This window comes from Trichosurus vulpecula, chromosome 9, assembly GCF_011100635.1.
Source record: "Trichosurus vulpecula isolate mTriVul1 chromosome 9, mTriVul1.pri, whole genome shotgun sequence".
NCBI lineage: Eukaryota > Metazoa > Chordata > Mammalia > Diprotodontia > Phalangeridae > Trichosurus > Trichosurus vulpecula.
The window spans coordinates 116,667,991-116,740,079 of NC_050581.1; the positions used below are offsets into that span (position 1 = coordinate 116,667,991).

The 72,089-nt window shown below is 40.9% G+C and overlaps 1 protein-coding gene across 1 annotated transcript; it reads left to right on the forward strand.

The window, feature by feature from the left end:
• Window positions 1-224: 224 nt before the first annotated feature.
• SEC22C (SEC22 homolog C, vesicle trafficking protein) lies at window positions 225-35,768 on the forward strand. Its single transcript, XM_036737511.1, has 7 exons — window positions 225-277; window positions 6,398-6,607; window positions 10,796-10,959; window positions 12,761-12,940; window positions 15,014-15,132; window positions 29,721-29,786; window positions 34,081-35,768. The coding sequence occupies exons 2-7, from the start codon at window positions 6,426-6,428 to the stop codon at window positions 34,279-34,281; spliced, it is 912 nt and encodes a 303-aa protein (XP_036593406.1). The 5' UTR covers window positions 225-277; window positions 6,398-6,425; the 3' UTR covers window positions 34,282-35,768.
• The last annotated feature ends 36,321 nt before the right edge of the window (window positions 35,769-72,089 follow it).

Below are 72,089 nucleotides of genomic sequence, written 5' to 3' on the forward strand. Positions count from 1 at the left end.
GCGAGGTCTCCGCGTGCGGGCGTGTGTTGATGAGGCGGGGCTTAGGAGGAGAGGCCCCACCTAGGCCGGCCCTGGGAGGCCGGGGCGCGGGGTGCGTCTGCGCATGGGTGGCGGGGCCTGGGCAGGTGTTGGGGGTGCCTGGCTCCGTAGTAAGAAGCACCTCTGTGCGTAGTGCGGTTGAGGGTGGGGCAAGAAGAGGCTCGATTTAATCCTCTCCAGGCGTTCCTCCGTCTTTTCTCCTAAAGCCCGCGAGGAGGGAGGAATGCCGTGTCCCCAGGTAGTGTGTTACGGGGTGGGGAGTGGCAGGACCACCGGAGCGAGAGGATAAAGTGAAGGAGGGAAAGAGCATCAGCCACAGGGGGAGGCGGGCCGGGATTGCGAGAGGTGCGGGAGTGCGTTCCGGGCTCGAGCCGTGCATCTGGAGCAGGGCTGTTAATTCTGTTCGACCGACAGTAAGCGCTTACAAGCTTGTTCAGTCCGCCCGGCCCTCCCCGGCCCCATGTGGGGTTTTCTTGGCAAAGGTATTGGTGTGGTTTGCCATGTCCTTCTCCAGCTCATTTCACCGATGGGAAAATTGAGGCAAACAGGGATAAGTGACTTGCCCAGGGTCACACAGCTCGTGTAAGTGTCTGAGGCTGGATTCGAACTCAGGAAGATAGTCTTCCTGCCTCCAGGCCCGGCGCTCTGTGCACTGACACCTGCCTGCAAGCTTACCTGGAGGGCAAGAGCAGGTGTACCTAGGGAAGGGATTTTCCTGGCTAGAGATTCCCGCTTGGACCAGCCCTCAGTATGCCAACCCCTCTACTCCCCTAGAGACTTGGTGCTTCCCTGCCATGTTGCCCTATCCTGACCTGCTGGGGGAGATTGAAGATAAACAATAGGAGCAACTGTGTTCGACTGGAGGAGCCACCACTCCGCCCTTCTCTTGGACCAGTCTTGGCTGTCTACCATTTTTTTCTACCACTTCTGAGCCTCTTTGAGGGCCCTAACCTAGCGCTGCCAAGATCCATTGATCTAAGGACCCATCTCTGTAGATTAAGATATCTGCATATAATCAATCTCTCTCTCTCTCTCTCTCTCTCTCTCTCTCTCTCTCTCTCGTTGTCTTTCTCGTTAGATTGTAAGCTCTGAGTTCAGGAACTGTCTCTTTTACTTATTCCTATCCTTAGCGCTTAGTATAGTGCCTGGCACATAGTAAGTGCTTAACATATGTTTATTGAATTAAAAATACTATGTATAATGTATTTCCATCAATAGCGTTCATACAAAGTGCCCCTCCCTGTTTTGAGCAAATCCAGTATGTGAAAATTTAAACTTACAAATAGATATATTTAGAATGTCAGGGCTAAGGAGGACCTTAGATTTCCAGTCAACATAATTTTAAGTTATGGAGTTGATTATTTACTTTACAAAAGGATTTGCTACATTATCAAATGATCTATAATAGGATTCTTAAATAGTAAGCTCCTCTTGTATATTTAATAGAGGATTTGATTTGTAAAAAATTGACATGCTCCCAGATTTTTTTTTAAGGAATGTAGATGTTACATTTATTATCAAAGTGAGTGGGGTTATGTCTGAGAATTTTTGATTTTGTCAGAATGGTCTTTTATAAGTTGTTGTCACCCCTAAAATTCACCAGTCTGCAAATGAGCTGCTCTGAACTTAGTGAAGTTTTGAAGACATATGGTCAAGGACTTTTGTGGAGTATTGGGGTTAATACGGATAAATAGAATGTACAGCAGTAATCACATATCTCAGTTCTTGGTTCATTTGCCTTAAATTAACTCTTAGTGCCTAAAACATCGCAAAAGTGACTGCTTTTTCCTTCTTACCCCCTATGGAAGTACTAAAAATCAGCAGTGAAGGGAGTAGGATTAAGGGGAGAGAACAAAATGGCTAGCTAACAGCTGAGTAGAATCAGAAAACCACAGAATGTTAGAGTTGAGAGGGACTTTAGATAGAAATTACAGGAAACTAGACTTCAGGTTGATAGGACAAACTTCCTGACAATTAGAGCTGTGCAGAAATGGAAGGGACTAACTCTAAAGGTAATGAGTTCCCTAACATTAGAAGTCTTTAAGTTGGCTGACTACTTGGTGGGGAGGTTGTGTGGGGAATTCCTGTTTGAGGATAGGCTTGAAAATCATTCCTGAAGTCTCTTGCTATTCCAAGATGCTGATTCTATGACCTGTGTTGGTATTATGAAAACTTCTTTTGACCTAAGCCAAACTATGTGTAAATAAAGTCTTTTTTTTCTTTCCTGTAATGGAATGAGGTTTGCTTATACATCTGGTAACATTTTAATTTTTAAAATTTTTTCTTATTTCTATTTCTTATTTTCTTATTTCTTTGGTAACATTTTTATTAAATAAGTATCTATAGATATTTTTGAAATCCATATGAAATTATATTTTAAGGGGAGTAATCCAAGTGTTTTTAGACCTCTTCACTAAATTTAGTGCTCATCAATTGGTTATATCAGCTAAGCTGTTGTAAGAGGGGTGTCTTGCTGCTTCAGTCCCGATGAATGTAAAGAGATTTATGCCCTGACCCCTTATCGGGTGTAAATGCCTCTCTGACCTATGATATTAATAAAAAATGGCAATTAGTTTTAAACAGTTCCTAGAGACTCTATTGGATCAAAGGTATAAACAAGGTACATATTGAAAGTAGCAAGGTACATATTGAAAGTAGATGATGCTGCACAGGAAATGTCTTGTAGGTGTTTGAAGAGAATAAGCCATATATCCTTGGGGCTTGGGTGCTTGAAGAGAATAAGTCATATACCCTATGGAGCTTGGATAAAATAGCAAGCCATTTCAGAATCCAGCTTAATGGTGGAGTAGCTCCTAACAAGCCCCAAAGAGGGAGTCTGCCTCCTCTCTCTTCACCGTCCCCCCCCCCACCACCACCTCCCTCCACTAGAGGATGACCTCTTGAACTTAGGTCGGATGATTTGGATTTCCCATCAGTCTGTAGCAGCATTGGGAGCTAAGAACAAATTAGAAACATGAAGGAAAGGCAGCCTAAAGGCTCTTTCTTCAAGGTAATCCCCACCCAGATACCCCCACCTCTTGACCAGTTGGAGTCCAGCGGAGAGTACACACACCAAAGGAGAACTTCATGAGAGCTTCATAAAGGGAGAGGAGAATCTCTAAGGAGCTATGAGTTTACCTTGATTCATATGAGCTCTCTTAAGTTTGAGACCACTATCCCCAGAGACTCTGTGTATAGACACAAAGGGGATAAAGTATCCCAGACTGTTGGAGTGACATTTTGTTCCGCCTGTTCTTGCTACCTTAGTAAATACCTGTTGCTAGAAGCTAATTGACACTGGCTGATGATCAGTGGAGAGCACATAGGTGGGGGCTCATGAGCCAGTGTGTTAGAAATCAGCGCCAGCCCCTAAGAATTCTAGATCCCTGAAGAGGCAAGTAGTTAACCTTCTTCTGAGGAACCAGCTTTCCTGTGGAAGTTGGGAAAATGAGTCCAGAGGGGATGTTACACCACAATTAATCCTCAAATTTTATTTCACTTTTAATAACTGAAAAGATTAATCTGTATTTAAAGTTTACACATCATATACAAGTTTCATGAGTTGCCAAACACAAAATTACAAGCAACTTGAAGGGCAGCAGAAGATTCATAGCATCTCTAAAGTTTTTATTGCTATCTTTTGTTTTTCTGTCGTCATTCCTGAATTTATTCCTTACCTAGACAATCACTTTCTCCTATAACAATTTTTAAAGAGACGAAGGTATCTCGTACTAATAACAATTTGAATGAAAGAAACAGAGTGAAAGATATCATTCATGTTATGTCTAAATGGAAAAAAGGTAGACTAGTCAGTCATTTGGGGCAGCTTCTCCCCATAATTCCTGGTTCTGCCTCTGGGATGAAGGAGAATAAATCTAATCACTATTTTCTGGTGTATTCAAAAGACAGAAATTTTTTTCCTTTAGCCTTTTCTTCTTCAGGTTTTTACATAGAGTTTCTTATACTGATCTTTGCATGATTCAGTCCCTAGGCCCTTCCCCATCCTTCCCATACTCCCCTGGATGCTCTTGGGCTTTTTAGTGTCCTTCCTAAAATGCATCACTCAGAAGTGAACATAGTACTCCAGAACAGAGCAGAGGTGTCAGGCATGTTGCCTAGGGCCTCCCAAGTGTGGTCCAAACCAGATTAAAATGAAATAGAGAAATAGTTAACAAAATAAAACTGGCAAAAAAAGTAGATATTAAAATGTAAAACTAATTCAACGTGCAATCTTCAGGGATTTTTATGTATACAGTTTAGTGCCCCCCATTTCTATTTGAGTTTGACACTGCTGGAATAGAACACAGTGAGATTATTCTCTCCCTTCTTTTGGATATTTTGCCTCTTAATACAGCCAGAATCAAATTGTCAGTCTTCACCGTGTTGCATTGTTGACTTACAATGATTTTGGAGTCCACTGAAATCCCCACATCTTTTTCACATGAACTGATGTCTAGCCATACCTTACTCCTTTGTGGGAAAGCAAGGGGGTCTTTGGTGGCAGAAAGAGAAGGGAGTGAAATCCCAAGCAAGGGTAGTCTTTCATACTTAGGTGGTACTCCTGAGTTAAGGGTTGTCTCTTCTATGTTCAGATTGATGCTTACTTGGAAATGATTTCCCTAATCTATTAGATTACCTTTTTTTGCATCATAAAATTTCTGTTTTTCCCACACACAAATATCAGTGTCTCCTGAAAGAAAAAAATTAGGAGAGTACAAGTATCAACCTACTCAAATTGGTTTCCCACTCACCACTAAAGATACAGAATTTCTAGAAATTTTGTAGCCACGGGGAGAAAAAGAGGTTAAGAAGAGAGCGAGAGGGGAGAAAGTAAAGGTATTATTGTAGATGGCCTTTTTGAAGAGTTAAGCTACAAAAAGTAGAAGAGATATAGCACAACAATTATCAGGGATGAGTGAGGATTTTTTCAGAATAAGGGACACATGGGTATGTTTGTAGGCAGTAGGAAATGAGCCAGTAGAAAGGGAGAGATTGAAGATAAATGAAAGATGGGGGATAATGGAGGGGGCAATATGTTGGAGGACATGGGATGGTAAAGGGGTTAGCCTAGGTAAGTAGGAGTAAGGCCACTTCATCATTTTCATGACAAGGGTAAAGGAGGAGATAGTGGTAGAGGGCACCAGAGTGATAGGAGATAAGGAAGAGCGAAGAAGAGGGAATTCATAGTGAATGGCCTCAATTTTTTTTTCTGCAAAAGATGAGGTGAGATTCTCAGCTGAGAGGGTGGGGGAGGGGAGCCATGGGAGGTTTGAGAAGGGATGAAAAGGTTTGAAAGAGCTGCTGTGGGGAGTGGGCTAGTGAGTTGATAAAGGAGATATGTAGTAGGATTGCCTAGCAGCAGTGAGAGCCCAGTTGAGGCTGTGTAACATAAATTTCTAGCAGAACAGTTTATTGAATAGAGTGGTGACATGGTCAGACTTGTGCTTTGGGAAGGTAATTTTGACAGTGAAGTGGAGAATGGACCAAAATGAGGACAGACTGGTGGTAGGGAGAACGAACCTGAACACTTTTGTATGTATTGACTCCCCGAATCAAGATGTGAACTCCTTGAGAGAGCTGAGACTGTCTTTTTTTTTCCTTAAATTTGTTTTTTATTTTTAGTTTACAACACTCAGTTCCACAAGTTTTTGGGTTCTAAATTTTCTCTCCCTCCCTCTCCTCCCCCTCCCCCCCCAAGATAGCATATAATCCAATGTAGGTTCTACGTATACCTTTACATTGAACTTATTTACATAACAGTCCAGTTGTAAAGAAGAATTATAACCAATGGAATGAATCATAAGAAAGAAGAAACGAAATCAAAAAGGAAGGGAAAAAAAGAGAGCAAATAGTTTGCCTCCATCTGCATTCAGACTCCATAATTCTTTCTCCGGATGTGCATAGCTTTTTCCATCGTGCGTCTTTCGGACCTGTTTTTGAACCTTGTATTGATGAGAGGAGCCAATTCTATCACAGTTAGTCCTTACAGATACTATACTTCTGTAATTGTGTATAATGATCTCCTGGTTCTGCTCCTGTCGCTCAGCATCAATTTATATAAGTCTTTCCAGGTTGTAATGAAGTCTGTTGAGCAGAGACTGTCTTGTGTTTTCTGTTAGTATCCCTGTGACTTGGCACAGAGGGACATGAAGGGAAGAGAACTGAGGGGCATATGAGAGTAGAGACATTGGGGATAAGAAGAAAGATTCCTCTGTGGTCATGGTTGAAGCCAGGAATGTCAGAGAGCCAGGAATCGAAAGAGAAGGAGAGATACCCCAAAGGGCCAAACACGCATCTGGGAGCTTCTCCTAGAACGTAGATCATATGCCTTAACAAATGTCATTTCTTTTTTTTTCAGGGAGTCCTCATGAATTCCTTTTTGGACCATGTCCATGATCCTTTTTGCCTGTGTGGTACGGGTGAGAGATGGATTGCCCCTCTCTGCCTCCACAGATTTTCACCATAACCAGGACTTTTTGGAATGCAGAAAGCGGCTAAAAACGTTGTCCTTAATTTTGACACAGTTTCCAGGTAGAGGTACCGCAGAAGGACATGACCTCAGTATACAGTAAGTTAGTACTTGGCCTGACAGTGACATATTAAAACTTGACTTTCCTTTAACCATATTCTGTGTTAATGAAACGTTTTAAGTTACCACATCTTGATCAAGTCTTGTTCCAAAAGTGTTGACCTGGTATTTTAACACTGATTTGAGAATAACGATGGCTAGCATTTACACGGCCTTTAAGGTTTGCAAAGTATTCTACATGTGTAGATGTGGTGATGTAGGTGGTATTATCCTTATTTTAGAAACTGAGGCCTAGAAAGTTTAAGTGACTTGCCCAGGGTCACATGGCTGGTAAGTGTCTGAGGCAAGACTTAGTTTTTCTGACCCCAGACCCTGAACCCAGACCACTGTCCTACTTAGAATGATAATAATAAGAGGCCATTTTTTTTCTATAGCATTTTGAGTTTTATAAATACCTCTCCCCAGCAGTTCTGTGAAGCTGGAATTACCATATTATTAACTTTACTCTCTGGGGCCCAGAAAGGGGAAATGATTTGCCGATGGCCACACAGTTAGTAAGGAGCAGACCTAGGATTCAAAGCCAGATCTTCTGACTCCAAATCCATTGTTCTTGTCATAGTAGGAAAGTAACTAGCAGCCTTGTAGCCCACCCCTGATGTAGTCTATGTCCTTAACCTTCCTGAAAAGGTAAAACCAACTTGGTGCTTTAACCAAACAAAACCCATTGACGTAGAGTATCTTGTGTGAAACTCAGGTTACTGATTTAACAAACTTGCCTATTGGTGTTTCCCTCTTTAACCCTAAACTCTCACTTCTACCCTAGCTTAAGACAGGTAATATATCAGACAAAAGAGGTTATTTCTTGGAGCAGACCCCAATTACAGCTTAAAGAATGTAAAGAGAGAAAGCACAGCAGTTTGGTGCCATTTGGTAGAACCCAACAACCTCCATTAACCCATGATACAATCAAGGATGTTCAGAATGTTGACCCATCATCAGGAAAATTTTAAAGCGCACTCAACATCCTTTGTTTACAAAGACAAGATAACTATAATCTGTGTTAGAGTTCCATTACAAGATGGCTTAAAGATAAGTTTTAGCCCCTAAGCTGTGTCTAAAAGTCTCTCATTGGCAATGCCTCATTCCTCGCGGATGCTATGTAAATCATGTGTTATTGTAATATGTTTCATTTTCACATTTCTTTTAGGTTTTTTCTCTCATATCATCTAGTCATGACAATCAATTGCTCACCAGTCAGCATTTCCATAGTATTTCCATGCCACCAAGGTTCCTCCAGCTATTATTCCTAAGCTCTGGCACTGAAGCTTTGAGCTCCCCAGAGCTCAAAGGCAAGGCTGTAGTTAAAGAGGACAGTTGTTCAGTGGATACTTAATTTGCTAATAGAAGGGTCCGTAGACATGGCATTTTGTTTGGGGCATCTTCACTGGCAGATCCTTCTGATTTGCTTCTGCTTGGTGGTGATTCTAGCTCCAGCACCTTTCCGTACCTGGATGGCGATCAGGCATTTATTAGTCAGTCATTTCTGAAGTGCCTGCTGAGCAGGGGAGGATAGAGGAACAAGATCCTGCTGCTGCTGCTCTTCAGGCCATATTTAAATAATCTTTTGTTTTCATTTTCACAATTGTAGGAATTCTGTGCTTCAGCATTTCAGACTCTGAAGTTGTCAACCTAGTTTAGCCTGCTCTAGTCAGTTTGGTATGCTCTGGTTATGTGACACTTCCTCCTTGGGGAACCGAGTCTCAGAATACCTGTTAAAACACAGATTGGTGAATCTGTGTCTGGCACCATATTATGAAATGTTGTTTTTTAAACCAACTAAATGCCGAGCCGGAGAAACTTGGGCTAGGGGCTAGGAATTTGGCCTGTGATTTCACTGATAGGAGGAAACTGTCTCAGCAAGGCAGGTTAGCATAGATTCTACATCTTAACATCTTGCCTAGTGCACCAAGAAGTGAGGTGACTTTCAGCTGGCCAGGGTGGACTGGGGCAGGACTTCAACCCAAGTCTTCCTGACTGCAGTTATTACTGTCTTCCAAAAAGTTTTGTGCTTATAAAATGAACTTCTTAGTCTCAGGAAAGAAGGGCTTAGTTTTTCTTCTCCAGATTTGTAATGAGCCTATATTGTATAAGTGTTTTGGGTGGTGGAGTATACTGGAAGTTGCTATGTTTCAGTTGAGGACTATATAAGTTAAAAAAACACAAACTATTTTAGTTAAAAATATACACACATATATAAAATCTATCTGCTTTTAAAATTAAATCCATTTCCTCATTTTTACTAGATAATTATCTTAACTTTCTGCTCTGTAAGGTCAGAAGTACTATATCTCATTTTGTAGACCACAGAATTCTTTCTCATGCAGTAACACTCCCATCTTGTGGAAGTTGAGTGCATTTCTTTGAAAGATTTTTAAAGCCATGTTGTAATCTCACAAATATGGCAAAAAAGTCACACCACTTTGCTAAGCGTGCCATAAGAGTCAGAACTTCTCTATCACAGAAGCTTTGGCTTCAGTCAAAATTGTGCCAACATATCTGTGATTCTTCTCCTCTTCTGAAAGAAGTAGGAATCCCATGATCCAGTGTGGAGAGTAATAGGTCCTTTGGTTTCTTAATTGCTGAATTTTAAAATATTTGTTTTAGGAGATACTCTCGTTCTAGTATATAACATTGTTATACCAGAAGCAAGTGAGACACTCCAGAGAGTATAAGTTTTAAATGGACAATTTATTAGCCAGCGGCCATTGGGGAATCATCCCAAATCAATGGCCCCGTTTTGAAGTGAAAGGGTAGTTTATATAGGAAATTTACATGCCAGGTCACAGGGTGGTCTGGGGGTACAGGAACAAAGGTTCTGACAGATCACAGATTCTGACTGGTTATCGTTAAGTGGGATAACCTTATCTATTGACGTTCCCTGGAGGAGTCACGGAGCCCAGGGACGTTTGCTAGACTCCTAAAGGTCTGAGTCCACTCTTTAGTGTGCAAAACTGGGGTTTGTAGTTAGGGGCTGGGGGCAGGGTTTTTCTAGCAATAGCTGGCTACTCAGGTATCACAACATCATTTGTGTTTTTATCTTAAGAACATTTGAACTTTTTTTTTTAACTTGTAAAAAAACTAATTAAGTAAGTTGTACCTTGGGTATTATGTTAATTTTAGTGCAAACAAAATAAGAACAATGCAAAAACATTTAAATCCAAAAGTCAAGTGATTGAGCAGCTGTTTACTAGCCAAGAGAAAGAGGTTGACTCCAGTTTTCTCCATGTGCTAAACAGCATGGAATACCCCCTTTCTCATGGCCTAAGAGGACGAGAATGGTTGGTTGCTCTGAAGTGGAAAGGGAGGGAGCATTAATTTTCTTTTCTAGTGGAAAAACTTGGGCAACAATAGATCCAGATAAATTTTTTAGTTATGGTTAATAGTCATTAAAACTGGTTAATATTAAAAATTTTTAAATGTGGCAGTTGTAATTAAAAACTTATTCTAAGAAATAAGCCTGAAATAGCAAACTAGCTAAGTCCATGTTTTAGTAATAAGACCTGTTTGGGTTTAGGTCTTTCGTCCAAACAACATTTATTAATTGTCTGCTATTTGTATTATATTGTATATGTATTATATTGTAATTATTTGCTATGTACACTGTGCATTGTTGGGGAGGTAAAAGCCCTGGCCTTTGCCCATAGGGAACTTATAGCCTTGGTGCCAGCTTTTCCATGACCTGGAGGCACTGACTTTCTGTCTCTTCAAGGCTCTGCACAAGTGCTGCCTTTTTGTTTGTCAATAAATCTTTCCCTGAATTCTCCAGCTCTCCCTCTTCCAGTTTTCCTAGAATATTTTGGATCTTTCTTTTGCCTCAGCCATATTCTAATTCGTATCTTACTTAACTGTGACTATGCCATTCTTCCTTGTTAGATTGAAGGCAAGGACTATATAATTTTTCTTTTTATCTCCACTGCTGCTCACAGGACCTTGCACATAGTAGGTACGTAACATATCTTTGAACTGGGCAGACATGTGTAGACACACCAAATCACTAGAGAATGATTCAAGGCAAAAGAAATGCATCCATTGTATGAGAGATGCTATATGCACATGTTGTAGGATTCAGAGTCAAGTCCCTATTGTTGTATGCTATCAGACAGTAGGATAAGGAGGAACTTCTCTCTACCTTTCTCATGTAATTCACCTTTGGTGCTCTTGTTTCAGCTTTGACTCTTCTGGAGCCATAGCCTGCATGGGGATCTGCTCCCGCAGTTATCCTGTGGCCATGGCCTTCTGCTTTCTAGAGGCTCTTCGGTGGGAGTTCACAACTTCCTATGACAACACCAGCATAGGCTTGGCTTCCAGACCATATGCCTTTCTCAAATTTGGTTTGTAACTTCCTTATTTATTTATTATGAGTACTACCTTACGTTTGTTTTTGCACAAGCTGCATCTTTTGTTAAACCCATTCTACATTTATTAAATACAAAGATAGATATGAAATAGAACCTTACCTCAAAGTGATTCTAATCCAGGGTCCTTGGGTGCGTCTTCTTGACTGAGTCCAAACTGTACACAACAAATCCTTCTATTAAGGGAATTTGTTCTGTGAAGTTTGGTTTCAGTCAAAGGGCCACATGTGGCCTCAAGGCCAAAGGTTCCCCACTCCTGTTCTGATGTAATAGAGGGATAGACATACAGACAGTGAGCTGGAGTAGTATCCTTATGAATGGTGAAAAGGGGATGGGTTTGAGAAATACTGTGGAGGTGCAGCTGAGAGGATAAGTTGTTGAGGAGGGCAGAGAGGGTGGTGAGGCCATGTGAGGCTCGCTGAAGGAGCCGGGCACGTTTAGCCTGGAGAAGAGAAGGTTTAGGGGGAGTTAAGGCTGTCTTCAAGTATTTGAAGAGCTCCCAAGAGGAGAGCAATTAGACACGTTCTGCTTAGCCACAGAGGGCAGAACTTGGAGATTCGGGCAGAAGTTTAGAGAGGCAGATCTGGGATTGAGGTCAGAAATCTTTGGAACAAGTCTAGCTATCCCAAAGTGGAATGGGTTCCTCCAAACTGGAAGTTTTCAAGCAGAGGCTTGAACACCACTTGTTATGGAGGGCTGTCCAGGGGTGGACTGAGCTAGATGGCCTTGGGAGTCCTAAGAACTCTGAAATTCTGTGGTTCTATAATTCTGAATCATCCGCAAAGCAATGATAACTGAATCAATGGGACTGGAGAAGGGGGCCCAGGACAAAATTTGGGGAGCACCCAAGCTTAGGAGGCAAAAGATGGAGAATTATCTTCAGGCTAAACACCTACAGTTCCTTCATCTGTTACCCAAATCACATGATTTTGTCCCCCCATCCCCACCCTTGGCTATATTGAGTACCCTACTCTTGATGCACTATAACTTGTCAATGTCCTTTCCAAGGTGTGGGGTACAGAACTGAACACAACGCTAAAAATCCAGATGTTGTCTGAAGAGTTCAGTAGGGATACCACATCCCTCGCTGTGGGTCTGTGTGTGGAATTGTTAGAGGCTCTATCTGAAGTCATTTTTTATGTAGTAAGAAAGTCAGAGGCCACTCCCTTGTGTAGGGTTTGGGATATTCTGCTGCTATTAAGTAGTTCTGTATTTCTCTTGTATAGTCTTCCTGTGAGACCTTAACCAAGTTACTGTTCTTTACTCCCTCCTTAAAATGAGGTGATGTGCCTTAATATCATTGCCTTGGTTGATGTGGCCAGGTGGTCCCCTTCCTCCCTTGACATTGCATATCCCTCAGTTTTACACTGAACTGAAGTCGACAGTTGTCTTTCACGTTATGTTTTTGCTAGTTCTTGAGAGTAAGCAGTACTACTTCTGAAAAAAAGAATGAATGCTAATAAGACTGCTTTACCAGTGATAGATATGTTGTTCAGTATAGCTCACGTACTTGGTAAGATCATATGAAGGACTAATATGCTGTGGCACTTTGCCAACGAGGACCGGCATTCAAACATCAATAAAGTAGGTTACTGGTGATGAATGTAAATTCTTGAAGGTAGTATAGTCGTTTCAGTTTAGCTGTATATTCAGAATATGGGTTGTTGGCTTCCTTGGAAATGTGAACCGCATTTTGTAAATTCTAATACAAAGTTCTAAATCCATATCAAATTCTATTCTGCGCTCTGCTGAAGTTGGCTGATTGTTTTTTTTACAGACAGTGTCATTCAGAAAGTGAAGTGGCATTTTAACTATGCAAGCTCTTCTCAGCTGAAGAACCACTTGGAAAAGATTCAGGAAGAGCTCGTGCTCCAGCCTCCATTGGTCCTGAGACTAGAGGACACAGAAGTGATGAATGGGCTGACAAATAGTCACTCTCCGGTGCAGGTTGAATATGGTGAGTGAACCGAATGTGTACTCTGTGATGGTGCTTGGTGATGATAGAGGAATAACACTTGTGTGCATCACTTTTTCCCAAATGGTTTTATTTATGTGTAAAATGAATACAGACTGGCCTTGTCCCTAGAATGTAATTGAAAAAGAATTCTATTGCCATTTGGATTTTCATGTGAATACATTGTGTGAGTAAAGATCACACTGATACCTGGGAAACTGTGAACAGTTAATGTACCTAGAATGGATTTTAGGAATGAAATTAAAGAGAGGCAGCATCCTGTACTGTAGAGAACATGGGATTTGAAATCAGGAGACCGGGATTCAAGTCCTGCAGATGACACTAATGAGCTAATTATGCCTTAAGTCACTTCCCCTCTCTGAGCCTCAGTGTCTTCATCTCCAAAATGGAAGGCTTAGGCTAGATCCAAGCTCCCTTCCACCTCTTTACCATGAGGGTTCTGCTTCATTGGGGCAGGGCCTCCTTGTACAGTACAGGTGAAGCTCTGGCAGATTGTCTCGAGCTGGAAAGCTTACAGTACTTTGTGGTGCCAGATTGTCTGTTGTCCAATGACCAGCCTAGTTTAGGATGGTGGAAGCCCTTACCAGTTGGTTGGCCTCTGGGCAAAGAATTATTTGTCCGTTCTCATGCAACATTTCCTTATTATTTGCCCAGCACATAATTATTTGTAATTTCGTATTTTCCTGCTTATATAAGAAAATTGATGGTCTGCTTGAGAATTTTGGTTTCTCCATCTTGATAAAATGCATGACCGTTACCTGTGTTTCTTTTATTTTCATTTTCTTACCCTAAATTTATGGCTCAGGTTTTTTCATGTGACGTTTAAAAATCTTAGGTTATCTTAGGTTTAACCGAAAGTACAAGTAAAATCTATTTTTCTTCTAAACTCTTGGGTGAATCACCATGCCTAGTCCCTTTATTGTCAAAACTGGGTTGCTGCTTGAGGTCACAAATGCAGCAACTTGAGTGTATAGAGCAACACAAAAATCTGGGGTCCTCAAGCTATGTCCTCACACTATGAAAAATATGTGTTTAGGAAAGGGATGCTCTAGTAGTTATGACTTTGCTTGAAACACAAATACATCCAAATTCTGGAAAGCTTAAACTTAGCCCTTCTTTCTAGGACATTTTACTGTGCTTTGGCTCAGCCTCTTGTGTCTCAAGGCTAGAATCCTAAAAAGGTAGCATGTTCAGTTCTAATGGGGGAAACCTTGAATTGCTCAGTGGGGACTCTAACACACTAATAATAGCTATGGGTTTGATTGTTATTTTGTGGTAAATGTGGGGACAGGAAAGGATGATAAGAAAGGGAAAAGACGGTGATGGCATACTGTATCTATGGACATGGTGGGGAAAATCAATTCATAGGGTTTCTAAAAGAGCAAAATAAAATGGCCATTTGTTCTAATCATTCTAAGAAAGGCTTATACATTGAATGTTTCCTTTTTTGCCAAAAAATCCCTAAGCATTTTGAAAATAAAAAGATACTTGATGGGGGTGGGGGTGGGGAGAGAGAATTGGAAGAGAAAGGCCAAGAATATTTTTACATCCATAGGAAAAAAACTAGAATGTTTTATGTGATGAATGTTAAATTATGTAACTAAATTGCTTGTATGACTCTACAACAATGACTTGTACAACTCTTACAACAACTCTACAATAAAAATAAAGCTATAGCACTCTTTGTTATCACAAGAGGTTGCTTTCAGCTGAAACCTGGAAAAATAGCTCCAAGACCCCTGTTTGGGTGAGGTGGGGATGTCCAGGGTTGCAGTAAAGGCTAGAAGAAATGCCTCTGTGAGGCCTAGATCCTTTCTGTCCCTCATTTTCCACTTTTGGTTTTTGATTCCTAACCATTGCTTCATTTGTATTAATACACCTATAATTATGTCTGCAGCATAATTTAAATTGTGTCCGCAATGTAATTTAAATTATATCTGCAACATAATTATAATTAGGGAAATGTGGTTTATTTAGCTTCTCCTTTATGTAGACACTATGTAACCAGAAATGCTTTTCATTAGGAACTTAATATTGTTATTTTAAATTATGAAGCTCCAAATTACCGGATGAAGCCAGTGACAGCTCTGGGGATTTTGTCTCTTATTCTGAACATCATGTGTGCTGCTTTGAACCTTATTCGAGGAATTCATCTAGCAGAGCATTCCTTTCAGGTAACTTTTTCCTTCGTATTTAGGATTGTAGGGTAGTCAGCAGGAGAAATTGATCAGGAGGTGGTCTATTTATTAGGCTATATGGCTGTGGCTCATAGCATTTATGAAGGTCTTAAAATGAAAATGCTCGAAGAAAGTAGTGTTTATTTTAATAACTTGGTGTGCTTAGGAAAATGAAAGTGATTTTGGACAACCCGTTTAGATTGTAAGGAGACTTTTTTGGTTGACTGCGGAAGGCAGAACTAGGAATGATGGACAGAAGTTGCAAAAAGTCATGCCTAAATTTGATTATGGAAGAATTTCCTAAAGCTTAGCATGGAACAGCTGCCTCCAGAATTAGTGGGTTCCCCCTCACTGCAACTCTTCATGCTAAAGCTGGATGATCAATTATCAGGTATGTTGTAGAATGGATACTTGTTTAAATAAGGATTGTCTCCAAGGTCCCTTCCAAGTCTTAGATTCTGTGCTTTTTAATGGGATTCTTTGCTTTTTATGGGTTTCTTTGCTGCCTGGAGCAAATTTGGCAATCCTTGCTGTGGCTTTTGGGCCCCAGGTGAACATGTCAAAGTTTGGAGTGCCAAATAGAACTTATTCTTTTACTGTTCCACCCCCTGCTCCCCACCCCACTTCCCTACTTCTGTTGAGGGACCACAATCCTTCCAGTCACCTGGGTTCTCAACCACAGAGTCATTCGCAACTTTTGATCCTCTTCTTCCCCTGTGTTCACACAGCTCCTAAGTCTTGTCACTTCTAACACCTCTTGCATCTGTCCCTTTTTTACTTAGTGTAGCTACCAACCTGTTTCAGGCATTTGGTTGGAGGTATGATTGACAATATGTTGATAAGCTAGAGTATCCAGGAGAGCACAGTCAGAATGTGAAAAGTTTCAGAAAAGCAGATTTCAGCTAGAAACAAGGGAAACTTTCCTAAAAACTAAAACCATTCAGAGGTAGAATGGACTGCCTTGGGAGGTAGTAGGTTTTCCTTCATTGAAGGTCTTCCAGCACAGGCAGGTCACTTCTTAGGGATATTGTGGGAAGGGATTCTGGGACAGGTAGGGGTTGGACTGGATGACCTCTGGAGTCCCTTTTAACTCTGAAATTCTATGGCTTAAATGTTGTAATAATGTTTAGAGAGACATCTGTAAATGCACTGTGGCTAAAAAGGGTGAACAATGGCTAATTTTAAAAATAGGCTATATAAATAGGCTACATACATATATACACACATACATATATACAGCTGTGTTTACATACATGTATATAGATAGGTAGGTAGATATGCCTTCTGTATCTACATATATTTTGTTTGGACAGTGTCTAACATGTATTTAGGGGAAGTCAGCAATGGTTTTGTGTTACTATAACTAATATCATAGCTAGGGCTTGACTGTTGTCTGGAGTTGTCTTTTCCCAGTGTTGTTTAGAGCCTTCAATTGTTTTCAGCTAATAATAATTTTAGTGATAGTCTTGATATGAGCTAGTTCTGATATGTACTCATATAAAAATAAAGCTTGTCCTTTAAATATAAATGTGAAGATGACTTTTTGGTAGGTCCTTAACACCTCAGACTGCTGGTTGATCTATCTGCCAAAAGTTTCTCACTACTCCAGTCCATCTTCCACTTGGCATTAATCTTCCTAAAGTGCAAGTGTGATCATGTTACTCATCTGTTCATCTCCAGGATCAAATGTTTGTTTGCCCCTTCCCCCACATTTCCAGTCTTCTTTCACTTTACTCCTCCCAGTATGCTCTGCAATCCAGTGACATTGGATTCCTTTCTATTCCTCACACAAGACACTCCCTTTCCCAGCGCTAAGCATTTTCATTAGCTCTCTGCCATGCCTGGAATTCTTTCCCTCCTCACCTCCACTTTCTGACTTCTCTGGATTTCTCTATACAATTATATATTTCTATGTAGTCCCAGGTAAAATCTCACCTTATGTTGGAATCCTTTCTCAATCCCCCTTAATTTGAGTGCTTTCCCTCTCTTAATTACTTCCTATTTATCATGTAAATAGTTTGTACTTTCTATATACTTGTTTACATGTTTGTCTCCCCAGTAAATTGTGAGTTCCTTGAGGGCAGGGACTATCTTTTACCTTTTTTGGTTTCCCTGCTTAGCACAATGAGTACTTAACAAGTGCTTGTCAGCAGACTGACATTTAATGAGCACATGAAAAAAGACAAATAATGTACACAGTACTGCCGGTTTGTGCATTCAGTCACCTTACCAAGTATTGATTTGATTTTGTCACTGTTATCTTTGTGTCTCAGTGCCAGCCTATGACTCATTCTCCATACTCTTTTATCTGTCAGGTTTTGATCTTACCAATTCTTTCTTTTGGATCTAGCATTCTAGTTAGCTTTGGTGAAGAAAGAAATTGTTCATTGTAAGAATAGATCTTAGTGATTGTGAAATTTTAAAAACCATTTTTAAAAGTATGTAACTCTAAGTCCTCTGCTCAGACCCTATTATGATTGCTCTTGGTGGTGTAGAGGTGACCTTGAATGCTTGAAGGCTATACTAGTGGTGCTAAAGCTCTGGTAGTTCCTGATATACTGGAAATATGGTCCCTGCAGTGAGCTGTGTCAGTCATTTAAGAACCAGTCTAGCTAAGTATAGAGGATCTCGTTACCAAAAAGTTGGCCACCAGATGATGAATACTTACTGCTCCCAGTAGTTCATGTAGCTAGCCTACCCATTAGTGGAGGTGCTGCATTCTTTATTGGTAGAGGGAAGCACTTATTTCACTGACATTATGGATCTTGGTGTAGGATCTGATGAAGTATTTCATCATATAAATGGATAATATTTTTCCAATGAAGTATTTTTCTCTAACTTTGCCTCATTGGAAAGAAAAAAGTACTTTGGTTGTTTGTCGAAAGGGGAAGGAATGTTCCAGGCTACTGGGTGGCTAGGTTGGTCCTTGGACCATTAAGCCCAGTTTGCTGCTGGGTCCATGTTCTCAGCATGCTAGGACCTGCTGGAGCTTTTACCTGTAAGCATGGCCTTGAGAACCCAGGGTCACCTTCAAATTCGTGACAAGACCGTGGACAAAGACATTAACGGAGGATATATTTATAAATATACTTATAAAATTTTGTTTATAGTTAAATCTTTTTTTCACAGTCAACTGGCATTTATTAAGTGCTTACATAGTTGTATCTTGCCACCTCAAAGGTCCTATTCCTATGCTTCGCTATAGCACAGTGGTGGCCTTAGGTTCTCAAAGGGAGTGCCAATATAGTATAAGCTTTGACATGTTATACCATCCTAGGAGGTCTTGGAATATAGCCTAAGTGACAGAATTGTGTCTGTCTAGTGACCAGCCTGGGTAAGTACATAGAGGCTGCTTACCAGTAGATTGGTGCCTAGGAGATGAATTCTTTGGCTGTGGAAACCCATGAAACAAAATCACAAAATAGTCTTCAACCCTGGGTAACCCTCTTTCTGTTCTGGCAATGTCTGGGGCAGAGGGTACTAACAGTTACATGGTCCCATAAACATTAATTTAATTGTTGGCACTCTAAATGTAAGATTCTTGTGCAATAACCAATAAGTCAGTATAGTTCTAGAGGAACTGAATCTTGCCAGTGTTGACATTCTTACTCTAAGTGTAACTGGAAGGTATAAGGAAGTTACAGCTAGATGAAAGGACTATTAGGTTTAATTCAGAAAGTGTTCATCAAGGGCCTATTGTGTAGGGGAAATTGGGATGCAAAGACCAAAAGGAAACAGAATATACAAAGCACTTTGGAAAGTGGGGTGAGGAGAGCACCAACTACCAGGAGCATCTAGAAAGGCCTTGTATGGGGGTGGGACTGCAGCTGAATCTTTAGCAGAATTAGGGATGCCAAGAGTTGGAGCTTGAAAAAAGAATATTCCGTGCCTAAGGGGTAGTTAGTGAAAGTCATAGAGATGGGAGAGGGAATTTTGTGTGCAGAGCACAGTGGACCAGTTTTGACAATGTAGAAGGAAATAATTTGAAATAAGTTTGGAAATACAGATTGGAGCCAGTTTGTGAGACTGAAATTCTAAACAGAGTGGTGTTTATATTTTATCCTAGAGGCAGTAGGGAGCCACTGAAGCTCTTGATTCTACTGTGATTATTGGTTGTTGACTATAAAGCTGTATTTCACTTTACAGAACAAAATGCAACCCAAAGGCTCTTCTCCAGCAAATCTTATGTATGTTTAAGTTTGTACAAGATCCCTTGATAGATGCAGCAGTCGAGATAATTTTGTTTTATCCAGCAAGGCATTAAATAGAGAAATGTACAGTCACCATGGGTGTTTGCCATTGTCATGGAGGATGTCCTGTGTAGCGCTCAAATATAAATGATAAAGTACTCCATATACAGTCAACACAATGTTATCTGCACACAGGAGTATCAAGAGCTGAAACATTGCAGAACTCCTTAAATGAGATTCACAACCATTTAGAAGTTTGGCCTAACTGCCCACACAGGGAAAGACAAGAGGGCCTGTTGTCTAGGCATGCTCTACATCCCACTAAACTGTTTTTTCAGTACATATATCTGAAAGCAGTACATCTCCATTTCCAAGGACCCCCGGGCTGCTTCACTACTAGGGCTGGCTGGGAGGAACTGCCCACTGGGATACCTTACCCCCTATCTTTTCTTTACCTCACCCATGATAGTTTCAGGATCTTCCAGACCCAATCCAGGGGAAGACCAACATGACTGTTCATACTATTTGGGTGAGCTGAAAGTTACCAACTACAAGGCTTTCAGTAAGAAGGAGGACCAGTAGATCTTGATATTTGTCCTGTTTCTCTCCTCTCCATATAACTGGCACTGCCTGCATGTCTTACTTGTTGGTTTATTAAAGATTCCTGAGCCTTGCTATTTGCTCTGCTGTAGCATCCTTAGGACTCTTGGGCCTTTCTGTCTCCCTGCAACTGAGTGTGAGTTCCTTGAAGGCAGGAGCTGTCTTCAATTTTTTCTCTTTTTATCCTTAATACTTGACCCATAGTAAATGCTTAATAAATACCTTCTTTTCCTTGTTACTCATTTAAGTGGATTATGAGCTGGGCCCCGATTTGAACAGCAGGAAGAGAGTGAGCTATATTTTATCTGATAAATTATGTAGTGTTTTCAACCACTCCAGGGCTTTTCTTTAAACAAAAAAGGCCTATTTTTTATTTTTTATTTTATTTTTTTAAATAGTATTTTATTTTTTCCAATTACATGTAAAGATAATTTTTAACATTCGTTATTTGAAAGATTTTGAGTTTCAATTTTTTCTCCCTCTCCTCCCCCCCCATCTCCAAGACAGTGAGCAATCTGATATAGGTTATACATGTGCAGTAATGTAAAACATATTTCCACATTAGTCATGTTGTGAAAGAAGAAACACAACAAAAGGGAAAAAACCACAAAAAAAAACCACAGTGAAAATAGTGTTCTTTGCTCTGCATTCAGACTCTTATAAATTCTTTCTCTGGATGTAGATAGCATTTTCCATCATGAGTCTTTTGGAATTTTCTTGGATCATTGAATTTTTTGTCCTCACTTAATAGTATTTTATTTTTTCCAATTACATATAAAGATAGTTTTCGACATTAGCTTTTATAAGATTTTGAGGTCCAAATTTTTTTCTACCTCCCTCCCCAAGACAGCAAGCAATCTGATATAGGCTATACATGTACAATCCTATTAAACATATTTCCACATTGGTCATGTTGTGAAAGAAGAATCAGAACAAAAGGGAAGAACCATGAGAAAGGAAAAAAAGAGAGAAAATAGTATGCTTCCATCTGCATTCAGACTCCAAAGTTCTTTCTCTGGATGTGGATAGCATTTTCCATCATGAGTCTTTTGGAATTGTCTTAGATCCTTATATTGCTGAGAAGAGCTAAGTCTATCATAGTTGATCCTTGCATAGTGTTGCTGTTCCTGTGTACAGTGTTCTCCTGATTCTGCTCACTTCACTCAGCATCAGTTCCTGTAAGTCTTTCCAGGTTTTTCTGAAATCTGCCTGCTCATCATTTCTCATATACCATAACTTGTTCAGCCATTCCCCAATTGATGGGCATCCCCTCAAATTCCAATTCTTTGCCACCACAAAAAGAGCTGCTATAAATGTTTTTGTGTATGTGGGTCCTTTCCCCTTTTTTATGATATCTTTGGGATACAGACCTAGTAATGGTATTAGATCAAAGGGTATACAGAGTTTTATAGCCCCTTGAGCTACAAATTGGCTCTCCAGAATGGTTGGATTGGTTCACAACTCTACCAACAATGCATTAGTGTTGCAATTTTCCCACATCTCCAACATTTATCATTTTCCTTTTTTGTCATAGTATCCAATCAGATAGGTGTGATGTGGTACCTCAGAGTTGATTTGCATTTCTCTGATCAGTAGTGATTTAGAGCATTTTTTTTTCATATGACTACAGATAGCTTTAATTTCTTCATCTGAAAACTACTTGTTCATATTCTTTGACCATTTATCAATTGGGGAATGACTTGTATTCTTATAAATTTGACTCAGTTCTCTATATATTTTAGAAACGAAGCCTTTATCAGAAACACTGGCAGTAAAAATTGTTTCCCATTTTTTGACTTTCCTTCTAATCTTGATGCATTGTTTTTGTGCAAAAACTAATTTAATGTAATAAAAATGAGCCATTTTACATTTCATAATGTTCTCTATCTCTTACTTGGTCATAAATTCTTCCCTCCTCCATAGATCTGGCAGGTAAACTGTTCCTTGCTTTCCTAATTTGCTTATGGTATCACCCTTTATGTTTAAATTGTATATCCATTTTGGCCTTATCTTGGCATGTGGTGTTAGATGTTGGTCTATACCTAGTTTCTGCCATACTATTTTCTAGTTTTCCCACGAGTTTTTGTCAAATAGTGAGTTCTTATCCCAGAAGTTGGATTCTTTAGAGTTATCAAACAGTAGATTACTATAGTCATTTACTACTATGTCTTGTGTACCTAATCTATTCTACTATTTCTTAGCTAAAACCAGATGATTTTGATGATTGCCACTTTATAATACGGTTTTAAATCTGGTACTGCTAAGTCACCATCCTTTGCATTTTTTCATTAATTCTCTTTATATTCTTGACCTTTTGTTTTCCAGATGGATTTTGTTATTGTTTTTTTCTAGCTCTATAAAATAATGTTTTGGTAATTTGATTGGTATGGCACTGAGGAAGCAAATTAATTTAGGTAGAATTGTCATTTTATTATATTAGGAGGCTTATCTTTTTAACACTGACATTTTTTCTAGTGATAATTATCTATTCATGTAAATAATCGTATACCATAACTCCAAAGAATCAAAATTTTGTGTCACCCAGAGAACAATAGAAAGACATGGTAGGCATGAGTTAGCTGCAGCATATTATTAGAGAGAACTTCTGTGCAAGAAGCAGCCTCAAAGATGGCCTCAGAAATATCTGACTGACTTTGCCAGTTACTGAGAGCAACTGGAAAATGAGATTGGCTATAGCAGAGGATAATACTCTACATTGCATTGGTGCTTATATAGTGTTAAGAGACCTCGAAGAAGATCCTTCACTATGTTGTGTGGACCTCTTATAGAGGAGTTTTGGGAAAACATAAATAAGAGTCATATAGGATAGATAAGGAGATGTGGAGGAGTTGTAATCTGCACTGTTAGAGGGAATGTCCACATGAATGCGATCACAGACCCAGTGACGTATACTGCCTCACAGAGATTATTTATATGGCTCCCTCAGCCATCTAGAAGGCAACTAAAAATTAAGACGAAGGCCTAAATAACATCTGTCTGAATAACTGGAGCCAGATTATTGGACAAAGACTATACTGCTAAAGCACATTAGAGTTACAGAGTTACCAGGCTCTTGAGACTGCTCTTTTGTACACACAGATCTGACAAACATTGGGGCAGGTAGGTTGCTCAGTGGCTAGAACACAGGTCCTGGAGTCTTGAAGGCTTGAGCTGAAATCTGGCCACAGATACTTTCTAGCGCTCTGACCCTGGGGAAGTCACTTGACCCTATTCGCCTCAGTTTTCTCATCTATAAAAAGATCTGGAGAAGGAAATGCCAAATCATTTCAGTATCTTTGCCAAGAAAATCCCAAATTGGGTTACAAAGAGTCAGACATGATTGAAATAACTGAACAACTGACAATTTTTCTCAGCCCACAGTAGATACCATTGCTACATACCATTGCTAATTAAAAACAGTTTAGAGGCATGTTCCCTGACAGCAGCAAGAAATGGTTAGTAGTAAGACTCAATAGTGCTTGGTGGAAAGACCTGGGTTCAAAACCCAGGCCCTCTGACTCTAGAGTTGGGATTTTTAACCATTTTTGTTTCATAGACCCCTCTGGCAGTGTAATGAAGCCTATGGACCCTTTCTCAATAATGTCATTAAATGCATAAAGTAAAATACATAATATTACAAAGAATAATAATTCTAATGAAATAAAGCCTAAGAAAATATGGTCTCCTGTGAAAGATCCATTGTTCTTTTTACCATACCAAATTACATTGTTTCACATCCTCTGTTTTAAAAGTTTCCTTAATATATGATAGATTTCTTTTGTATGGGTTTAAAACCCCCCCACAAAACTCCCCTGATGAGACCAGGTTAATGAAGTGTTACTATATTTGAAAACACAGCTAGCAGCTTCTGAATCATGTGAGCAACAAGATGGTAAACTAGACCTGAGACATGTTTTTCAATCCCTATAACTTCTCATATCTCACCAAAACAGAAATTAGGCACCAAAGATAAAGCAACTTCAGCTGTCTCCATGGTGTAGGACTGGCAGAATCCAAAAAAGGTTAAAAAGAACCCCAAGACCCATGAACTGGCACACTGACCCTGAGCTCACCCAGCACCCCTCTTGCACTTCTATGCTATGGACCTGTCACAGGTTTACAATGATTACCGCCCCTCCTCCCACCCAACACACTTTGGTCCCCCTTCCCACTTTTTAGTACCGTGGAGACCCTGGCTCCAGGCTGCAGAAGTTTTCCTGGACTGTATCCTTCAGGAATAAACCTTTTCAGCTCCCAGAACACCAGTCTCCATAGACCAGACCTGCCAGAGCTGGGCTAGAGAACTAAGGAACAGAGGGAGTGGGGCAGGACATCAGGAGAGGATATCTTGTGTGTGTTTGTGTTGAGTGGGATACAAGGAGAGATGAGCATGTAACACTCCATTAAGCTTGAGGGAGTGTTCATAGGATCCATCTGGACCAGTTCTGACCACCCAAAAATCAAGTCAGAGACTGAGGCAGGTGAACTGTGAATTGCCTCTCTGGGAGGAGGCTGAGATGCTTTAAGATCCAGCCCCAAATGAAACCACAGAGGAGTGGTAGGGGGAAAAAAGAGAGGGGAAAAAAGACTGAAAGTACCAAAGATTTCAGGAAGAAGAAAACTCAAAGACCTGGAACATAAGCAGATAAATTAACAGGGGAATTATCAACAGAAGGAAATATGGCCTCCAGATGCAGTAAACAAGCTCAGGCATCTTTGAATAAATACTACAGAATAAAGGAAAATGATACAACACTTGAGGATTCTGTGGAATGTGAGAACATAGGACCACAACATAATGATTTAAAAGAGAAATGAGAATTATGACAGCAGAATTTATGTCCTGCTTAGCAAAAACAATGGACAGAATAAAAAGCCCGGCATCTGCAATTGCACAGTTGATTTAAGAAACAGAAGGAAAAACAATAGATTGTCTTTCATTTCTGTATATGTGCATTACCAATCTAGAAGAGAAACAAAACAATAACATTAAAAAAGATCCTCGCTATGCATGCAAAACGTACTGATCTTGAAGATAAGATGTGCAAAGACAACCTAAGTGTGTCATAGGTCTTGCAGAAGAACAAAAACCCTTAATATTACAATGCAGGAAATAATAGAAGAGAAATGCCCAGAACTACTGAACATAGAGAAAAAATTCACAGATCACTTCCAGGGAAAAAATAAATCCAAGGCCTTAATCTTCAGGACACATAGTAGTTAATTTGACAATTCAGTTCAGAAACAAGTTCTGCAGTCAATCAGGAGAAAGACCTTCAGATGCAAAGGAAAGGAAATTCCAATAATGCAGAACTATAGTGAGCCCACCAGCAAATGTAGGAGAGAATAGAATAATGTGTTCTGAAGAGCAGTAGAACTCAGGATGCAGCTCAGGGTGACCTACCCTGCAAATCTGAGCTTAACCATACCTGGAAAAAAGATGAATGTTCAATAATAAATAAGCAATTAAAGTACTTAAAAAAAAACAGCTGAAAAGTTTATGTGCTTCTTGAACACCCCAAACAACAAATGCAGGAGTGAATGAACGCAGCCTCCCAGGACAACAGTAGTAACAGAGTGATAACAGAGAGACCAGTAAGAAACCTCTTTCTAAATATACACAAGGAGACGGGTGGAAGTGTGTCTAGTGGAGGGAACAGTGAAGAGGCAAGTAGGGACTAACGTGGACAGAGCCTGGCAATACTTTGCCTACAGGTGAATCAGTGTTCTTTTGTGGGACTACGTTCTAAGATAGGAGGGCACGTGAAAGGGGTGGAGAGAAGCAGAAGGTTAGAGAGGAATGTGTGATGTGTAGGGGTCAAATCAAGGACTAGCAGTGAGGGGAAGGTGACCCTTCCAGTCTCAGAAAGAGAAGAGCCTACAGGGGAATGGGTGAGGAAGAGGGAGAAGTATTAAAATGGGAGAGGGGAAGGGAGAAGGCCTTGCTTTGGTGATGGAAGGGGTTTCTGTTGATGAATGCTCCTATAGGTGAAGAGAGGTGGTCTGGGAAGGCAGTTGGGGACCTTGTGATGGGTGTGGCCTGGGAGATTTGGTGCTCGAAAAGTCTACTTATCCTGCCTTGGCAGGAGGAGGGAGTTCAAACTCTTGCAGGCAACTGGTACCTGGGGATGTGGGAGAGCATGGACCCAGGGAGGAGATTTTGTGACAAACAGAGAAAAAAAGACAACTGGGGGAGGGTATAGATCAGTGGTGGGCTAGGTAATCAGTGACATAGTGGGGAGAGGCCCTACCATCAGGCAGTATCCTCTCTGACACTTGTAATACTTGGCGTTGTTCTGGGAGTGAGACATAATTGAAAAGGGGAATCCACAGGGCAGACTCTACAAGACAGTGGCGGAGAACATAAAAGAACAAAACAAAACAAAAAAGGAATACCTTTAAAAATATGAAATACCCAAACTATCAGAAGACCAGAATAATCTCCGAAAAGGAAATACATCTTAACTATAAGGGAACTATGAAAGAAAAAAAACAAACCTCCTAATGGATTTACAGGAGAATTTTGTCAAATTTTTAGAATTTTAAAGAACAGTTAGTACCTATACTTCACTAATTATTCTCAAAAGGTCAGAAAGAAAACAATATACTAGAATCCTTTTATGAGACAAATATAGCCCTAATACCCAAACCAGGGAAGGATAAACCACAGACAGAAACTATAGGCCAATATCATTAATGAACATTGAATTAAAAATTTTGAACAAAAAAAATTTTAAACAAAATCTCTCAAACAGACTGCAATGATTTATCTAAAGAATCATTTATTATGAACAAGTGGGATTTATACTAGGGATGGTTCAACATTAGGAAAGCAGTTGACATAATCATATTAAAAACCAAAGCATTCAAAACCACATGATCTCAGTAGATCCAGAAAAATCCTTTGACAAAGGGCAATACTCTTATGTTAAAAACCTTACAAAATATAGACACAGAGGGGCTTTAAAAATATTATTAAAGTCATCCATTTAAAATCCAAAACAAGCATCATAGGCATTGGTGATACACTAGAACCTTCCCCCTGTAAATGCAGCAGGGAAGCAAGGTTGCCTACTCTCCTCACTACTATTTGATATAGTTCTGGAACTGCTAACAATAGCACTGAGATGAGAGAAGGAAATTAAAAGTATACAGAATGGTAAAGAGGAGATAAAACTATACCTATTTTCTGATAATATGTTAGTTTACCTGGAAAATCCTAGAGCAACAGTGAAGGTACTAATTGGAATAATAACCTTCAACAAAGTTTCAGGCTACAAACAAAAAATCCTCAAAAATCAGCAGCATTTTCTACATAATAACAAAACACAAGAAGCAATAATAGGGAAATCCCATTCCAAGTAACTACAAAATTCATAAAATGTCTGAAGATTGACCTACCAAGCATGCAACTTATATAGATTGAATTACAAGGTGTTTCTTAAAGAAATAAAGAACAATTTAAATAGCTAGTGGAATATTCAGTGCTCATGGCTAGGCCATACCAATATGATAAAAGTGATACTACTACCAAAATTAGTTTACACTTTAAATACTATGCCCATCTAGTTACCAAGGGGATACTTTATAGAACTTGGTAAAATAATAATAGAGTTTATTTGGAAAAACAAAAGATCTAGAATGTCAAGGCAAATAATGAAAAGAAATAAGGATGAAGGGGTAGTAGTGCTTCTGGACCTCAAACTATATTATATACAGCAGTCACCAAAACCATCCAGTATTGGTTAAAAAATAGATAGGTCAATGAAACAGACTAGACAAAGAAGAATCAGAAACAAAAGAACTCAATAACTCAGTGTTTGATAAAGTAGAATACAAATTAGGAAAAAAAAACTTATTTGATGATTTAAAAAAAACTGGAAAGCAGTTTGGTAGAAACTAGACTTAGACTAATACCTTACACCATATTTCATAATAGATTCTAAATGGATATGTGACCTTAATTCTAAAAACCATACTATATAAAGAAATTAGAAAAGAAACAGATTGTATTCCTGTATTGCTCTCACAGCTGTGGGTAGGAGAAGTACTCTTAACCAATTAAGAGATAGAAACAATTACAAAAGACAGAATAGATAACTCTTGACTACTTAAAACTGAAAAGCTTCTGCCCAGACCAAATTAATGCACCTAAGAAGAGAAGTGGTTGAATGGGGGGGAAAATCTCTGTATGAAATCTCTCTGATAAGGGTTTGATTTCTAAGATATATAAATAATTTTTACATAGCCATTCATCAGTAGATAAGTGCCCAGAGGATATGAACACTGTTCTCAAAAGAAGAATCATAAAGTATTCACAAGCACATGAAAGAATGTTCCAAAACGCTAGTAATAAGAGAAATGCAAATCAAAACAACCTGGGCGTTTTACCTCACATCAGAAATGCTAATAGTCCGTGTTGGAGGGGTTGTGGAATGATAGGCACACTAACATGTTGCTATTAGAGCTATGAAATAAAAAACCACTTTGGAAAATAATTCAGAATTATGCAAATAAAGTGATTAAAATGTCCATACCTTTTGAACCAGAAATTTCATTACTGGGCATGTACCCCAAAGAAGCCATCTATAAGAAGAAAGTCCCCGTATACTCCTGAATATTTGTAACAGCTCTTTTTATGATAGCAGAGAATTGGAAACAAAGTTTGTATACATCAATTGAAGACTGGCTGAACAAATGGTGGTAGATAGATGTAATGGATTGTTGTTGTACTGTAAGAAATGGTATGTGTGACGAATACAGAGAAGCGTGGAAAGATCTATGTGAATCAGTGCAGAGTGAAGTAAGCAGAGCTAAGAAAACAATATACACGGTAACTTGTTTCTCAGTCGTGTCTGACTCTTCATGACTCTGTGGACCATATTGTCCATGGGATTTTCTGGGCAAAGTGGTTTGCTATTTCCTTCTCCGGTGGATTAAGGCAAACAGGTTAAGTGACTTGCCCAGGGTCACACAGTGAATGTCTGAGGCCACATTTGTACTCAGGTCTTCCTGACTCCAGGCCCAGCCCTATATCCCCTGAGCCACCTGGCTGCTTCCACACAGTAACTACAACTACATAAATGGAACTAGCACCTATATACCAAAAAATCAAAGTGGGACTCGAAGAGAGATGAGAAGACACCCCCAACCTACCTCGTCATGGAGGCGGGAGGGCCACAGGTGTTATACATTGCATATATTTTTTGACTTTTTCAAAGTATTGCTTAGTTATGCTTATTTTTTTTTCTTTCTAAAAATACTGTTTGTTACATGGCATGGCTTTCTGGGAAGTGTAGCAGGAGGGATACATGAGATGGTATGATAATATAAGAAACAGAAACTATCAATAAAAACTTACTTTAAAAAAAACAACTAGAGGCAAACATGACCCATAGTCAAAAGCAGCAGAGCAGTATATTTAGGTTGAAAACAATGAAGTGTGTGATTAAGTTCTAACTCGTATGCTGAAATAGAGCTGTGTATGTGTAACCATCTCTCAGGTATTGAGCCTAATTTATTACTCATCTGGTAATTCTGTTCCATTGTGGAATGGAAGACCTTTGCTGCCGATGCCAGGAGGGGAGAGCCTATGTGAGGATTGGAGTAGGCACAGTCTACTGGCCATGGCCAAGAGAGCTTGCTGGGAAGGCAATGAAAGTTTGGTGGTGGCCACCAGTCCATATTTTTGAGCCATATCAGGCCTAATTAGGTGGCCAGTATTATGTATCTTGGGTTCTTGGGTTCTCCTTTTCTTTGTATCTCATTTTTTACTTTCTCTTATATCTGATTCAGGATGATCCTGAGACAATTGGGAGCATAATGGCGTTTCTTATCCCTTTTGTAGCCTGCATTTTTCAGGTGGGTTCTTGTTCAACTTTGGTTGGCAGGTTAAACTTGTATATTTTGGTTTTTTGTTTGAAGTTTCAACAGACTATTGGGTACTTGTTTTATGTCATAATCTTCATTGGAATTTTAAACCATAGAATAACAGAACCAGAAGGAATCTTAAACATCGTCTAACCTAGTTTCCTCGTTTTACAGATGAGGAAGTAGGCCTATCCCAAAGAAGCTGCAGCTTGCCCTAAGTCAGTTAGTAGAGCCAGAGCTAGATAATTATTCATCAGGCCAGATAAAGGAAGCTGAGAGTTGAGGAAACAATCTTACCTGGCCTATTCTACTTGACAAACACTTGACAAGTACTACTTGACAATACTCATTGTTTAGATACATACTTATGCATAGTTTGAGTCTCAGAAAATAAAATCTTTGTCACACTGTTGAGAAACCATAATATTGAATTAGGAGACTGGTAGGGAAATAAACCATAAAAATCGCTATTTTAATTCTAGGAAATCTTTTTGACTCTATTTATTTTTTGACTCTACTTAGATAATGAAACAGACATAAAGAAATACAGGATTGTTTTAAATCAGTTTTCAGATTGCCATCTACTTAAAGCCAGTCTGGCTCTTAGGTCCCTATGGAGTGAGCCAAATTACAATAAAATTTCTGCTAATCTTTTCTTCCCAATGGTGAAGGTCTGTCTGTTACAGAACACCTTAAAGCTGATGGTATTTTATTACTTTAAGGTGCCTATGGCACCTGGTGACCATTTTCTGCAGGTATAAATAGATATGGATCATTTACTGTGATTCTGTCACTTACTGGGTGGTTGACCTTAAGCAAATCACTTAACTGCTGAGGGCCCAAAAGGGTTTCTTAGATGGTCTCCAAGAGCCCTTCCTGCTCTGATATGGAGGGCTAGATTTGGCCTCAGAAGACCAACTTTCAGATTCTAGCTTTGCTATTTCGATGATTTGAGGCAAGGCATGTTGCTTCTCTGAGTCCCAATTTCCTCATCAGCACAATGATGGGGTGGACTAGCTGACCTTTGAATCTACGCGTCTCCAACAGTTTGTGGTAGCTACGAGGGCAGAGGACCATACTACTTAGAGTTGTAAGAGACCTCAGAGATCATCTCATTTTGCTTCTGCAAATTCTGTAAGTAAGGAAACCAAGTTCTCTGAGTTTATTCCATGTATGAATTAAATTGCTGCCCTTATAGTACAAAAGGAAACTGCATGTGGATTATACAAATTCCAGTGCTTGTCAAGTGTTTAACTAGCTTCTTGGGACCAAATAGCCAGTATGGTTTAGTTTAATATTTTTACCAGGATGTATGTGCCCAATTTGTCTTGCTGAATGTAGTTAAAATAACCATTTCACTTTGAAATATATGGGCTAGAGGTATAATTTTTTGATACTAGAAACTCAGCCAGATGGTAGAAATTATATATGATGTGACTAATATTCTCTTTCATTTGAAATTCTTTTTCATTTGAAACATATTTTTCCTTCTTCCCTCTGTTTTCCTTCCCCCCCCAAAAAAAATCTGATTTGTATAAAACCTATTATCATAGTAAGAGTGTGACAATAAGTGACCAAGAAGAAAACAGTATATACAACATTTATTGGCATTAAAAATCTTTTACAATAAAGTTTTATATACATATATATGTATATATACACTAACTGTGTAATTATTTTTCAGGATATACATATGTATGTATATATATATATATGTGTGTGTATACATATATATGTTTCAAAGTTAACTCATTTGGGAGGGCAGTAACTGGTTTTCTGGGTAGCCTGTTTTGGGCCAATAAGGTAGTAAGACTGATTTTCTTATGTGGTTAATTAAAATCAGCTCATTACTTTAGCTATACAGATGTTTGTAGTAAACTTCTTGATTCAACATTCTATATTTACAATATTATTTCTCCTTCAGAATTTGTTTACGTAGTGGAATGCTAGATACTCTCCTACTTTTGATGAAATCTGTAGCCACACATGGAGGCAAACAGGCTAAAGGCAGTTAGTTACATATGGCTTATTTCTTAAGAGAATTTGATTGATTACAGCTGACTCTGAGTTTTATAGCTAATTAATGTTTAGTATTTCAATGCTAAAGCATGTAGAATTGGGACAGCTGTTAATAAACTATTCCACTATTTATGTTGGTGTATTATCCGAATTCCTGCTCTGTTAAAGAAAAATCCTTATTTAAATAATCATCCAAATAGAGAGGGGGAGGAGAAAGAGAGAGAGAGTGAGACAGAGAGAGAGAGAGAGAGAGAGAGAGTGTGTGTGTGTGTGTGTGTGTGTGTGTGTTTTGGTGGGGGTGGGGATGGAGAGTAAAGAGTGCCAGACTGGAAAATCCAAGAAACCTGGGTCTGTGTCTCAGCTCTACCACTAGCTAGCTGTGTGTAATTTTAGGGCAGTTTCTTCTTTCTGAGCCTCAGTTTCTCCTGTTGTAATTTGAAGAATTTTTGTTTACATGGTTTTTGAGGTTCCATATAACTCTGACAATCTAAATCTCCTTTGGATTGCTTTATTACATCTTGAATCATAAGAAATGGTGTAAATATGTTAAAAATAGAGGTGTCTATAGCCACTTCTGTATGATGCCAAAATAAGTTCTCAGTATGGAAGGAAATTAATCTTAAATTTTCCTTGCCTTTGGTATGCACTGTCTTTGGAGAGAACAAGGGCTGATCTATTCCCATTTGAGACCATCTTATCAACTCTTAGATAATGTCACCTGGGGCCAGACAAGGTCACTCCTTATTTATATGAATGGGAGACCTAGCAACATGCTCTCTTACTCAACATTTTAAAAAAAGTATTAGACTCAAGCATGCCACTACTGGGACTTGTTTTAAAGAATTACAGAAAACATAAAGTCAGGACACAATCTTCAAGAAATCAGAAGCTTCTTAATTATTTACAAAAGTGGATCATGAAAATCTGTGATGTGGCAGGTAGAATTTCAGACTTCTAGAATCACGGAGCTGGAAAGGACTTTTAAGAGCATCTCCTCTGACCTGCCACCCTAGATGAGAAGGCACTTTGTAAATCTTAAAGTGCTACCATCCCCTCTGTGGTCTTCACCCCCTGAGAAGTGATCAGCATCTCTGCTGGACACTTCCAGTAATGGAGAGTTGAGTACTTCAATGCACTGTGTTGGTGCTAGGAATACAAAGACAAAACGTAGAGCAGACCTTGTCCTCAAGTTCTTTTTATGTTGAGTTAAAACCTACCACCCTGTGTCTTCTCCCTGATCCTAGTTGTGGCCTCTGTGGCTGAGCAGATCAAATTTGATTCTGCTTTCAGTGCAGTCCTGCAGATAATTGAAGGCAGTGCTCATGTCTTATAACAAGGTGGCATCCATGGTTTTCGGTAATGGCCTATCTGATCAGAAAGCCACATGTGTAGCACACATGAATAAAATTATGTTGGGATTATAGAATAATAGATTTAGACCTAGAAGGCATCTGAGCACCCATCTAATCCAATCCTCTGTAATTAAGGACATCTAGCTTCAATTACAGTTCCTCATTGACTCAGGTCAGTTGATGTGATACCTGGTGCCCTGTACATCAGGGTCACAGGGCCCAGCCCGGAGAGGTCAGAGATGCTGGCCATTGCTTAGTACCTATTTGATGATTTCATTCTTGTTGAATTGATAGTCATGTCCACAGTAGTAGTGGCTGGCCCAGCGTTAAATTTTTGATGTACCAGTTCATGCGTGCTAGTAATTAGGACTGACTTCTTTTGGCCAGAAAGCATGGCAGGAGCATTCCGGGGAAGTGGGGGAAGGGGGTCAGGTGTTTCATCTGTAGCCATCGTGTTCAACATTGAAGACCTGAACTGTATGCATGAATGTAGGTGCATTTGTGATTTTCCTAGCTTTTGAGAACATCTTGTAAATTATAAAATGTCATATCAATATGTCATTGTTCATGAGTCGTTTCAGTGTGTCTGACTCTTTGTGACCCCATTTGGGGTTTTCTTGGCAAAGATAGTAGAGTGGTTTGCCAATTCCTTCTCTACCTCATTTTACAGATGAGGAAACTGAGCCATACAGGGTTAAGTGACTTGTCCAGAGTCAGACAACTAGTAAATGTCTGAGTCTGCATTTGAACTGAGGTCCTCCTGACTCCATACATTGTGCCACCTAGCTGCTCTGCAGTGTGTTAATATAATAAGCTTTTATTTATTAGAAGGCAGTCTGTGAGTATTGAGTGTTGCGTCTTCATTCGACCGTTTCATTGTTGTTAATAGGACTTCTTTGCTTCTGTCCTTGCAGTGTTATCTGTACCTGTTCTACAGTTCCACAAGGCTCCTGAAGGTGGCCGTCATCCTCTTCTTCATTTGTCTGTGCAATATTTACCTGCATGGACTAAGGAACCTCTGGCAAATACTCTTCCACATAGGAGTGGCTTTTCTGTCTTCCTATCAGATACTGACGAGACAACTTCGAGACAAAGTGCTTGATGGTGGCGTTTGAGACCTTGGGGCACCAAGGCTTGGAAGGGCTGCTCTCCTTCCTTCCTCGGTGAGGGGGAAGGGCAGGGGAATGCACAACTTTTCCTGCGGAAAGAGGGTTACAGCCGCTTATCTGTTTGGCCTTTCCCCTTTCAGTTTTGGGTCTTGTGGGTACGTGTCCTACTAAACTGGACAGAAGAACTGAAGGTCCGGACTTCATCATAATAGATGTAGTGGAAAGGAAGAAGAGAACTTCTGTGTACCCCACACATGGATACAGAGCGGAGGGAAGGCTCTCCCATTCAGTTTATCATCTTATTTGTAATAGTAACAATGACTTACATTTCTGTAGTGCTTGAAGGTTTACAAGGCCCTTCCCTCCCAGTGAGGGGGTAGTGCAAGGATTATTATCCTGATTTACAAATCATAGGATTATAGATTGAGATTTGGTGCCATCGTGTCCAACCCCTTCATTTTACAGATAAGGAAGCTGATGCCCAGAGGTGAAGTGATTGGCCCAGGGTCACACAGCTAGGAAGCATTGGGACCTGGATATGAACCCGGGTCTGCAGACTCCAAGCCTCACTTGTTGAGCAGGAACGCATTTCTAAAATATTATCCAGTAACAGAAATGGAACTGCTTTGGATTGGAATAATCGAATCAGGAACGGAAAGAGTGTTTTTCCTTGTTGTTGCTGTGCTATGCAGTCGTCTGGTAGAGGTAGAGTTACTGCTTTTGGAGATTAGGTGTTTGCCTCAGAAGAGCTACTTATTTCTTATTTATACTTGTTAATTTCTTAATTCTCTTGAATTAGCCAGAATATGATGGCAGACATTTTTAAAAGGGACCATAGATAATTTAAAAAGTATTTCCTTAAAATAATCACCAGAATAAATTGTGAAATTGGGCTCTAACTGCGGTCTAAAAAACACAAGCGAATTAGATTTTCTGGAAATCTAAAGTTTCCAGTGCTGATTAGTATGGTATAGCCCAAATTCACTTTTAATGTCCATGAGCTTTCCTAGTGTTTAGGGCTATTGATTTTATTTTTTTAAACATTTTTATCTACCTGATGGTGAGAAAATTAGTTAAAAAAGTTTCAGGTAAGCAAATACATATTGGCAGCTATTTGTACTATATACAAGGCTAATCTGTGACCTAATAATTTTTTAAATTCACTAATATTGCATATGTTAGGCACATTTAGATGGATAGATCTAAATGATTGGAAAAGCATTTATTAAGCACTTATTAATGTGCCAGGCACTATGCTAAGCACTAGGGTATGATAGTTCAGGAATTGCTTGCTGGATATGATCTCTAGTTGGCCAGTAACTGGATTAGATAAATTACGTTGACTCAGGAGTATTGTATAATATTGATTGAGAAAAGATGCAATAGAAAAGAAAAATGAAAAGAGATGAATTAAAATCAGATAGGTACAGAACAGTTGGTAAAACTTTGTGTATCTGAAATCTAACTGTAACAACAAATAAATGGTGTAAGAATGAAGCTGTTTGATTGTACAGATGGGGCAGCACCCTCATAGGGCCACTATTGGCTCCATAGTCCCCTCTTGAGCTCTGGGCTTAGGAACTCAGTATCATCATCCCCTTGCCCCATCATTTCCCCTGTCCCCACACCATCCAACTTGGTCAGGCAATAACTCATTTTTTTTGGGAGGGGGGAAGGCAGGGCAGTTGGGGTTAAGTGACTTGCCCAAAGTCACACAGCTAGTAAATGTGTCAAGTGTCCGAGGCCAGATTTGAACTCAAGCCCTCCTGACTCCAGGGCCGGTGCTCTACTCACTGTGCCACCTAGCTGCCCCAGCAATAACTCATATTAACCAAACTCACAAGAGATGACTGCATTATAAGCCAGAATATAAATTTATTAATTTACCATGGGAAGTCACTTTGAAGCTGGCCAGGTAATTGAAATGGTTAGTGGCAGCATCTGTTATTCCTTTGTGGAAACCCTACTAGAAAAACCAAGTTAACAATAGAACTTGGCTTGACTAGTTAGAGCCAGAACCAAGAGACATTAGAAAATGTAAAAAGATATTGCCCTCAAACTCTAATAGCTGGAAACATTCTTTTTATAGGGTTCTACTGCATTGTAGACTGGATGTTTTGGCTTGTTGATTAGGATGCCTTCTCCCCTGGAGAGTTCTGGATCAGAACTGAGAGAACTTTTTGGTTTTCCTCTTTTCTAGATTCTGTGTAGACCTTGCCTTTCTCTTGTGACATCATTGTCTTGAATGTTACAATGAGTTTGACCAGGTCCTAATTTATTTTACCTTATTTATCCCTCAAATGGGTGTCTCTCCAAGGTAGTTTTGGGAACCTTTTTTGGCCTCATCAACAAATACAATATCTCTTTGTATAAGTTACTTTAGTGGGTGGCTAATAACTTGTATCCATTTTATACTTATTCTGCTGTTCAACACATGTTTTGTCTCATGGAAATTTAGTGGTTTTTATGTATTTTTTGATGCTGAGTTAACAGCCACCAGTGGATTGCTCACTGTTATCAAGTAAAATGAGTTTTTATAGAAATATGCAATATGAGGGAGTAATAAAATATAGTTTGAGGGGGAAATGTAGGGCAGTTGAGCTATGATCTTGTCTATGTTTAATTATGCAGTGAAACTCTCAATGTGTAGCAGACTATTCTATGAGTTGTATTTCACTGTCATTTGGTAAACATCACTATTGTTTCTGAACATGTTTTCTCAAATATTTATATTTTGTGTACATTTTAAAAATTCTCATTATGTCTCATAAGTGTGCCAGTCATTTGAATATTTTTTAAATGTGTGGTGAACTAGCTTTTAAATTTTAGAGTTAAGACTTTATTTCTCTGGTCAGGAAAACATATGGATGGACTCCATTGGCTCGCAATCTGAACAAGACTTGATCCCCTTACCTTGGTCATTTGTGTCAGATCACTAAATGGCTAGATACATAGATCTTGTTATGGGTCATTTGAAATTCCTATAGTTTGGGGTGAATAAAAAGTTTTCAACAGATTTCTCATTTTTGCTTAGCAAATAAATCAAGGATTGCCTCCAAATCACAACATGAACTGTGTAGTATCCAAATCTACCATTGGCTCTCAAGACCTGATTACACAGTGAAGATCTATGTATACCGGAACCACCAGACAGTTGGAATTTGGATAAAGATAATGGACCAGATTGTGATGATGAGGCTCAGCCTGCCAAGGTGTAGGAGATGAGCAAGCGGTTGATCCTCCATTGGAAGTAATTTTTCCATCCTCACCACCTCCTCTAGTAATTCAGGAAGACCTAAATGACCTTCCTTGTTGGTGATCTTATCCAAAAATGAAGCTAAATGTTGAGGCAAAAAGGCTGGACTCTCCTGCAAGAGGGCACTAAAACATATTCAAAACAGGACATTTCCCTTGAGAAGCATGACATAAGGAAAGTATTGGCATATCTCTAAGGAGCTCAAAGGGAGTCCTCTTTTACTAGGATTGTATTACATCTGGTCTTGGGTCTACCAGATACTGCTGTGTTATTTGTGATCAGGACAGCAGAGAGGGAACATCAACCAGCACATTAAGAGACACTGGTTTCAAAGAACTGATTTCAGGAAAGAAAAACTGTGAGCACCAGCAGGCGTAAAAAGGTCTCACCACTGTTGCATATTAAATTCAGTTTAATGAGAAGATTTGTTAAGACAGTGGATTAAAATCGTGCAGACTTAAATTTTTTCACCTGAAAAATAAATTTCTAAGAGTCCGTGGGGCTAAAACAAGATAAAATAAAATAAAACAATTTATTGGGTCCTCAAATAAAGGAAATGATGAAAACAGCTGAATGAAGTTAAAGGAGCTACAGGAAATCCATCTGGCAAAATACTAAGGCATAAAATTACTGAGGAGTGTGGATGAAGAAGATGAACCTAATTACTTAGATTGTAACGACAGGGTAAGAGATGAGCAAGGTGCAGACCCACCCCCCTTGTGAAGTAACCTTCCTGACTGTTTTAGTGACTTTTCAGTAGCTTATAAGGTTATGGAAAGGAGTGCCACACAAGAGCCTTGGATTCCTGTTTGCACTTCCTGCTGGACAATCTAGGTGCTGTCAGTGATGAGCACAGAAATCTCTCCACTGGAAAGACAATACCAGGGCAAGCAGAGTCCAGGCATGCCATCTTACTGCTTTGGGGAGCTAAGCTGAAATGTTGTCGTTTTAGTTGTTTTTCAGTCGTGTCTGACTCTTCATGACCCCATTGGGGTTTTCTTGGCAAAGATACTGGAGCAGTTTGCTGTTTTCTTCTGCAGCTCATTTTACAGATGAGAAGCTGAGGCTAACAGGGCTAAGTGACTTATCTAGGGTCACACAGGTACTAAGCATCTGAGACCGAATCTGAATTTAGGAAGATGACTCTTCCTGACTCCAGGTCCAGCATTCTATCCACTATGCTGCTTAGCCGTTAGCTGAAATATAACAGGAAATAATCCGCAGCTATATTTTTGGTTGAGTTAAACTAGCACAATTTTGTTTTATAAAAAATTATTTTTAAAAAGTATGAAACTAATTCCTGTGAAGATGGTAGACAGACAAAATCCATATTTGAAATCAGCAAAAAAAATACTGTGAGGTTTACTTGTTTTTATGATGTGACAGAAAGGAAGCTTGTTTGTCCAAGGGTATTTTATGTTGTTGGTTATTTGTTTTACTTAGTCCTTAAATTCTGGCAAGTGAACCCTATTTGAACTAATAGTACTCTAGGCACTAATCATATGAGATAACTGGAGCTCTTAATTAACAATATTGTTTTCTCCGCCTCAAAATTTTAACAGCAGTAGATTTTTTTTTAAAGAGCTTGAAACTGGGCCCTCTTAGCTTAAAACTCCCCCCAGAAAAGAGGTAACAGTGAGGAAGGATTAGTGTAGAGTGCTAGATTTGGAGTCAGAGGACCTTTTCTGTGTGTTTAACCTTACCTCAATTTCTTTTTTGTGGAATGAAAAGATTGAGTTAGATGGCTTCTGAGATACTTTCCAGCTCTTGAATCTGATCCTGTGAACTTCCAAGGGATGTCTTAGGATGATGGTTTGGGGGCAGGCCTGGTCTCTTAGCTCTTTCTACATGGACAGTGACCAAACCCTACGATTATCATCCCCAGGAGAGACTCTTAAATCATAGAATGTCTTTGAGGCTGGTAGGGACCTTAGAAAATGTCTGGACCAGTGCCCTCATTTGACCGATGAGGAAACCAAGTCTCCTCTTGTCTAGGAACTGGAGATGATGGTACTTGTATAGGGCTATTTTAAAATTATGTATGTGAAAGTGCTTTTCAGAATATATAAAGTATCATACACATAGGACGTGGTAGTAAATATCACAGGCTTCTCAGAGTGAATCCTGTGTAGGGGTTGTGGTACCAAGGAGAATGGACACAAGTCCAATTTTGGTAAGATTTTTCAACAAAGGTTAAAATTATATTCCCATTCCTTAAGCATCCCAGTGAGTAGAGAATTTGCTATAAAACCCTATATCTAGGTTCTGAGCTGCCCCTTCTCTCTCCCCTATGACAAGGAAACCTTGGTGGACATTTGGACATGTTGCCCCTACTTTTCTCATAAGGCCAAATGCCTTGGAAAAAGAGAAGGAACCAAGCAAAAGAGAAAAGTTTGAAGACTGTGCCCTAATGGCTAATAACAGTTCATGTTTTTATTCCGTTTTAAGGTTTATAGAATGTTTCCTTTGAAACAGCTTTGTGAAGTATAGACGAGAGACATACAATTCTCCGTTTTCAGATGAGGATGCTAAGACTCAAAGGGATGAAGGGACTTTGCCCATAACATGACTAGTAAATGACAAGAGTTGGATAGGAGTTTCATGTTTTTTCTTCTTTGATGATCTTATGCCATTTATATTTCAGATAATCCCAATATTTGGCATCCCCAGGTCCTCTTAGGCTTTTGTGGTAGAAGGGCTTTTGGATCTTTTTAAAAAAAAAATCTAGTTATAGATAAGGAAACTGATGGTTAGAGTGATTAAAAGTGAATTTTCTGAGGTTACATGGATGACCATTATGTAGCAGAGCCAGGATCTCACAGTTAAGACATTTTTAAAAAAATTATTTATTTGATTTTAGTTTTCAGCATTCACTTCCATAACATTTTGAATTCTAAATTTTCTCTCCCTCCCCTCTCCCCTTCCCCAGATGGTGTGCAGTCTGACATAGGCTCTACATACACATTCATATTAAACATTTTCACATTAGTCATGTTGTGAAGAAGAATTAGAACCAATGGGAGAAATCATGAGAAAGAAGAAACAACAAAAAAAGAGAACAAATAGTATGCTTCAACCTGCATTCAGACTATAGTTCTTTTTCTGGATAGCATTTTTCTATCATGAGTCTTTTGGAATTGTCTTAGATCATTGTGTTACCGAGAAGAGCTACATTTGTCAAAGTTAGTCATCATACAGTGTTGCTGTTGCTGTGTACAATGTTCTGGTTCTGCTCACTTCACTCAGCATGAGTTCATGTAAGTCCAGGTTTTCCTGAAGTCCACCTCCTCATCCTTTCTTATGGAACAATAGTTTTCCCATTACATTCATATGCCACAACTTGTTCAGCCATTCCCCAATTGATGGGCATCCCTTCAATTTCTGATTCTTGGCCACCACAAAAAGAGTTGCTGCAAATAAATTTTTACATGTGGGTCATTTTGCCATGTTTATGATCTGTTTGGGATACAGCCCTAGAAGCGATATTGCTGGTCAAAGGGTATGCACAGTTTTATAGCCCTTTGACCCTAGTTCCAAATGTTCTCCAGAGTGGTTGGATCAATCACAACTCCACCAACAATGCGTTAGTGTTCCAATTTTCCCATATCTCCAACATTTGGCATTTTCCTGTTTTGTCATATTAGCCAATCTGATAGGTGTGATGTGGTACTGCAGAGTTGTTTTGATTTGCATTTCTTCAATAGTGATTTAGAGCATTTTTTCATATGACTATAGATAACTTTAATCTCTTCATCTGAAAACAGACATTTTTAAAGAAATTGTTTAAAATACCTTTGTCAATTAAAATTTCCACAATTGATGCATATTGCAGAAAAAAGGAGGAACCCCCCCCCCAAATAAACATTTAAAAAAAAGTTTGTGTTTTAATTTGTTAAACCTTACAGGAAAATTGATTTCTCTTCCATATTTTCCCCAAAAGCTTACAGGACTGAATCTTTCAAAATACTATTCTTTGACATAAGTAGAACATTTTTGATGATTTTTTTTTAAAAATGTAAGCATCTGTTTGGAAATATATGTGAAAAGTCTCTTGCCAAGGAGATAGGGTTTGGCAGCAGATCTACATAAAGAAGGCTTGTCAGTAGAATCTGGAAATGACCAGCACTAGGATAACTGGTTGGTTTGTTTAAAGAGATTGTTTCTCTGCTCTTTTTGGTTTTAGGTATGGAATGGGTTCAGCATAAACTTGTGATTTAATATATCTGACCTGTGTTTCTTTGAATCTTGGTTGCTTTCTCAGCAGCCTTTTTTTGCCCTCTTAAGAGAGAGTATTTTGAAGGAAACAATCTGTCATTCTGGAGTGATGCTTTTTGTATTTGGTTGTTTACTAATACTCAGAATATAAACTCAATCTGACTTTGTATCCTAAAAACCACTGTATGTATTTTATTTCATTTTTAGCTCTAGTCTGCTAATACTTGGATTTCTGTATTTAATTTAACACCAAAGATTTTCTATTTTCTGAAATGATGGGTGCATTTGAAATGGTATACTTGAACTGTGGTCATTGAACTTGTCCATCAAATGTAAAATGTTTTGGGTTTTGTCTTGTTTTTTGCTTTATTTACATGCACATAAAACAAATAGAGATGATTAAGAGTTGGAAAAAGAATAAATAAGTTTTTGTAAACACTAGATTAGGGGCCCATGTTTGTAGACCCTGTCTATTAGTGAGGAACTTGTATGGTCATCCAAGAACATCACTGGGTCCGCTTGTCTTTAAGTAGCTAGAAGAGCTTAAATGTAATAACATTTTCATGGATCTAAAAGTTAGGCTAACAGCAACCTCATCACCCTACAACATCTGCAAACTGGAAAAGACCCTGGGACAGGCAAAATTGCTATCCTGATGACTAGCCCCAATGCCCAGGATTTCTATTCCTTGGCCCTCCCCAAAACATTACTTCCTCTTAATGAATACGCAGTTTAAACAAATTTAGTTACATGGTATATATAAAGTCATATAAGTTTGAGCTGAAAGGGATCTTAGAGATTATCTAGTCCAACCGTCACACTTTACAAGTAAGGAAAGTTAGGCAAGGGACTGAGACAACAGACACAGCAACTAAGTGCTACCTTGGCCATCCAGATCCAGGGTTGTTTTCTAGCCTATGGCAGATTATGGAGGGAAAAGAAAAAGATTGCTAAGGATAACCACTTTAATTGCTTTCACAACCCCAGACTTACAATGTTGGAAGTGACCTTTGAGTTTATTTGGTCTTCATTTTACAGATGAAGAAATCAAAGCAAAGTAATGTAACAAGTTAATGGGAGGGCAGAAATTAGAAACTGAGTCTCCTTACTCAGAAAATCACGGCATCTCAGAGCCATTAGGGATCATGACTAACTTAAACTTAATCCTCTTCTGCTTAATTCACCAATATGATCACTGGTACCCATCAAATCACAATAAACTGAATAAATGCTTTTTAATTTGAGTAGAGGATATTAAAACTATCATCACAATCTGTATCTTATAATACTTGCTAGGGGATCAAAACAACCAGACTTGTCTCCTTGGAAGAAATAAGAACTCTCCTAATTGCACAAGGACAGGCAAAGGCAGACAACATATATTTTTGGGGGTGGTACCAAGTTAACTTGTAACTTTAACTCTTAAGCCAAATTCCTGAGCTTAACTCAAGGGCATAGAAAGGTGGTTTTAGGCAAATGGAGACTCTGCTATAAAATTAATATGGCACAAATGATAAAATTACATAAAATTATAAAGTTTATGTAAAATGACATACAGCATAAAATCAGTAAACTTGAGGTAACACTTTTGATCTCTTCAATATAAACCCCCAGCCCTTCTCAATACATTCATCCCCTCTATGGCATAAAACTGATTAAATGCCTACTTTACAGAAGCATCACTTGTTAGTGATGGGAGCTCACCAACAAGGTAAGTCTGTTCCATATCTGAAGAGCTCTAATTTGTAGATCTTGTATTAGGCTAAGTGTTATTCCCAGTCATTTGTCCTACTTCTGCCTCACACCATGTTTAATCTCTCCTTTGCACAAGAGCTCTTCACATGCTTGAAAATGGCCTTTGTGTTCCCTCTTAAGTTTTTTCTTCAGGTTAAACATCTCTAGTTTCTCCTACTATTCCTCAAAGGACAGATGAAAAGGGATTTCCTATAGCCGTCCATAGGTGATTTGGCCATTGTCCCATAATTTTGGCAAGTGATGAGAGGTGGGAAGATTTGGGCAGGTTGCTAAGGAAGAGACCAGATGTGGACCCAGGAGGCTTTTCTTCCCCTTGTAGCTCCCATTTTGAGAAGCTGTAGTTGCAGGGCCTTAAATGTTTTGCAGATTCACAGTCAGATGCCTTGACTCTTAGGCCTTTGACCTCCTAGGTTGACTCCCTGGGCAAAGTTGCTACCATCTCTTTTTCCTCCATTAGGTTTCTTTAGCATGTTGGTGTGGTAGCACAGGGAGTACCAAGTCGGCATACTCAAAAACCTGTTTTCCTGTTCTTCTGACTTGTGGTACTGGTTTTTTAAGTCGTGGAAAATAAAGCATAGAGGACACCCAGCCTACATTCTCTAGAAGTTTGGGAATTTGTAGCTTGGAAAAAGAGTGGGAAGAGTATTTGTTATACTTAAGCCTTATATTGCTAATATAGCTTGCATTCTATTGTAAGTAAAAGTCTTTATATTGCTATGGTGTCATATGATTAATTCCGGATGGTCAGAGGGAGGTTCAGAGTAAAAAATGGTGGCTTTTAAGATGATGAATCTGAACAGGTTCTAGTCATCTGAAGGTGGTAGGGATTTGTAGTTTTAAATCCCAAATGCTTCCTGATCACCCTTCCCTGGATATGCTCTTGAAATGCCAGGTGAACTTTTTGTGGCAGCAAAAGAAACCTAAGATGACCACTGGTTGGGGAATGGCTAAACAAATTGTGCGGCAATACTGAGCCATAAGAGATGGCAAAGATTGTGGAATTAAGAAATTTGAATGAACAGATATAGAATGAAGAAAGCAGGATTAAGAGAGCAGTGTACACAGTTAATAAAGGCAGCTGAACTTAGATTAAATGCAGGGAATCAGTCGATCTCAGAGAACAGACAAAACACACTTCCCTCCTCTTGGTGCAGTGGTGAGGGACTGCAAGTATGGAATGTTGCATATGCTTGCTATAGAAACAGCCTTAGTGTTGGTTGGTTATACTGAACTGTTTCAAGGGAGAATTCAGTGGTAGAAAAGTGCATTGGGAAATGACTGTGGTATTTTAAGCAAAACAAACCCAAAAAAAAAGGTGTCAGTAATAGAAAAAGTCATCCACGAGCATTTGGGTAATGCCAGCATACTCACTGAACTTTGAGTCCTGTAAAATCCTCAGGTCTTATTCACAGGTATCTAGTTAGGTCTTTTCCCCTTTCATCATAGACATGTTAGCTGTGCCTTCCTGTTTTGTGTCATACATAAATTTGCTAAGCATATTAACTATGCCTTCATCTAAATCCCAGGTAAAAGTATTGAACAGAAAAAGGCAGCAGGCAAAAATGTTACTACACTCCCCTTTCTCCCCGCCCTCTAGATCTGGCCCTCCAGTTTGGTCTCAGTTTCTTAATGCATGCTCTACATTGTCTTACACTTTTCACACTAGAGAACAATAAAGAAGTTCAAGGATATACTCACTTTTATTTTGCAAAACTCACCAACCCAGGAGGCTGCTTGCAGGCAGAGTTGGACAGGCATCATTCTCCTGCCCAGGCTTTGAGGTGACCCAAATGTGGTTCACCAGAGAAAGTCCTCCCCAGCCCTCTGATTGTGGATTGAGTGCTGTTGGTAGACTGGGAGACTTTGCTCTCCGAGGGAGTCCGGATCTGATATGGGAGATAAGCCTGGCTGCTTTAGAAGTTTCTTTATCTCATAGAGGAGCCTCGATTCTCTTCCCTACCTGGCCCCACCCCCACTCCAACAAAGGGAAAAAAGTCAAAAAATTCAGAAGAGGGGAATAAAATAAGGCATAAATATATAACTACTATTAATGCACAAAGAATAATCTGGATTCAAAGTAAGGTTAATTAGGAAATGTGAAAAGGGCTAGTTTAGGGAGTAATCAGGGTGGAGGGTCTCTGGGAGAGGGGAAAAGCAGAACCAAGATCCTTGCCTCACTAGTAACAATAGAATTCACCAGCCTTACTTGACCATGGAACCAGGGCTTCTGGAGTTCTTGCTTCCTAAGTTCTGCTGCTTGTCTTCTAAATTGAAGTCCAGCTGGTGAGAAAGCATGAAATAGAGAATACTTCTTTGGTGGTGACTTGGAAGGCATCGTCTAATCCCAATATTCATATCCTGTCACTCCTTTCTGCCACAATTCCTCCCTTCTTGGTTCCTTCCTCCCCACCCTCATTTTTCCCTTCCATCAAATTCCCCAGCATTAGCATCATCGGGTGTGTTTGTGGCCAGAGGCAAGGTTGTCATCTCAAAATGGGCCCTGCGGAAATGTCCAATTGCTACCTGGATGTTGAATACCCAGCTATGCGATCACAAGTCAGGCCACTGGTGTTTGAGCACCTGGAAGGAGAAACTACAGTCAGGGGTGGTTAGGAGCATGAATGGTGCTACAGGAGAATATGCTCCAAGTTTGGAAATGGGCGGAACAGTATATACGATGACCATGACAATGTAAAGACAAACAATACAGAATGAGCTGTATATTTTTGGACATAGTTTTGTTTTTGTTTTTGTTTTAACCCCCCAGTTGTGGGTAGAGTGGGAGAATGTAGGAGGGAAAAAAATAAATACTTTTTAATTGAAAAGTTAAAAGAAAAAAATGCATGTTTTGGGGGGACTTGGGGCTCCTCACATTTAAGGAATATCTTTGGGAATGAGGAGAGCATGCCTTCTGCTCCCTTTGGTACTGATGAAGCTCTCCCAGCTTAGAGTGCCCTCTACCTCTTTCCTTCTCCCAGAGTACTTTGGTTTTCTGCTCTCCTCTCTCCTTATCAGCACAGTGCAGAGGAAAGAGCATTGAATGTGGAGCCAGATTCTCTGGATTCGAACCCCAGCTCCGCCCCTCATGACCAATGTCACTTTGGGCATATCATTCCCCTCTTCTGTAAAGTGAGTCAGACTAGGTAACCTCCAAAGTTCCTTCCAGCCCTAAATCTATTGTCCTACGTGATGTAGAAGGAGTGCATCACAACATTTTAGAACTCAAAAGCTCGTTAGAGAAAAATCAGCTCATAGGATAGAGATGGGAACTGGGCCTGTGATTTTGTTGTCTTGGGAACTTCCAGATGAGGAAAATCTCTCTACCAGTGCAGAGAGTCTTAGAGATGTCTAGGGCACTGAGAGGTTGAGTAACTTAGGATCACACAGCCTGTTGGTGAACATAGTTTGGAGACCAGCTCTCCATTAACCACAGTATCTTTCTCATCATAGACAGCTGGTGGCCCAGAGGACAGAATGTTGGGCCTGGAGTCAGGAAGATCGGAGTGCAAATCCAGCATCAGACGCCTTCTAGCTGTAACCCTGGGCAAGTCACTTAACCTGTGATTGCCAGACAAAGGGATCCACTGGATTCACTCGAGAGGGAAATGTCAAACCACTCCAGTATCTTCTCCAAGAAAACCCCATGGACAGTATTGGAGGGCTAGTCAGACAGGGAACTACAGACAACAAAATCTTTCTCATCTTGTCCAACCCTCTTATTTATATATGAGGAACTAGAGAGTTAATGATTTTCCCAAGGCCATACAAATAAATAGCAGCCAGAGGGAACTGAAACTCCAGCCCTCCCATCCAAGATCCTGCATTCTTACCACCATGTTAGGGAACTCATGGAATCCCTGCTCTACTATTTACCATTGGCTTTGGGGAATGCAGCTAACCTTGAGGAATCGGTTTTCTCATCCGTAAAATCACTGCAGTGAATTGGATCATTGGGACCCCTTTAGCTCTGACTTTTGGGTTTGTGTATGAAAGGTGGCAATGGGCCCTGGGCAAATGTCCAACCCTACCCCAGGGCACCACATTCCAGGTCCTTCCAGTTTGCACTTATTGATAAGGTTATAAATCCCCCAAGGACAAGAACTATTTTTATTTTTTTATTATTCCCCCTGCCCCCTCCCCCCCAAAAAAACCCCAAACCAAACCATACACAACAGGTGCTTAAGAAATGTTCATTGAACTGAATTGTGTCTGCTTTCCTTTGCCTGTCTCTCCAGTCTTCCTGATTTATATCTGGCCACTGGACCCAGATGGCTCTGGAGGAGAAAGTGAGGCTGGTGACTTTGCCCAGCCCTCTCTCACTTAAATCCAATTCACTTGCAAGTCATGGCATCATCTTCCTGATGTCATGGTCCTTTTAGAGGAAGAAGGGCAAACAACTATTTAGGGGTAGGTGGGGATTTTTACCTATCACCTAACCTGTGCGTGTACATATATGTACATATGTGCCTATGTGTGTATATATGTGCATGTGTAAATCTATCTGTCTGTCTATGTATCTATGTATCTATCCATCTGCCTATCTATCTATCCATCTATCTATCTATTGAGAGAGAGAGCTTACCCTGGTAAAAACAGAGAAACCTAGGACTGACCTGGGAGACTCCTGCAGGAACAGAGCCACTTCCTTGGGGCTGTGGAGCAGAGTTGTCCCCTGCTCTCCAACATCTGGTTTACAGTCTTGCGCCACCTTTACCTCCTGGTTTCCCTCGCTTCAGGTCTTAGCTAAAATCCTACTTTCTTCAAGAATCCTCTCCAGGTCCCCCTTGATGCTAGTGCCTTCCCTCTGAGATTACCTTCTATCTACTCCGTATATATTTTGAATGTCTATGGTTGTTTGCATGTTGTCTCCCCTGTTAGAATGTGAGCTTATTGAGAGCAGGGACTGTTTTTGCCTTTCTTTCAATAACCAACAGTTAGCACAGTGCCTGGTACTTACTAGACACTTAATATATGATTGTTGGCTGACTGGTCCCTTCAAATACTGGGACCTTCCAGTTCTTAACCCTTATCAACTTCCATCGGCCTGTTGACTTCACTCTCCTCTCTTCACATTCTTATGAGAAAATCACAGAACAGGAGAAATGCAAGGGACCTTAGAACTACATCTTCATTTGGAAGGGAGCCATGGAGGAAAGTTATAGGGAGACAGATTTCAGCTCAGAATAAGGAATAACTTAACAAAAGAGAGCTGTCCATTGGTGGCTGTCTTGGCAATGTAGTGAACTCTGGTCTTTGGAGGTCCTCAGGTAGAGGCTAGAGACTACAGAGCAGATTCCTCCCCTAGGATGGTGGGACTGGAACCAGGGGGTTCTTAACATGGGGTTCATGAACTTGTTTTTAAAAAAATAATTTGCTAATTTTCAAAATGTCAGCTTCCTTTGTAATCCTATGTATTTTATTTTATAAATATTAAAATATTATTCTGAGAAAGGGCCCACAGGCTTTTACTAAACTGCCCAAAGTGGCTCATAACACGCAAAAAGGATTTTAAAATCCCTGGGGCTAGATGTTCCCTGATGTCCCAACTCTAGGTTCCATAGTTCTAGGCTAGAAAGCCATCAATAGTTGCCCTGCTCTGTCACCACTAGAAGGCAGCAGTGCGCCAGCTACATTCATGTCCAGCTATGGCCAGGACAGGGGCAATGTCCAAGAGAGTCATGTTTGAATTCATGATGCCTATTCTTGGAAATGAAATTCCCTAAAACTAAAGGAATGTCCCAGTACCTTCAGACTCACTTCTGATTGTCTCTTAGGTATACTAGAAACATAGTTTCCAAATTCTGTATACAAGGTTGTCCAAACAACCTAAGATTTATCACAACAGGGAAATTATCAGAGGAAGGTAAAGACTTTAGGCAAAATAACTCAGAAGGAACGCATGGGATTTTAGGTTCTGTAAGAGATCTTAGGGCTCATGTCCCTTTATTTTGCAGAAGAAACCCTCTTGGGAAAAAAACAGGATGGTAGCTCCAGGAAGTAGCAGAGAACATGGAATGTCAGAGCTGGGAATATCAGTACTCCCTAATTTTACAGATGGAGAAACTGAGGCCCAGTGGGTGGTGTAATGATGTGCCCAAGGTCAGGCACTTAGCAGAGTTAGGACTAATGACCTAGATCTCCTATTTCCCAATGATGTGGTTGTTCCCCTCCCCCCCATTACCCCATTCTGTTGCCCTCCAAACTGAAGACAACTTGGAACAGAACAGAGACCCATCAATGTGAACTTTCAGCTCTCCCTCAACTTCCTAAGGGAGAGAGTTCCCCTGGTTCCATGCCAATCTAAAGCTTCTTTTCCACCCTCATCCTCCTTTAATAATGCTTTTTATTTCTCTCCAGAAGACTTAAAAAAGAGCTTCCTCAAGCATCATTTTCTGCTTGGTGGCATTACAGGGCAATTTTCATAGATGAGGTGCTATGCATAAGGAAGACCTTTACAGATAAGTAAGGGAGACAGTTTAGATAGGGAACTGACCTAGAATTAGGAAGTCCTGGGTTCAGATTTTGTCTCTGACACATTCTGACTATTAATCATGAAGTGCCCTAGAAAACTCATTAAGATGACAATTTGCAAAGCATGTGCTGCCTGCATTAGCAGAATTTCCTCAAGGGGGTTCCCTCTACTAATGAAATCCCAATCTGGTGGAAAAATAAAGGTAATCCAGAGATAAGTGGCCTCCTCTCAGGTCGTGTAGTAGTGTCAGGCATTGGCTGAGTGGCATTTAGATAAGAGAACCAATCAAAGGAGGCTATATCCACCTCCATCTTAGAAGAACTAGCTAAGCCAAAACTGTCCCCAGTTGTTCAGGAACTTGAAATCTAAGAATGGAAATCTCTTCTGAAAGCAAATGAACTCAGTAGATCTTTCCTGGGTGATACTGTGTGGGAGAGACAGAAGGAAAACATGTCTACTCTCATGGAATTCCCATTCCATTTGGGAAGACAAAGAAATGCCAGAACAAGACAAGACAGTGCGTGCTTCTGGGCTGGATTGAGGGGTCTAAACTCTAAGAACTAGAGGTCAGGGAAGAGATAGAGTCCTAGGGCTGGGATGATCAGTGAAAGCTTTCAGAAAGAGATTCGACATCAGCTAGCCCTTAGAGGAGGGGGGGGGAGAGGGAACTACATCGAGCCAAGATGCTGAGGGGAGAACGAATCTGGCAGGTTGTGGGGAGAAGTAAGAGGTGAGTGAAGGGCAGGGGTAAGGGAGGAGAGGGAGAAGTGACTGGACAGGCAGGGTCAGGCCAGATGATAAAAAGACTTAGATTGATGCATTTTGACTTCCTGTAGGGAAGATTTCTGAGCAGGGAAATGGCATGAAAGCAACATTTTAGGGGTAATAGCTAGCATTTATGTAGAGCTTTAAGGTTTGCAAAGAGCTCTTCACGTTAACTCATGTGATCCTCACAATAACCCTATGAGGTAGGTACTATCCCCATTTTACAGATGAGTAAACTGAGGCACGGAGATGTTAAGTGACCTGCCCAGGGTAACACAGGTAACAAATGACTGAATCAGGTTTTCCTGACTCCCAAGTACTAGGTTCCATCCCTTGTGTTGCCTAGCTGGAGGCTTAGCCTGATTGTTTGGGTATGTGCAGGATGTATTGAAGGGAGGGCAACCAGAAGCAGGGAGAACACTTAGGGGTTTATTATAATAGCCCAGATGAGAAATTGGCAGGGCGTGGCAGTGGGGGTGAGTCTGAATTAGAATAGTGTCCGTAAGAGAAGAGATGAAGTTAGCCACGCAAGAGATGTGGACACAGAAGGTAGAATTGACAAGAGTTTACAAATGATTAGGTAATGATAAATAAATTTGACTGATTTGAATTGATTGATAAATTGACTTTTTTTGGTTAATTGTTTTTTCAAATGAAAATCTGGCTTCTTTCTCTACTACCATCTATCCTTTCCCCTCGAGAAAGCAAAGAAAACAAAGCCCCAGTTACAAATATGTCTGACGTGTTTTAAAATGCTTTAAAATTTGCAAAATGCTTTCTGTGAGTAGTAAGGGAAAAAAGAGAGGTCAGTGAACAAGTATTTATTAAACACCTACTGTGTGCCAGTCACCGTGCTAAGTACTAAGGATTCAAAGAAAAACAAAAGATAGCACTTGCTGTCAAGGAGCTCAGTCTGATGGGGGAAGACAACTCTAAACATCTATGTGCAAAGACCCACATGGGGAAATTGGAGATAATCAACAGAGAGAAGGCAGTAGACTAGAATAACACAGACTCTCTTGGCCTCCACTACCTGAAGACCCTTACCCCTCCCTCAGGGTTCTCCAGTACCCTTAAGAGGGATTGGGGCGGGGTGTAGGCTCTTTACCAATGGCTCCAGCCTCCACTGATGGTGTTCTCCCCACTATCGTAGGGAAGGTCCCCTACACCCCAGCTCCACTTAGCCACCAACAGCCAAATTAGCTTTTACAAAAGAACATTTACTTCAAAAGGCTTAATCACTGAGGGAGGCATAGTCCCTCCCTCCCCATCCATCAGTCTCTGAGGAGGGGAGGGGATTCAATTCACAATTTAGCTTAGTTCCTATAAAACACAGTCATAGTTCTAAGTCCAAAATCCACCTTGGGCTCATGTCCCAGGCACTCTGGCTTCTCGGCTGGGCGGGCTGGCTGGCTGCCCCATCCTGCCTGGAATCTTGCCTCCAACATTGTTATAATTTTGAACTGTGGAGATCACTGGCAGCACCTTAAATTGAGAACCAATGACACAGGACAGAAATAAACACCCCTCTTTCAATTTCTCTGAGCTGAGGTAAAAGAGAGAATGAGACAGGAAAAGGCATTCTTCCCTTTTCACTTTCCCTTCCTAGTTCCATTTATGTGTCTGCGCTGGACCTTAGCAGGAAGGAAGGATTAGAAAAGAATGGGAATTGTGCAAAAGAAGAGAATGACTATCTCATTTATGCGAGTTTTAAATACACCTGTTCCAGTTATGGGAGCCAATCAAAAGTGGCCATATCCACCTCCATCTTAGAAGAACTAGCTATGCCAGGCAAGCTTCCTTAGGGGTGCCTCCATGTTAGGTGGTACAGTAATATAGGGTGGGAGTGGGGATCAGGAAAGGTTTCTTGTAGAAGGTGGGATTTTAGTTGGGACTTGAACGAAGCCAAGGAAGTCAGGAGGCAGAGTTGAGGATGGAGAGCATTCCAGACATGGCAGAGCACCAGTAAAAAAGCTCTGAGTTTAAAGAAAAAAAGCTAAAAGTTAAGAGGTGGAACATTTTGTTTGAGGAACAGAAAGGAGGCCAGTGTCACAGGCTCACAGAGTACATGGCAAAGAGTAAGATGCAAGAAGATTGGAAACAGAGAAGTTTCAGTTGAATGATGAGAGTGGAAGCCAGACTATAGAGAGTTAAGAAGAGAGAGGAAAGGAAGTGGAGACATGCATTATAGATGGCCTTCTCAAGGAATGTAACTATGAAAGGCAAGAGAGCTACAGCAGGGGTGGATGGAAGATTTTTGAGGATGGGGGAGACACGGGCATGTTTGTAGGCAGACAGGCAAGGAAAGATTGAAGCTAAGTGAGAGAGTAGGGTTGATAGAGGGAGCAATCTACTGGAGAAAACAGGGGATAGTATTACTTGTGAATGTAAAGAGGTTTGTCTTGGTAAGGAGCAGGGTCACCTCATCATATGAGACAGGGTTGAAGGAGGTAATGGCAGAAGGCATCTGGGTGATGTGACTTAAGAGTATAGGAAAAGAGGGAACTCACAGCAAATAACCTCATTTTTCAGTGAAATATAAGGCAATATTGTCAACTAATAGAGTAGAGGGAGGCAGAGCTGTGGGAGGTTTGAGGATAGATAAAAAGATTTTGAAGAGCCACTGTGGTCAGTGGGAGAGTTAATTAGGGAGATGTAAAAGGATTGCCTCTCAGCAGTGAGGGCTCAGTTGAGGTTATGTAACATAATTTTGTGGTGCACCTAGTCATCACGGTTTCATGATTTTCTCCAGCTTTGTTTAGCAGTGTGAGTAGGAGCAAAGGCAGTAGATAGCAACAATGATCCAAGGCTGAGGTTTGTCAGAGTGAGATTGGTGATAAGGTAAGGTGAACAATAAGGTAAGGGGACTTAAGAAGAAGATGGTATAGAGTTGAACTGGTTCACCAAAGAGTCAAGATGAGTCAAGGAGGAGAGCGTACCTAGTGCAGGAGTGATGATCTGGGAGAGAATCAAGGGACTGAGGGATTGGAGGTCATGATATAGATGAAGAACAGGGTTTGGGGTTACAAGGCAGAGGAAGAGGTGGAATAATAGGTTATGATCAAGTGAAGGAATTTCAGAGTTTATGAATGTGGAAGTAGAGCATTTGTGGCTATAACATACTAGGACCCTCTGCTTTCATGGGGAGACAAGGACAGCTCTGAAAACTGCCCCAACTTCTTTTTTTTCCTCAGGAATTGAGCACCTGTAGTGGGGACTTTGACACCTGTTGACTGGAAGGAAGCACTTCCCCACCCCCACCCCTGCCCTGGCCATGAGTGGCTGGCTTTCTGCCACCACTGCCTCCCTTCAGTGGCTTTTGTTTCATCTGGGCTAAGGTTGGCAGGGTAGGGGGGTCAAGAAGCCAGAAACTGGCTATTTCAGCTCCTGAACATAGTCAATATTTATCTTTCCAAAATCCTCTGTTCTCTGTGTCTGGAAGGGAGGAGGCCTAGTCCGTGCCAGCTCCTGGCCAGCCTGTCAAACAGGCTGGTCACAACCCGGGGTTCCTGGCTGCTGGTCACCCAGAGAAAGGTGCAGTGGAGGCGGGAGGAGGATCTTCAGGCAATGCTGATTGCCTGTCCCATAGGTGGAAGGGCTACTTGTTGGGCGCGAGGCACCAGCCACTGAGAAGGGCCCCTGGTTTGTCATGATGCCCGCAGCTCACCCTCCATCATTTCTATCCTTTCAACTTTATTTCCTGTCAAAATGCAAATCTACTTATGGGAATGGAGCAAAAACCCAATAACCACTGGAGCAACACTGTTAATTTGCTGTGCAACTGTGAGCAAGCCACTACTGCTCTCTGGGCCTTGGGTTTCCTGATCTGTGAAATGAGGGATTTGGGCTCAGCAGTTCCTCCAGCACTATGAATTCTGTGATTCAGTCGTAGAAAGGCAGAACTGCAGAATGACCTAGAGATCATCTTCTTCAACACCCTCTTTTTACAGATAGAGAAACTGAGACCCAGAGCCCAGAAATGACTTGTCTCAAAGCACTAGTGGAAATTTTGAGACTAGAAGTTGAGATTAGAACTCAGGAGTCCTGACCTACAGAGCACAGAGCTCTTTTCTTTGAGGGAATAGAACTGCTCAGTCCCCGCGGTTGCCTAACCCAGCAGAAGGGCCAGGAGGGCATTCCTCCTCTTGCTTCCCCTGCTTCTTTCCACCCTATCCAGGGAACCCAGCTGTCCAGGACCAGACCCCAGAGGCTGGTGGAAAACATAAACAAAGGAAGCACATGTGGCTGCATTTCTCTTTAATTACCCAGGGGCTTTCTGAAGACTGGAAAAGGGTCTTGTGTGGGAGGGTTGGGATGGGGAGTTCAAGGGGTGATGTCTTGGATGACCCACTGGCTCCTCAAAATCAAGATGTCCCAAGCAAAAGTCATCAGCTTGACCAAATGGCTTCCTCCTTCCACATTCTTTCTCTCTCTCTCTCTTTTTCTTTATGTCATGACCATCCTTCTAATTGGCCCTGCTTGAAGCCTTGAAGTTAGCCATGGGGTAGTGGCAAGTGTTCTAGATTTAAAGTCAGGGAACCCACTCTTCCAAATATTGGCTGTGTAACTTTAGGAAACTCATTTCTCTTCTTTGGGCCTCAGTTTCCTAATCTGTAAAATGCATCAGTTGGACTAGATCAGGAATTCTTAACTGTGTGTGTGTGTGTGTGTGTGTGTGTGTGTGTGTGTGTGTGTGAGAGAGAGAGAGAGAGAGAGAGAGACAGAGAGAGAGAGAGAGATAGACAGACCCTATGACTGTATAGACCCCTTCTCAGAATGTTTTTAAATGCATAAAATACAGAAAACACAAGATTACAAAGGAAACCAATGGTTAGTGAAAATAAAGATGTGTTTTTCCCTCCACCCATGTTCATGGACCCCTTGAAATCTATCCTCAGACTCCTTGGGGGAAGTGAAGGGGTTAAAAACTCCTGGACTAGATGATCCCCAAGATTCCTATTACCTTTAACCACTATCTAAATTTGTCTCCTCCCTCAACCTTCTTCCCCCTGGCCCCTGCCCCACATTCACTTATTTACTAAGCTGGATGGTGACCTCATCCATGGGATTAACTCACTCCAACAGAGAATATCAAAAACTACCCATGGCCTCTCTACCTTTATGACTCCTGTCCTTATCCTCCCATAAATCCTTCATGGGGGCCCTGCCTAAAGCTCTGGAGGCCCACCTCTAGTCCTCTTGGCATTGTGTCAGGGAAGCACACAGGCCTGTCTCCTGGTTGTCCCTTGGTGCGGATATAGGACTGGCCCTCCTCCTTTACTTTTAGGCTACTTCCCATTCTGGTTTCATTTACAGCAAAGTCAAGATTATACTCTTCAGTTTCTCCGGTGTTATATCTATTCATTGGTCATTGGACAAGGATCTCACATTAAAAGGCCAATAGCTATGCTGATACTTACAGATGGTGTGGTTCTTAGCACCCCTCCTGTGCTCTCTTTTCTACCCCCTCTGCCACTATCATTGCAGAAGAGGAAGGGGTCCTGTAAAGGCAATCAGTGAATGGGAAGATCTTCCCTGCCCATTTGAGTGGGCTTCGGGGGCAGGGCTCTCAGGGTCCTGGGGGGAGTGGCTAGGACTGGAGTCAATGGTAGGCGCCTAAGTTCTGGTCCACATGATGACATGAAGCCTGTGGTGGGAGGAGCTTGCTGAACTGTTGGAGCAGAGCTAAGAGGCAGTTGGTGAGGCAGTTGGTGAGAGCAGTTAAGAGCTGAAGGAGAGAGGAAGCAGTCAGCTAGCTAGAACACAGCTTGGAGATTGCGGTGGAAGTGGCGGCAATGGCGACAGGCGCTCCAAAAAGCAGGACTGACCCTCATGGAGACTGGAGAGTACTGAGCAGGGGCTTGAGGCCAGTGGGTGGTCTTCTTGCTGGAGGGCTCTGGCATTGGGGAGGGGGGCGGGAAGCATCAGTATGGCTTGGCTTGCTGCCATAATGTTTTTATGTGGCCTCCTGGTCACTATTGTGAGATGGGCATATTGGTTCTGGTAGGTTCTTGCCAGGATGTTGAATTGGGGACACTGGTCTGTGGGTCTGCTACTTTTGAGTTTCAATAAATGCTTTAACTCCTCTGCCTTCTACTTAGAGAATTCCTTATATCCTGTGATTCTGGACCATTCAGGCATATTCATGGTTATCTTTGAAGTCATGAATTCTGCCTTAATGATATATCTGGCGATGAGGATGGGATGGGATCGCTAGGTATAAGATCTCTATTTGGAAGCAGAAGAACTTCAGAGGAAGAGATGAATGTCCCAGGTTGGGAAGATCCATTTTATTCCTCCCTAGCAAAGGAATGGGCTAAAAGAGCCAGACTCTGTGAAAACTGGGAACCAAGGCTACAGAGAGGAGATCCCAGGGATTTGGAAAGATGTTTACAAGAGGTTAGAATTCAGTCAGGGGCATCACTATCTAGGCAAAGCTGGATAGTGTTATCAGCCTACAGGCTAGTGTATGAAAGATTGAGATTAAGTGAAAGAAATACAGGCACTCCTACACCATGGCAAGAAGGGGAATCTCAGATAGCAGGAGAACAAACTGTTGCTCAAGAGTCTAGTGACTCAAATGAGAATTTTTCCATTAATGTGGCTAGAAGCAACAGGAGGCCAAATAAGCCAAGAGTGCATTTCAACCCAGCCCAGGTTGAGCCTGACTGCCACGGTGGCAGGGGAAAGGAGTGGAGAGAAAATGAGACAATGTCAGGGACTGAGGCACAAAACGCTACTAGGGTTCAAGATGTCTGTCGCATAGAGAATGAGAGATGGTCAAATACTCAGACAGACTTTCGTCCCATACAAAGAAGGAGGACAGAAACCCAAGGTGACAATTCAGTTACGAGGGAAATTCAGGAAGATTTTTCACAGCAAGAGATCCCAAACATTTTGAGTAGATTCCCCCAAAGAATGGAAGAACTGTTAATATCTTGGATGGTAAGACTCAGTGATCAAGGGGCCAGTGGAATATCAGTAGATAGGGTGGATTGTATGAGATTCATAGGTATCAGCCACGAAACTCTAGTTCAGCAAGCATTTAGGGAACATCATCAGCAAAGAGATGGTGATGGCAAGACTAATCTGTTGGCATTAGCCACTGAGGGATGTAATAAGAGATATCCTACTGATTCTATGTGGCCCACTGTGAATAAACCTTGGTATTCACTTACAGATTTTATCATAAAACTAAAGGAGGAGGTAATGAACACTGCTATTATGATAGGAACTGCAGACAGATATTATGATGATCCCTTGGGAGTCCCTCATAGGAATTTAATAGTCAGGACAGCTCCTCCTGCTTATAAACACCTAATTTTGACTCTGTTACTTGGGGAAATAGGGAGCCATCTTTTGGTGGTGATAGATAAGATTTTACAGTTAAGTGACTTAGGAGACTGGGGGAGGGATAGATCTCCCTGAGAGAGGAGAGTGAATGGCCAGCAAATTTGGCACCAAAATAGAGTGACCAGAAAAGAAATGTTCACTGCTCTATTGAGAGCCGGGGTAGACTGAAATGATAGATGGAATTCCAACCAATGAACTGTACAGAATGTACCTAGATAAAAGACTTGATAACAGACAAAACAGGGAAATAAGAACTGCTCCTGTAGATGCTGCAGACCCTGAACCCTCATACCCAAGTGAGTCACATGTTAGGGAATACTAGGAAACAGGCCAAACCCCAGTCCAAATTAAGGAAATACCCAGGCTGGATTGCAGATCCCACATTAACTTGACTATATATTGGAAAAATGGGTCAAGTACGGTAACAAGGGCATTAATAGACACTGGGGCAGAGGCCACCCTTATATATGGAAATCCAGACAAGTTCAGCCATGGAACTCCTATTACCGTCACAGGATTAGGAGGGGCTGAAATATCAGTCAGACAAGTTAAATTGATGATGAAAATTGGACAGTTGCCCAAGAAAGAATGTGTTGTGGTTATTGTGCCAATTCCTGAATACATCATTGGCACAGCTGTATTGAATGGTATGACTTTGAATTTACCTGAAGGGAAATACCAGTTTGCTGTGAGGAAAATTGGTGTTAATGCAGTCTTAGTGGGGAAAATAAAGATGGATCCAATCACTTTGCCTGAACCTTCTGGAGCAATTACTTTGAGGCAATATTGTGTGCCAGGTGGGCAAGATGAAATTGCCAGTACTATAAAAGAATGTGTTGGAGCAGGAGTGTTAGTCCCTACAACTACTCAATGGAACAACCCTGTCTGGCCAGTTTGAAAGTCAGATGGAACATGGAGGATGACAGTAGATTATAGACAGCTGAACAAAGTGACTCCTCCCCTGTATGCTGCTGTTGCAGACACTGTTACTTTAATAGAGAGAATACAGAAACATGAAGGGACTTGGTATGCAGTTATTGATTTGGCCAATGCCTTCTTTATGATCCCAATAGACCCCAAGCAATGGGGCCAGTTTGCTTTTACTTGGCAAGGCCAACAGTATACATTTACATGCCTGCCACAAGGATATCTTCATAGCCCATACTTGCCTACTCTTTTGTTCTTTGTTTTGGTTAACCTTGTTGCTAGTTCTGTCTCCTTTAGGTTTAAGTACACTACACTTTCAGATGACTGCCTAAGGACCCAGCATTCCTGGAGTTCCTGCCAGCTTGCTAGAGAACTGACCTCTGGAATGGGACTCTTGGGGCAGGGACAGCTCTACATCCAATTTCAGCAAGAAGAAGCTATGGAAAATGAGACCTTCACCCCTTACCCCAAGATATTTATTGTTATGATATTATTGACACCAGTTTCCCATTGACCTGTGTAATGGACGTGAAAGATCTTGGGGCCAAATTTAAAAGCAATCAGTGAATGGAAAGATCTTCCCCACCCATTTGAGTGGAATTCTATTTACAGAATTCCTTGTATCCTGTGATTCTGGACCATTCAGGCATATTCATGGTTATCTTTGAAGTCATGAATTCTGCCTTAATGATATAGGTCCACATAAGATTGTGCTTTTCTTTTCTTTCATGGGTTACCAAAGTCAAATAATTCATTTCCAAATAGTCAGCCCACTGGAGAGGACTCTGTCCACACTTAACTAGTCGAGTGGTCAGAAAGTGAGGATAAAATGTTGCCAGGACCTACTCAAAGCCTTTGTAAATTGGTAGGACTTACTGTAACCTTCCCTCTGATGTAGCCTTTAAGAACCCAAGATCACTTACACGCCATGATGATGAAGAAAATATTAATAATGTAATGTGTAATGTGTCCATTTTCCACCTGAAGGACTGGTTGTTAAACATTACTGGCACAGCCCTGATGAGGATGAACTATTTTTAACTAATTATTTTTATTTTTTTTAATTAACAAGCATTTCTAATTAACCTGCCCCTCCCACTATTCCCTCTTGAGCAAATTGAAAAAACTCAAAACAAAACAAACCCAATGCCCTCAATACATCATCACATAGTCGACAGGACAAATTCCCACATTAACCAAATGCCTATTTCTACATTTTAAGTTCATTGCCTTCTGTCAGGAGATAAGTGGTATGTTTCATCTTCATTCTTTTGGAGTCATGGTTTATCATCGGGTTGATGAGAATTCTAAGGTCTTTTAGGGTTGTTTTTCTCTCCAATGTTAAATTGTTCTAGGTCTGTTTATTTCACTCTGTATCAGTTCATAAAGGCCTTCCCAGTTTCCTCTGGAACTATTTTATCATTTCTTATGGCACAATAACATTCCATTGTTCACATGCCACAGTTTGTTGAGCCATTCCTGCGGTGACAAGCAGGGTGGGACTTTTTTGTTGTCTTTTGTTTTGGAGTGTTTCTCAGCCCCTGAACCAAGAGAATGATATATGTATGTTTAATTAAAGTGAGGTTGTAAACCCCTTAAAGCTGCTTTCCTTAGAAAAGCAGATCAAAGAACCTGTGCTAGCAGGCCTCCTGTGTGTTGGCGTTATTAGCCTTACAGCTCCACAGCAGCGGCAAGTAGCACTGTTGTTAGAATTTCCCAATAGGAGGACACCCCCTAGGTTTCCAAGAAAAGGAGATGCTATAAATATTTTTATACATAATTAAACTCTTGGGATAAAATTTAAGCTGCTTAGCCTGGCATTCAAGACCTTCTGCAAATTGGCCCTAGCCAGCCTTATCTTCCATTACTCGTTTCATAGACTCACAGAGACTCAGAGTGGCAAAGGACCTCAGAGGCCGTCTAGTCCAATATTTATCTGAGCAGGTATCTCCTCTACAACATTCCTGATTGGTGGCTAGCCTGTCTCTCCTTGAAAAAAAGATTTCCCTTGATGGCAACCCAGTATTTCCCTAGGCAGTCCATTCCACTTTGCGATACCTCTACTTATTAGGAAGTTTTTCCTTATATTAAGCTAAAATCTACCTCCCTGTAGCTTCTACCCATTGCTGCTAGATGGAAAAAGTCTAATTCTTCTTCCCTAAAGAGCCCTTCACATATTTGAAGACAGCAGGATTGTAAGATTCAGAACTGAAATAAAGACTGTCTAGTTTATCTCAATTCATCTGACCTCTTCATTTTAAAGGGGAGGAAACTAGTCCTTGAATGGTAAAGCAGCTTATCCAAGGTCATTATGTCTTTCCAAGTCTTATTTTTGTTAGGTGACACTTCTAAGTTCTTTCACAAAACCTCATGATTTCAAGCCCTTTTCATGGTCCTGGTCACCTTTCTGTATAATTTTTCCATTTTCCTCCTAAAACATGTCATAAAACTCAATGAGTGTGGTTCACAGGAGGGGATGCTACATTTGGAATCAGAATAACTGGCCAGCTGTTCATCTATGATCCTATAATCTATGGATCTGTAATCTTATGGCAAAGCTTGAGTTCCCTGAGATCACATAGGTAGGTTAAGAGCAGAAGTGAGGTTAGAGCCTACAGGAAGATGACTAGGACCATTAAAGGGACTTGAAACCACATCAGTGAGGACTGGTGAAGGGATCTAACCTTGCTGGACCTCATCTATAAAATAGGGGGATTGACTCATACGGGCTCTAAGCTTCCTTCTAGCTCGAAATCTATGATCCTTCATTCTGGATGTTCAGCTTCCGTTCGAGTTCTGTTCAGTGAACCGCATATTAATATCACTTGGCATAGCCTTAGTTGGGTTTTTTTTTGGACTGCTGTATCACGCTGATGATTCATATTCATCTTTCAGTCCACTAAAACCCTCAGCTCTTTGTCAGATGGACTGCTTGCTATCTAGCCATGGGCTATAAATATAAATGTGCTTGGGTAGTTGAGTTCCTGCACCTGAGCACAGGGTTTTATATATATCACTGTTAAATGCCATCTTTTATATTTGTCTGAGCAGGAATGTTAAATTCAGTTAAGCAGAATTGCAGAATTGTAAAGTTGGAAGGGGCCTGGGAGTCAAATATATCCATACCCTGACTGAAGCTGACTTCCTTTCCAAAAAGTGATCCTCTAACCCAAGGGTAGGGAACCCAAGGCCTCGAGGGAGGCCACATGTGGACCTCTAGATCCTCAAGTGTGGCCCTTTGACTGAATCTAAATTTTACAGAACAAATCCTCTTATTAAGGGTATTTGTTCTGTGAAGTTTGGATTCAGTCAAAGGGCTGCACTTGAGGACCTAGAGGACCATGTATGGTCTGTAGGCTACAGGTTCCCTACCCCTGGCTCTGCTTGGTGACTCCCAGTGACTGGGTCCTTACTAAACCTGCCTCCCTCCTCCCCAACTCACCCCCACGGCCCCTCTCACAATCATCTTGTGTCCATTTTGTATGTACCTATATATAAAATAGGGACTTTTTCAAATTTTGAAAATTTTACTGATTAAAAGAGGGTTGGACCAAGACAAATATAACTTGTATGTGTGAGAAACACTAAGAAAGTAGCCCACAGAGACAAGGCACTAAGTCGGGGTAAAGAAAGAAGCAGTGTCCTTTTCCCAGCATCTAATTTGCTTATGACTGATAGGAGAACGTTGATAGTTGGGAAATCCTGAAGCCCAGAACTGTTCTGTGATTATTGGACAAATGCACATCACCTGGTTGCCCTTAGCTGACAGAAATAAGATTCAGTTAATCACTATGAGCTAGGAGGGATCTAGCTTTGGGCAATAAAGTAGGTTTATAAACCTCAGAGCTGGTGGAAGACTGGCTTTACCTCTCTCTGTGCTACCACCTACTGCCTGGAAGGTGGAAATCGCATGGAGTCCAGCCAAAAGATCAGGACTGGGAAAACGTTGTAAATTCCAAGCTGAGGTTCACTGCCCTTTCTGAAAAAAATGCAGCACTTGTCTGGCATTGAGAGCACACTCATTAATGAACTTCTTAATGGATTGCCCTGTGAACTTTTGTGTGGATTGTTCTGAAGGAAAAGGGAAGGCTTCAGGGCTTACCGTTCCAGAACTCTTGGCACATGGCTAAGTGTCTAAGGCCGGATTTGAACTCTGATCTTCCTGACTCCGGGCCTGGCACTCTTATCTACTGCACCAGATAGCTGGGTGAAATGCTACATTATAATTATCCCTGCTTTGCTTTCTGCTTAGTTAATGCTTTGGCTAAGGGTTAATGTCCGATGACTGATTTGTTGAATGGGAAGCATACTGATGGGACCTGGGAACAACAGATGGGGTCAGGAAGAGCCAAATTTAAATCTGGCCTCAGACTTTCAGCTGTGTGACCCTGGGCAAGTCTCTGTACCACTGTCTGCCTCAGTTTCTTCAATTGTAAAGTGGAGAGAATCATAACACCTACTTCCCAGGGTGTTTGTGAGGACCAAATGGAATAATAATTATAAAACACTTAGCACAGTGCCGGACGCATGGTGCTTAGTAAAGATTTGTTCTCTTCCCTTCTCCCTTTCCTTCTTCTTCACTTTATAACATTCACATCGTCCTTCAAGGCCCAGCCTCTTCCTGTAAGTCTCCCGTGACTGCTCTAGCTCACAGGGATCTCTCTGCCCTCTGAACTCCTGCTGCCCTGGCTGTCTGTGCCCCTTGTTCATCCCTTGGCACATTCTCTATCTCTTTCCACTACTGTATGGGCATGGCAGGGTTTCCCTTCCATCCACCCTGTCTATAAAGTGCTTGAGTAGGGGGATGGTTTCTCATTAATCTTTGTATGCTCAGGTCCCAGAGCTGGCTTAGAAACATCTTGGCATAGTAGGAAGAACACTAGATTTGGAGAAGGCCTGGGTTCAAATCCTAGCTTTGCTATTTAACTAGACATGTGACCCTGAGCAAGTTGTTATAGAAGTAAGAACCTAACCTCGCTGGGTTCTTTCCTCATCTGTAAAATGGTTGCTAAAGTCCCTTTTCACTCTAAATCTATGATCCTCTTTTCTCCAATTAAATCATTACCTGTTGGCATCCCTCCAAGGCCAGTCCTAGGGCTCCTCTCACCAGGGAACAACCCTACAAACCATGCCCCCTACCTAGAATACCCACCTGTTCCCTTTCCATTCAGATCTGTCCATCTCCTCCTTCTGTGCTGATCTTTTTCTTCCAGAAAACCGTCCCACTAATCCTTCCCACTGATTTGTGTGTTAGGAAGCAGCTGGTGGAGTAGGAAGAAAGAAGCCGGGTCTCGGCTCTAAGGCTGCTAGCCCTGTGGCCTTGACTGCCTTCCCAACAACCAGAGCTGTACAGAAGTGGTATGGGCTTCCTTCGTGGGGGGTAAGCTTCCTCTCACTGGAGGTCCTCAAGTAGAGACTGAAGGCAATTTATTCAGATACTGAGGTTCTTTCAATCTCCGAGCTTCTACAAATTATGTCCCACCCTGAGCCTCTGTTTCCCTACCAGTAAAATAGGAATGACAATAATAGGACCCGCCTTTCATGGAGTTGGGAGGATCACATGAGACGATATTTGTAAAGTGCTTTGCAGATCTTAAAGTGCTATAGAAATGCATGATGATGATGATGATGATGATGATGATGGGATAGATAATCCTGTGATGGCACCTGGGGGTCTATAAGACTAGGAGAAGACATAGCCCAGGCCTCAGAGCTCCTCCAGTCTAGGTGCAGAGAAATGATGCAAACACATAAAGTTTAAGAACACAAGTGTGAAAAAACAATAGAAGGCAACAATATAAAAATTGCCCTAAGGCCGTGTGTACTCATAGGCAGTTGAGGGACAGGAAGGGACCTTAGAGAGAAGAGCCTAACCCCCCTTCCCTCCCCCATTTTATAGAGAAGCAGAAGTCACTTGCCAAGGTCACAGGGTGAGGAAGAGGCAGTGCTGGAATTTGGACCCAGGTGTACCTGACAGCGAGTCCAACCCTCTTTCCACTCTTCCACTAATTTAATGACCTAGTCCTGGTGGATGATTTCTGAATTTGCCTATTTTCTTTCCCCTTGCAAACAAGCCCTAGAAAATATGCTTCATTCAGCATGGGGATGGAGGGGGAAGACCTCAGAGAGAGGAGTGGGCCCCAGGGTGGGGGACAGTGATCGGTAGCAGGAGGAGCAAGAAGGTGATGAAGGCTCGGGGCTGGCAAATCCGGGGCCTTGGTGTGTTCAGAATTTCTAGGATTGGGTAAGTTTTGTTAAGAATTTCAGAAAAAAAAAAAAAAGGAAAGCAAAGGTCTTCTGGCTGAGGTCCAAGGGAGGAGCTCGTACCCCTAGGAAGCTGGCCTTAAGTTAGTGACGCCCAAGCTCCTAGCATGAATCCTCTTTCTTTAAACATACGGTTATTTTTATCTCCATCCAGGGGCAAAGTCCAGCCTTTGCTTGGAAGGTGGCAGCCGAGTTTAGGGGCTGGGGCACTGGAAAGGTACAGGGAGTGGCCTGGGACCTGCCGGTCATCGGTCTGAGCAGGAGCAAAGACATCCATGGAGGTGGGGAGCCCTAGGATCCCCAAGGGCCGGGGACTGACTGAAGAAGTGGAGCCCTAAGGAGCAAAGAGTTCTGAACTGGGAAATCGTGTTATGAGATTTAATGATAATAATAATGACTGGTGCTTATATAAGGTCTGCAACACTTGACATACATTAACTTATGTGATCCTCATTGCTTCTCCATGAGATAAGGTGCTATTATTATCCCTGTTCCACAGATAGGGAAGCCTGAGACAGATTAAGTGACTCACCCAGGGTCTCTGGTCTTTGACTAGAGGCGTAGCCCCTTATCTACTTTCCCACCTCACTGACTATTTAGAAGGCGAAGGGACCTTAGAAATCATCTAGTCTGAATTTAATTCCTACAGAAGTCACAGAAACTTTCTGAGCCTCAGTTTCCAAAACTGCAAAATGGGAATAACGTTTGCCTTTCCTGCCTCTCAGTCATGAGGAAAGCCTTCTGGTGAGCCTTGGAGTGGAAGGTGGGAGGGATTTTGTCATCTTCCACCCCTCATTTTCCTGATAAGAGACAGGTAGCAACTTGTCCAAGGTCATACAGGTGTCAAACAACAGGGCCAAGAGTTGAACTCAGGTCATAGGATCATATAGGTGGGCTGAGAAGGGACTTTAGAAGTCATTTACAAATAAGAAAACTGGGGCCCCAATTTATAGATGGTGAAAGAAGAGTTAAGTGACTTGCCCAAGGTTACACAGGTGGGATTTGAATCCAGGTCTTTTAACTTTAAATCTAAAGCTCTTTCCTCTGGCTTCAGCTGCGTGACTGCACATATCATCACCGTATGCTATGTACTATATGTCATGTGTCATGTACCTTCTGCCACATAACATATACCACAGGGTCACAAGTCTCACAACTCTGACCTTGGGTGGCTCTGTGACCATGACTCTGTTAAATGAGGAGACTTCCTCTCCTTCTCTACCTTTGGATCAGTTTGCTGCTTATTTCTTTGTAAAAAAAAAAAAAAGGTGCTTTATAACTGTTCTCTATTATTACTGCTTCTTCCTTGAATGCCTTTCCCCCCTTCCTTCCTCCATCTAAATCCTCCCCAACCTTCAAGGCCCTGCTTTTATGCCCCCTCCTCCAGGGAGCATCCTCTGACTACCTAGACCTTCCTGAAGTGACCTCTCTTCTCTTAGCTACCAATCTTAAGGCTGGAAGGAACCCCAGAGGCAGTGAGCCAACCTAGCATTGCCTTGTCTGGTCCTCGGGGAGTGGTCCGGGACCTGTGGAGCTGAAGGTGTTGGAATCGAACCTGGACTCAATACTGTCCTGTATTATTCTGTGATTGTTCCGTGTGTTCATATGGTCTCTGGGCTGGACCATTATAGGAAGACTCCCTTCCTTCTCTGTATTTCTCCCTGATCCTTCCTCTTAGCCTGGTCCGGGACTTCACAGGGAGTTCGGTGAAGATTTGCTGATAGATTAATGGAAAGCCTGTGTGATCTAGGGCAAATCCTTTGCCCTCTGGGCCTCAATCACTTCATTTGTAAAATGAGACAGTTGGGATTTGGTTCACTCTCAGTCCTCTTCTAGTGATAAATCCTATGATCCCAAACATCAACAGATGGTTATCCTCAACCACCAAAGTATAAATGGTTCAGAGTGCTTGAATCTGCTAATCGTTCTGTCTCTACCAGTCACTAGGATTAAAAAGGTGAGAGATAAGAGGGACTGTTCCCAGTTTCCTGTTATGGAAATAACATTGACTTTGGAGTTCAAATCACACCTCTAGTGACTGATTCCACCTCCCTACCGGTCTGATCTAGGGCACACCACTTAGCAGCCATGGGCCTCAGTTTTCTCATTTGTAAAATGAGGAGGTGGTTAGACTCTATAGTCTTTACATGCTATTCTATATACTAAGTCACAGTCAAACTGTCTGAGGCAAAGAGATGGATAAAATGACCTGCTGAAGCCCCCTTCCCAGGCATGGTAGATACACACACACACACACACACACACACACACACACACTTCACAGTCTCTGAGCTTAGCCTCCGTTAGCCTCATCTTCCTGTGTGACTCGGTGTCTCCAGGGCCATTGACTCCTCTCTATTAATAACTGGACAGACTAGGGAACAGTTAATGACCACCAGCTGCCTCCAGCTCCCCCAGGAGATAAGAGCATGTTCATTTTCCCAGGTCCTGGTTAATCTCTCTTTAAATAGGGCCCCAGAGCTCTGTTTATAGTAACAAGGGTGGGAATGGATTTTCTGGTGTTTACTCCACCTTCCTGCTCTCTCCTCTCTCCCCATAAAAAATCTTACAAGGAAGGCACTGATGTCCACTGGCTCACCTTTCCTAGGCTATATTAGCCAAAAGTGGCACAAGGGAGTTTGTTAAAGCCATCACTATGAATAGAGTGCTGGACCTGTGATCAGGAGGACCCGGTCTGAGTCCTATCTCAGATACTTATTAAGTGTATGATTCTGGCCAAGCCATGTCCAACGTGGAGCCAAAATAGAAGAGGTTCCATGTGAATGGTGGAATACTCCAAATACATTCAAAATTATATAGTCCACAAACTGGAGTATCGAAACATTGTAGAGCCTCCTAAATGAGATTCATAACTCCTTGGGAATTTGGCCTAACGCTCCACACAGAAAAAGCCAAATGGTTGAGGAATACCTTTTTTCCAGGCTATGGTATACAGTCTGTTGAGATGTCCTATCAGTACATATATCTAGGACAGGCATACCCTTCACCTCGAAGGACCCTGGGCTGCCTGGCTATAAGAGTGGGCTGAGAACTGACAACTGGGGTGCCCTTCCTACTTGACTTCTTTTTCCCTCTCCCCTGAAGACATGAAAGGTCTTCCAAATTACATCTGGAGGAAGAGCAACATAGTTGTTCACACTCTTTAGATGAGCCAGGAGTCACCAACTATAACCAACTATAACACCAACTATAGATAGAAGAATGAACAGACATTTGCATGCATCCTTCCCCATTCCTAGACTAGACTCTTAACTATTGGAATACTCAGGCAAGAAACTGATGTTTGAGAGTAGAGACTCCTTCTGGAACGTTTAAAGAGCAATGCCTCTCAACAGGATCCTGAAAACCCTGACCAATGCAAATTGGCTTAAAGGAATTTTCAATCAGCTTAAGTTATAAGCACTGTACCTACTAAAGGACTTGCATCACATACTAGGTAACCTTCTCAGATGCCCCTTAGCTTTCTAGTGTGAGTTGAGTGGACCTAGAAGAAGAGTTGACAACCTTTCAGAGGTGGCATGCCAAGATATCCTATCTCCCTTGTTTGGGTGTAAAATGTGGTATGGATGGTGGTGGGGGAGACATATTGGGGACGTTCCAGGATAATACTTGGCTGAGCTTTAGCATATAGAAACACTGAAGAGAGAAGAAGATAGACTTTTGATTAGCATCCTCTTTTAAGATCAAATATTCCTGTCTAGGGTCAAGGGTCACATAAGAATGTTTTTACCCCACCCCTTTATTGGCAGGATATCCAGGTGGACACATCCAGAAGTCGGTTGTAGATGTGGTCCTAAAGGTCAGGAGAGGAATTAGAAATGTGTGTATATGTGTGTGTCTCTCACACACACATACATATATATACACATATATTCTACACAAATGACTCATGTATATAATATACATGAGTCATTTGTGTAGAAAAGATAATTGAACTCATGGGAACAAATGAAATCATTAAGGAAGAAGGAGAAAGGACCACTCAAGACGGTGGAGTGAATGACAGAAGAACAGCTGAGCCCTTATGCAATTATTCCAGTAAGAAAGAAAGATATAGCACTAGACTGAATAATGCTGAGGAAATTTAAGAAGAAAGACAATGAGTGCATTTGTCCAGACCAGATTTATACTGTACAAAGAGGCAGCCAGAAGCCCAAGGGTACTAGAACAGAGGTCCAGCCAGAAAAACTTAACCTAGTATGTGAATTGAGATGAACCAAGGAAACCTGGAGCCTGCTCTTGTGTTCCCTGAGGTCAAGTGTGGACCAGGGGCAAACCTGGAGCACCTGGAATCTGCAACAGTATCTCTGTGGTCCTGGAGTGGGGGCAGGAACCTGAAAAGTTCACACCGGAAGGGCAACACTCAGACTATGTCCTTGTCTGATCCACACTCTCAGGCTCTGAAAATCTAGCTTGCTAGCTTGAGCGGAACCTGAGGTTTTTGAAGAACATGGTGCCCAGTATCCAAAGGAAGCACATAATACAGATCAGGGCCAAATAAAACTCCATAATTCCCTCTACAAGTGCACAGACTGGCCCTCACACAAAATTCCAAACCAGCAAATCAAGCTGAAAAATAAGTAAGCAAAAGAAGACACCAACAATAAAGTAATATTAAGGATCCAGAGACATCAAAGGCACAAATCCGGAAGAAGAGAACAATACCACAATATCTACAAGTGAAGCCTCAAACAAAACTGCATCTAGGAAAAATGAAGCAAGAGTTTAAAAATGGTATTCTAAATAAATTAGAGGTCTAGAGGAGACTAAACAGTACAAGATGCAAAACCTTATCAATAGACTCCATGAAAATTAGAATGAATCAAATAGAATTCAATGACTCCAAGAATTAACCAATAACTAATAGAACTAATAGAACAACCAATGGAACAAAATCAAAGGACTGAAAAAATAGAAGAAAATGTAATGTATATCTTATCAGAAAGAACTGACCTGGAAAACAGATCAAGGAGAGACAATGTAAGAATCACTGGACTACCTGAAAACCACATTGAGGGGGAAAAAAAGGTCTGAATCTCATATTTCAAGAAATTAGGAATGAAAACTGCTAAAACTTATTAGAACCAAAGGACAAAGTAAAAATTGAAAGAATACACTGGTTATTTGGAAGAAACTCTAAAATGAGAATTCCCAGGAATGCCATAGCCAAAATCCAGAGCTTCCAGGTCAAAGAAAAAATGCCACAGGATTACATGAGACTTGGCAGCTAACATTTTAAAGGAGTGTAGAGTTTGTAATATGATATGTTGAAAAGCAAAAGACAGAGGTTTACAACAAAGAATATCTTATCCAGAAAAATTGAGTCTTATCCTACAGGGAAAAAATGGACCTTAAATGAAATGAGCATTCCTGATGAAAAGTCTAGATCTGAGCTTGTTGCTGTTTAGTCGTTTTTCAGTCATGTCTGACTTTATGACCTCTTCTAGGGCTTTCTTGGCAAAGATACTGGAATGATTTGCCATTTCCTTTTCCAGCTCACTTTAAAGATGAGGAGATCAAGGCAAACAGGGTGAAGTGACTTGCCTGGGGCCACACAGCTAGGAGGTATCTGAGGCCAGGTTTGAATTCAAGAAGAAGAGTCTTTCTGACTCCAGGCCCAGCACTCTATCCACTGTGCCACCTAGCCGCCCCCAGATCTGAGTAAAAACTTCAAAATGCAAATATATGGGTCAGGAAAAATATAGAAAGGGAAATATATTTGAACATGTGGAAGGAATGATGTACGATGATGTATTATTTACATTCTAAAAGGGAGAAAAGAAACAAATTTCTCTTCAAAGTCGTAATGTCTTCAAGAGTTATCGGGGAGACAGTTAAAAAAAGAGGGATGGTGATTTGATGAGCTAAAGAGAAGAAAGAAAAGGTGGGGGAAAGGAATATATTAGGGAAGAAAGGGGATAGAACTTAGCATCTAACATTATCTGTTAGGAATGAATGATTCTTGTTCATATATATATATTTTTGAATCAGTTATATCTTGGTTATCAAATTTTTATTGGAGAAATTTATTGCAAAGATATTTTCCCAGTTAATTCTTTCCCTTATAGTTCTGGCTGCTTTAATTTTGCTTGCATACAAAAATTTTCATTTTATGTAGTCAAAACTATCCATTTTACTTTCTATGATTCTCCCTATCATGGAAAATGACTTTTATTTTCCCAAATAAGTTGGAAACTGAAAGGCAGGACAGAAATAAGTACAGACCAGTTGACCACTTTAACAGCATAGAAGTGTTCTGGTCTTTCCAACTCTTCCAACACTAACTACTTTCATTTTTGTCATCTTAACCGACTTTTTGGGTATAGTGTAAAACTTTAGGCTTATTTTGTTTTCCATTATTATTTGGAACATTCTGATTATGTGATATGATTGTTATATGATTATTAATAGTTTACAGTTCTTTTGATAACTGTTTGCTTCTATCCTTTGACCACTTCTCTAATGGTTTTTGGTATTATATTTTTCTTCTGTCTATTTGGATATTGGATATCAGACTATCATCAGAGACGTCTGACACAATTCTTTTTTCCCAGTTGAATGTGTCCCTTATTATCCTAGTTTCATTAACCTTGTTCACGCAAAAGCTTTTCAATTTCATGTAATCAATTCTATGCCTTGTGAGGTTAAGAATTCACACTTAGTGATAATACTGAAAGGTGTATAATCTTTTGCTTTTTTATTTCTGTGGATGATTTTTAATATTCAAATAACTTATCCATTTTAAAATGTTTGTGGTATATCGTCTAAAATATTGCTCTAAATTTA

Coding starts and splice junctions, on each gene's coding strand:
- SEC22C (XM_036737511.1), top strand. CDS start 6,426: ATGTCCATGATCCTTTTTGCCTGTGTGGTACGGGTGAGAGATGGATTG. Junction 6,608..10,795: donor GGACATGACCTCAGTATACA/GTAAGTTAGTAC, acceptor CTCTTGTTTCAG/CTTTGACTCTTCTGGAGCCA. Junction 10,960..12,760: donor ATATGCCTTTCTCAAATTTG/GTTTGTAACTTC, acceptor TTTTTTTTACAG/ACAGTGTCATTCAGAAAGTG.